Source organism: Hydra vulgaris, chromosome 08, assembly GCF_038396675.1.
Source record: "Hydra vulgaris chromosome 08, alternate assembly HydraT2T_AEP".
Taxonomy (NCBI): domain Eukaryota; kingdom Metazoa; phylum Cnidaria; class Hydrozoa; order Anthoathecata; family Hydridae; genus Hydra; species Hydra vulgaris.
In genome coordinates, this window is record NC_088927.1 from 18383061 (window position 1) to 18442147 (window position 59087).

General features: G+C 26.5%; 1 protein-coding gene and 1 non-coding gene across 2 annotated transcripts; one reads left to right on the forward strand and one right to left on the reverse strand.

The window, feature by feature from the left end:
* The first annotated feature begins 7511 nt into the window (after positions 1–7511).
* LOC136084454 (small nucleolar RNA snR49) lies at positions 7512–7670 on the forward strand. Its single transcript, XR_010640569.1, has one exon. It is a non-coding gene; the product is annotated as a small nucleolar RNA snR49 (small nucleolar RNA).
* A 19343-nt stretch (positions 7671–27013) lies between these two features.
* On the reverse strand, positions 27014–53601 carry LOC100213122 (rab11 family-interacting protein 3). The gene is made up of 14 exons (XM_065803205.1): positions 53528–53601; positions 53278–53329; positions 51630–52018; positions 44541–44637; positions 42463–42614; positions 39671–39987; positions 38375–38546; positions 37506–37609; positions 29922–30012; positions 29776–29825; positions 29399–29480; positions 28416–28667; positions 28131–28205; positions 27014–28016 (listed from the first exon to the last, which is right to left on the reverse strand). Exons 3-14 carry the CDS (start codon positions 51807–51809, stop codon positions 27858–27860), a joined length of 1731 nt encoding a protein of 576 aa, XP_065659277.1. The 5' UTR covers positions 51810–52018; positions 53278–53329; positions 53528–53601; the 3' UTR covers positions 27014–27857.
* Positions 53602–59087: the final 5486 nt, after the last annotated feature.

The following is a 59087-nucleotide window of genomic DNA, read 5'->3' on the forward strand; positions in this document are numbered from 1 at the left end:
AAACGTGCTTCAATAAAACTTTTCAAGCATGATGCAGAACTTTCGGACTCTTGTAAAAACTTTTCTAATATCTCCCTTCTTTTAACAGAATTGTTAATAAAAGTTGTGCATTTTTTCACTCTGTAAACATGTCCCTAATTTCGGGTACGGAACAAGTAGTATTTAAAGCTAAGTTCAGGACGTGACTACTACAATGCTTAAATTGCAGATGGAGCCAGCTGTTTTACGTACTCCTGGACACCATTATAATAGCCAGACATAACTGATGCATCTTAACCTTGACCAACTAAGTAAGAAAAATTAAGACTTTAAAAGCTTGAATAATTAGCTCATCTAGCCCTTTACCACTAAGATTATAAGCTTTCTTAAAATTTAAAAATTCTTCTTGGATTGTATGAAAACCATTTATCTCACACACAAATTGAATGTATACACATAACTGCTCGTCATGAGAAATATCAGTTGTTTCATCTGCAATCACTGAAAAATACTTAGCAATTTTAGCCTCCTTAATTATGTTTTCTGTTATAATTTAACCACAAATGTGAATTGGTTGTACTTTTTTACCCGAAAAAGTACAACCAATATCATTACTGGCTGGAAGAGTATAATCTTCGCTTGTCTCTTTATCGGTCTCTGATAACATTGCTTAAACTGATGTACAAGTAAGTAATTGCAAGGACACGTCGGTTTGTTCAAAAGGCTTAGTTATACTACAATCAAGTATTGGTGAGACTACCGAAGTAAAATGTGTATCAGTGGTGCAAAATAGGAGGTTTAGAATTGCTTAACGTTTCAGGCGTCCTATGACTCAACCGAGTCATAAATTTCAATTTAGAACCGAATATAAGAAATTTACTACACAACCAAAAATATTCACGAAAAAAATTAGAACCGAAATAATTTCAATCGAATTTTCGATCGAAAGTCATAATTGTATTTAGAACCGAAAAAATTTCGATCGAAATGTCATAAGTAATTTTAGAACCGAAAAAATTCGATCAAATTTTCGATCGAAAAACGTGAAATAAAGTTTTTAAATTTAATTAAAATAAAAAAAAAGAGGATTTTGTAATTCGATCCAAATTTTTTCGGTTGTAAAATTCGGTACTAAAACTTTCGGCGCAAGAAAGGATTTTGCAATTCGATCCTGCAATGAAAGTATACTTTTCGGTTCTAAAATTTTCGGTTGTGAAATATTTCGTTGATATTTTTGAGGCTCTATCTTGTGACACGACGTTACATACATTTTTTTTTCACTTCGATGTAATGATACCACTGTATTGCATTGAATTTTTTTACTCTCTAGTATTTTTTTCTTTTCTTTAGATCACTTTTTTTTTTGGTGAAAACTTCATAAAATATTTTTATAAGGTAAGTTTAAACAATATAATATATAATAAGTTGAAATATATATATATATATATATATATATATATATATATATATATATATATATATATATATATATATATATATATATATATATATATATATATGTATGTATGTATGTATGTATGTATATAAATTATGTTAGTGTATTCTACAAATAGAGCGCTCAATGTTCTTAAACAGAGCAATAATAAATTGAAGAGTTTATTTTCAAAACGCGGTGAGCGCCATTTTCAAAAAAACGTAGAAATTGTGTGGTTTATTTTTAGTTTATAAGGACCTAACAGACATTGTGTCCGAATATATGATGAGCGAAGTATAACCCTATATTTTTCTAGATCTAAAATACATTTATTTTCAAAGCACGGTATGGAATTTTTAATTGATTTTCAAGGTATTTAATTGTGACTAATCCGTGGCAAATGTATATTACTTCTGCGCAAGCGCAAACCTTGTAAAGTTGCATGAAATGGCGGATTGCAATGGATAAGATTAATGCGTTATTTAATTTCCTATTTCACATAGAAAAAAAGATAAAATGCTTGAAGCAAAAAAAAATAAAAGCATTTCTTCATTATAGTGTTTGTTTATACATTCATACTTTGTTTAACTGAGCTGATTATGGAATGATGATGGAAAATATATTAAAAAGACAACATGCATTAATGAGTTTAAATATATTTGTTATCAGTTTCTTTTTATAGAGAGCATTCAATAGTAATACTTATTTTTTATTTGTTTGTTAAACTATTTCTTTATTGCAAAGAAAATGAGGCTAATGCAGTGTTTCATTTTTAAAATTTTATTCCTTTAAAAAATATAACGATGAGGTTTATGTTATATTAAATCTAAACAGACTTAATTATAGAGGCGGAAAGAAAAAATTATTGGTCTATGAAGATAAGGGAGATGTTTTAAAAAATTTAATGCATTTTCCAATGCATCAATTCTTTGTCTATTTTTATATGCCTACTATAGACAAAGTAAGAAATGATGCTACTTTCCTTGAAATAGCAATATTTAAAAAATCTAATTATCATTATTACAACTACACTATCACTATTATTTAAACTTTAAAATTAAATATAAAATAAAAAAGTACTATGGTTTATTGTCTCATATTTAACTTTCCGAAATAAATTTAAATTCACAATTGTGAATTTTGAAACATAATAGTTTACATTACTTTAACAAAACATTGTTTACATTCACATTATCATTAAAATATAATTACCAAACATTAAATACACAAAGTTATACAATATGTTAAATAAAATTAATTATCAAAAGTTATTTAGGTCTTTTAAATTTTCCATAATATCTTTATAAAAGGGATATACCGCATTTTGCTGATAAGCTGTAATTGGATATACAGTATTTTGAAAGTAAATGCAAATTTATATACAAAAAAGTTCTTTATATTTACTAATATTTCAATTATAAACATTATCTAATAAAATTTATGTATATATACATTAGGCAACAATAATTTTTCCAAGTATACGAGACATGATTGTGTGGCGAAAAAAGTCAATTATCTCAAAACCACAAAAAAACAGCTATACCGCATTTTGAAAATACACTCTTTAATTAGTAAAAACACTTATCTAATTTTCTTTAACAATTTGTTTCGGAATCAGTAGGCACACCAGGAAGAAGGCCTCGAGACATTCTTCCTGATGAGCCTACTGATGGCGAAACAAAATGTTGAAGAAAATTAGATAAGTGTTTTTACTAAATTATATATGTGTGTGTGTGTGTGTGTGTGTGTGTGTGAGTGTGTGTGTGTGTGTGTGTGTGTGTGTGTGTGTGTGTGTGTGTGTGTGTGTGTGTGTGTGTGTGTGTGTGTGTGTGTGTGTGTGTGTGTGTGTGTGTGTGTGAAGGGCTTATTGTGAAACAATGACAAGCCACAAAAACAAATATTTGAGAAAAATGACTTTTAAGTTTTATTTAAATCTATAAAATCAGTGCTTACCTATTATTCTCTCAAATTAATACATCATAAAAATACTAATGGATATTATATATTGGACAAAAAAAATAAATAACAGTTGCGTATACTATTGATGATTATAAAAATGATAATAACTCATTTTTGAAAAAAGGGTGGCTTGTCATTGTTTCACATATATATATATATATATATATATATATATATATATATATATATATATATATATATATATATATATATATATATATGTGAATATATATATATATATATATATATATATATATATATATATATGTGAATATATATATATATATATATATATATATATATATATATGTCATATTTTTATATATATTATATATAAAAGGGGTGGATCTAGCATTTTAAATGGGTGATACTAAACTTTTTCATAACCCCTCCCTCCTCCAACCTTCCTAGAGTTTAATATAGTTAATTTAAAAAGTGGAGGGACAGAAAAAGGTGTAGCAAAGGTGGGGCGGACATACCGGGCGGCTTTTTTTTAGGAGTGACGCCGCTGTTTACGTCGCTAAATTTGTGTTGTATTGCTTTTGTATTATCTATTTTTAACAGAAATTTTCACAAATTTTGCCTTGTCTATTTCGTTCATAAATTAGACATGTAATTTTAAGCCTAATTTACTTAACAAAGTGCACCAACAAGAAGGTAAGCCATAGGACTTTGCACTTCTCTGTATACTATCATTTTGCCGAAGTTTAGCCCTCTATTTCTGGATTCTTTGCTTTTCTTGATAGGCACGTAATGTTAAGTAATGTTAGGTTATTTATCAATTTAAAGTAATATTAGGTTAATTGAGTAATATTATAATTATAAAGGTTAGCCCTCCATTTCTCCATTCTATCCTTTTGTTAATAGCAGTTTATGTAAAGTATTAGTAATCTTGTCTAAGGTTAATCCTCCCTTTCTGGATTCTTTTCTTTTCTTGATAGAATTTTTTTTTTTTTAATTAACTTTTGTTATATTTTTTTATTGAAGTTCAATTAATATAAAATAAATATAGACTAATAGTCTCTCCCTCTTTCTCCCTCTCTCTCTCACACACACACTCTCTCTCTCTCGATATGTATGTATGTATTTATGTATATAAATATATATATATATATATATATATATATATATATTTATATATATATATATATATATATATATATATATATATATATATATATATATATATATATATATATATATATATATATATATAACTGAAATACTTCTTTCACATTCAAAAGTTGTTATTGGAATTGTGTCTAATATTAGAAACGCTTTTCTTACATTTGGAAAACCTCTCATGTCAATGGCCTTTATAGTGCCTGCAACAGTTAAAGGAATATTTGACTGGTTTTTCAAAGATAGTTACCATAAATCTAGCACAGCATTTATTGAAGTAAAATGAGGCATATCAGATAAATAGAAATTTAAAAATTCATATAAATCAAAAAAATAAACTTTATGATTAAGAGCTTTTATTCAAGAAGCAACTCCTTTATATTCACCTGCCATAAATCCTGCACCATCATACCCTTGGCCTCTAAAATTTTAAATATCAAGTCAAAAAAGTCTCTTGAAGTGTATTAAGTACATTTAGAGATAGACTAAGACCATATGTACCAGTCTTGCAATCAATAAATCTTAAGAAACCCTTGCAAATCTCATTATTTGAATTTACATATCTTAAAACATTTGTTCAGTATTTGAACAGTCAACTGTTTTATCACAAAAAATTGAAAAAAATTGAATGCTTAACATTTTTAATTAAAACTACCTCAACTATTTTCCCACAAGAATCAACAAGTTGGTTTTGGGTAGTTTTTGATATATAGACTTTATTTTTTTGACTTGAAGAAAGATGGTTAGCTAATATTTGATTACCAGCATCAACACAAAATTTTAAAAGCTCTATGAAGTTACCTCTTCCAACTTTTTGTGTAGAAGATTCCCTAATACTAGGATGATACTTGGTATCATTACAATGTCCACGAAATGCTAGATCATTTCTGACAAGAAATATTATTGTTTTAATTATATGAACTAATTTTTTTCAGCTATCAGAAAGAAGTTTCTAATGAGAGTTATTTAAATCAACCTCAATAACATTACTTTTGGAGTGGCAAAGTGAACGTAATGCATTAAATGAAAGCATACCCTTTTATGTAAAACACAACTTTTCTCATGTTTTTTAAATCACGAACAGCATTGCCCCATTCTTGATGATGCTTGAAAATTAAATTTAGTATTCCAGACTTATTACTATACTATTATTGGAATACTAGCACCTAACAAAGTACAAGGAAAACAATAAGCTCCATCTTCTTTAATAGAATAAGTTAACCAAGAAAAGTGGCTGAGCTATTCAATTTTAAATGATTTTTTTGTATTAACAGATATTGGAAAAACAAATATAGAATTAGGACAAAATACATTTTTAACCATATTAAACAAAATTGCATCATCTTTGCCAGAGGTTAAAAGTTTACCATGGGTTAGATATGTTGAAACATCATATAAAGAATTTGAGTCTTGATATAAAGGAATATTAACTGAGTTGGATATATATAAAGGAATATTAACTGAGAATATTAACTAATTACTCAAATATTTTAGAATCTACAAAAGTTTCAAAAGGCAACTCTATAAAAGTATTGTCTTTTTAAAGTTAATTTTAGATTGAATTTTGACATGTTTTGCAGAATTAACTTTTTCTGTGAAAGAAACATCAGAGAATTGTTTTTTATTTGTTTCAGTTTTAGGGCTTATAAAGTGTAAAGGATAAGTAAAAATAAATTAAAAAAAGTAAATAAAGCAAGATCAGTTTATATCATTTTCTAGCTGGAAATATATAACACCATTAACTTTAGTAATAGGGTTTTACCTTAAAGCAGCATAATCTTTACTATCTTCTTGCTTCGGGATAAAACAATTCATTTCAGAATTTTCAAAAGACTGACTATATGGCTGCACTGGACACTTGTTAATTAAAATGTTCAACTCTTCAGTTAACTGATTTTTATATTTGCGAATATTTGGCAAATATCTAGCCTTAATTGCATTTGAGACTAAAAATTCATCTTTGTTTCAAAACTTTAATTTACTAGCTAAGTCCTACAACAAAAATTACGAGCGAAGTACCAGGCGGAATATCAGAATTTTGTATATTTTGAACGATTTAGAGCAACTGATGCACTTGTTCTTAACTTTCTACAAAATTGATTGGTTATTAAAAACATTTTTATCTTTTTTGAAACATCAAAATGTTTCAAAAATTAAAAAAAAAATTTTTGCGGAAGGTTTGCAGCAACTGTCACAATTGTTATTTTAATAGTGATTGGTTTAAACTATTTTTTAACCAATCATTTTCTGATTTAGAGTACAATCGCATCATTTGCTACAAAGTAATCGGAAAAATTTGTATGGTAAAATATGTAAAATGTACAAATACAATTAGTTAAAGCCTAAAATATTTTTCTTTAACCAATCACATTTGTATTTAGTGAAGAACAATTGCATCAGTTGCTCCAAAACGCAGGAAATTTTGTCTAAGTAACAAATAAGTAACTATAGAGATCAAATAAAATCGAGTTTTAATTATTTTTTTCGAGTTTAAAGCAAATTTTACATTTTTTGTGAATATCAGGTTCTAATTTCTACTTTAACTTTTTATTATGAAAAAAAAAGTAAAAAAGAGAAAAAAAACTCTTAAATTTAGCGGTGCAAAAAGATTGATGCGCGTCAGTGGCGACACCATAGATCCGCCTCTGAATAATATATATATATATATATATATATATATATATATATATATATATATATATATATATATATATATATATATATATATATATATATATATATATATATATATATATAAAGAGAGAGAGAGAGAGAGAATATTATTGTATAATACGCACTCTCTCTCTCTCTCTTTATAGAGAGAGAGAGAATATAATATAATAATATTCTCTCTCTATATATATATAGATATATATATATAGAGAGAGAGAGAAAATATTGTTATATTATACTCACTCTCTCTCTCTCTCTCTCTCTCTAGAGAGAGAGAGAGAGAGGAGAGAGAATATTATTATATTATACTCACTCTCTCTCTCTTTATAGAGAAAGAGAGAATATAATATATTAATATTCTCTCTCTATATATATAAAGAGAGAGAAAATATTATTATAATATACTCACTCTCTCTCTCTCTCTAGAGAGAGAGAGAGAGAGGGAGAATATTATTATATTATACTCACTCTCTTTCTCTCTCTTTAAAGAGAGAGAGAATATAATATAATAATATTCTCTCTCTATATATATAGTGAGAGAAAACATTATTATATTATACTCACTCTCTCTCTCTCTTTATAGAGAGAGAGAATATAATATAATAATATTCTCTCTCTCTCTATATATATATATATATAGATATATATATATATAGTGAGAGAAAATATTGTTATATTATACTCACTCTCTCTCTCTCTATAGAGAGAGAGAGAGGAGAGAATATTATTATATTATACTCACTCTCTCTCTCTTTATAGAGAGAGAGAGAATATAATATAATAATATTCTCTCTCTATATATATATAGATATATATAGAGAGAGAAAATATTATTATATTATACTCACTCTCTATAGAGAGAGAGAGAAAGAGAGAGAATGCAATATAATAATATTCTCTCTCTCTCTCTCTCTCTCTCTCTCTCTCTATATATATATATATATATATATATATATATATATATATATATATATATATATATATATATATATATATATATATATATATATATATATATGTATATATATACATATATATATATATATATAGAGAGAGAGAGAGAGAGAGAGAGAGAATATTATTATATATTTTTATATACTTTTTCTCTCTCTACCCTTCGGGCATTTGTTTTTAAAAGTTACGTTTTAATTGTCTATTAAACGTTCTTTAAACGTCTTATAACGTTCTTTACCTAAAAATGTTTAGAAGATGTTTAAAATACATTTAGATCGTAACTTTTAAAAACAAATGCCCATTGGCTATATATATATATATATATATATATATATATATATATATATATATATATATATATATATATATATATATATATATATATATATATATATATATATATATATATATATATATATACAAATATATGTATATATATATATATAAATACATATATATATATATAATATATATATATATATATATATATATATATATATATATATATATATGTATATATATATACAAATATATGTATATATATATATATAAATACATATATATATATATAAATATATATGTATATATATATATATATATATATGTATATATATATATATGTATATATATATATATATAATATATATATATATATATATATATATATATATATATATATATATATATATATATATATATATATATATATATATATGAAGGATGCAAGGAAAAAACAGGGAATGTCAGTTTTTGAAAATGTTGAGATTTTTTTATTTAACATGTTGTGCAAATCATAAACTAACTTCACTGTTAAATTTGAAGCAAATAAATAATAATTAATGGTCTAATTTAGTAATAAGAAAAGGATAAAACATAACTTACGGGAAGACTTTAAAAACTAAATTTGATTTATCTCAGTTTGCAAAAAACCGAAAAATTGTGGGTATTTAATCATTCCATTAAAAATTAAGCAACGATTCAAATGAAAATAAAAGAAAAACAGTAGATCTTGAGGATCGAAACCGACGTAACAATCAAAGAATCGTCGGAATCAAAGAAGCAAATAACGAAACTTTTGATGATGTTTTAAAAAAAAGCCTACTATTTAAAGAAGACCTTGAAATTGCGGCTCCAGTTGTTATAGAAAGAGCACATCGTGTCGGTAAATTTAATGGCAAGTCTAGAACTATTGTCTGCAAAATATTATACTGGCAGGACAAGGAAAACATTTTATCTAACGCTCGTAAAATTAAAGGGAAAAAATATATTTATTAACGAAGACTATAGCGATGAAACGATGCAAATTCGTAAAGAGCTTTTTGTCCAAGCAAAAATACATCGTGGTAACGGAAAATACGCGAAAGTCATATGTAATCGATTAATGGAAAGAGAAATGAAAAATGAGAGCGAGAGTGTTATTTATTTATTTACGTTTTAATTGTTTTAATAAGTACTAAAAGTTATTATTATATTGCTATAAAGGTTTTTATTAAGGATATTAACAATGAATATATCTAAAACAATGCATAAAATGAAGATAATTTAGCAAAATTAATATCACCTTTTTTTGAGATTTTGAAATATAACAAAAATGATTATAATTTTTGACTGAAATATATATTAACTGCTTATATAATGAATATTATAAACCAGAAGAATTTAAGAGAGAAAAACTTAACAAAGATTTAAACATTTTAAGTATAAATATACGGTCAATGAACAAAAATTTTGAATCATTTAAACATTTTTATTATTCTCTTAACTATCTTTTTGACGTAATATATCATGACGTAATATGTATATCAGAAACTTGGGAAGATGCAAATTCGCCCATGTCCGAAAATTCCCTATACAATTTAGATTCATATAAAATGATAAGTCAACCACGTATAATCGGTAAGAGAGGTGGCGTTGCAGTATATATTCTTGATAAATTCGAATTTAAAAAAATAACACATTTTCAAAAACAAATAAACATATTGAAACTTTGTGCATTGAAGTGTTAAATACTTCTGGTAAATCGTTTTTAATCTCCTCATTGTATCGACAGCCATGTGGTAAAGTTAACTTCCTTAATATCTTTAGAAATTTTATGTCTCAAATGAGTAAACAAAACAACCACGTTTTCTTTGCGGGAGATAAAAATATTTCATTATGTTATGAAAAGTTTGCAATTATTGCAATTATGACGCATTATGTTATGAAAAGTTTGCAAACATAAAAAAAATTTACTATTTGAATTTGAATTTGAAAAAAAAATTTACTATTTGAATTCAATATAATACCCACCATATTTTAGCCCACACGAATTATAAACCAATCATCTTCTGTGATTGATAATATTTTAACAAACAGTTCCCTAAATACTAAATTTGAATCAGGCCTTTTTATTGCAGACTTTTCTGATCATTTTCCGGTTTCCATATAGCACGCGAAGTGCTATCTAATATTGACAGTAAAAAATGCTTTGTGACTTACAGAAATCTTTCTATAAAAAACCTGAATAATTTCAAAAACAAACTGCAAATAGAACGATGTGATAATGTTTATTCATCAACAGATCCTAATATTGCATTTGATAATTTCTCAAGCACATTTCAGAATATTTTTGATAATATATGCCAAAAAATAACTACAGAACAAAGGGTATAAAAATCCATGGATTACAATAACTTTAATTAAAGCATCAAAAAAAAAACTTTACTTAAAATTCTTAAAATCAAAAAAAAAAGACGATGAAAAAATCTACAAAAATTATAAAAAGTTTTTTAACATAATATAAATAGCAAAAATAAGATATTTTTCTAATCAACTTGATAAGCATAAGTTCGATTAAAAAAGATTTGGGCTGTTATAAACCACCTAACAGGAGAGAAAAAAAGAAGCATACTTGCTTACCACAAAAATTAATTTCTGATAAAAAAAATTATAGCAAGTGAAACAAATATATGTCAAGAATTTAACGAATATTTTGTTAATGTAGACTCTCTTGCTTCTAACATTGCGCAACCAAATAAAACATTTAATAATTTTTTGGGAGAAAAACCGAACACTAGTATAAATAATGAAATGATAACTAAACTTGAATTTAATAAAGCAATTATTGAGCTTAAACGCAACAAGTCATGTTGATATGATGGTATTTCCAGTAATGTAGTTTTCCAGTAATGCTAATTATGTTATGGACAGCATTAGTAAACCATTATTTTATTTAATATCATCTTCATTTGAAAATGGCATATTCCCTGACAAACTTAAATTGCCAAAATTAATCCCATTCTCAAAAAAGGTGATTGCAATAATGTTTCTGAATACCGACCTATTTCTCTACTCCCAGTTTTTTCAAAAGTATATGAGAGAGTAATTTATAATAGAGTTAATAAGTACTTTACATTAAACAATTTATTATACAAAAATCAGTTTGGATTTCAAAGCAATTGCTCTACTGAACATGCTATTATTAAACTTGCTGACAAAATATATAAGTTGTTTGATAGTGATGAACTGGTATTAGGAGTTTTTATTGATCTTTCCAAGGCCTTTGATACAGTTGATCACAGTATTTTACTTTCCAAGCTAAAATATTACGGCATAATAGGCTCAACATTTAAGTGGATTCAAAGCTACTTGTCTAACAGAAAGCAATTTATATAACTAGAAAAATCAGGAACCCTTGATATATTGTGTGGAGTTCCTCAGGGTTCACTCCTAGGTCCATTATTGTTTTTAATATACATTAAAGATATGCATAAAGCTTCCCAAAAAATATCACCATATGTATGCTGACGATGCAAATTTATTTTTTCGACTTTGTTTGAAACTATGAATATTAAACTCAAAAACTTCAACCTCTGGTTCATAGCAAATAAATTATCCCTAAATTGTGAAAAAACTAGCTTTACTCTTTTTCATAAAAAAAAAACAATCAATTAATCTTCCGTTAAAGCTGCCTAAACTGTTTATTAATAAAAAATAAAATAAAACGTGAAAAATACACAAAATTTTTGGGAGTACTTTTTGATGAAAATTTGTTTTGGAGAAACCATATTGGTCTTCTTGAAACAAAAGTGTCCTCTGCAATAGGTGTTTTGTATAAGTCAAAACCTTTTCTCAATAGTAAATCACGTAATAGGCTTTACTTTAGTCTTGTACATAGTCAGCTTTTGTACGCAAATTTTGTATGGGCCAGCACCCATAAAACCAAATTGCTAAAATTGCAAAGTCTGCAAAACCATGCATGCAAAGCAATTAATTGTTTAAATAGGTTAGTAAACCCGGTCCCAGTGATGAAAAGCATGATGGTTCTAGATATTGAGAAATTTAACACATTACAGATATTAATTTTTATGTATAAGTATAAAAACAATCTACTACCAAACGTTTTTTCAGATATTTTCTTGATATCATTTTCTAAAAAATGTAATCTGCGTTCAAATACCATGCACGACCATCACCTAGGGAAAATTAAATCACAGCAGTCAAGTTTTTTAATTACAAACCGTGGTCCATCAATATGAAATCATTTCTAAAATAAAAATATTAAAGACCTAAAAAGCATTTCATCGTTTAAACGACAAACTAAAATGCAACTCCTTAATTTCTGACATATATATTATAGTTTACAGTATTTGTTTTCAGATTTTTAAAAATTTTTTTTTTATAATTATTATTATTTTTTTCTTATGTGTTTTAATATATTTTTTTTTTTCGATTTTTTACACAAAAAAAAAGAGCTTTGCTTTATTGAATTTTTATTTTACTTTAAAAAATTAAAGTGCTTTTCTTTTTTCTTTTTTTTATTGAGTGACTATAGGGGTTCTATGAAAAGATTGTGATGATAAACGCATCATCCTTACCTTCTTTGAGTTCCTGACTGATTATAACAGTATATATATATGTGTGTGTGTGTGTGTGTGTGTGTGTGTGTGTGTGTGTGTGTGTGTGTGTGTGTGTGTGTGTGTGTGTGTGTGTGTGTGTGTGTGTGTGTGTATATTATAAATAAAAAAAATTAAAAACGTTTTTTTTAACGGTTTTTTTTTTTTATGGTTACGATGTTATTTATTTTATATGAAAAGTTGTAATATTGTTTAATCAGCGAAATAAAAGTTAATAAAAAAAAGTATATATATATATATATATATATATATATATATAATATATATATATATATATATATATATATATATATATATATATATATAACCCATCACATTTTGACCCTCATAAACAAGTTTTAATACGCGGAGTGTCGTAAAATATTCCCAAGATATTGTTTTCTTAATAAAAACAATTTATTTTGTATTTTGGATGACTATTTATACTCGCGCAACTCTTTTAAAGTTTTAAACTTTTACATTTTTTGAGTTTTTAAGGGCATTATATTCGGCACGAATATAAATTTACAAACCATTAACTATATAATAACGTCATTTCAAATAATGGAAGGTTTTTTATCTATACTGATTGTGTGCATTTTAATAACCATTCTTTTTGTTAACTGGTGGTATTTTAAAAACGTACCAATTCGTTATGAAATTAAGGTAATGTGGTTTTTAAACACAATAGCGTTGAGGTCCTATACACTGCAATCAGAAATTTGTAAGATGTTTTTGATCTCACACAGTTCACCCACTTCAAGCCCTGGCAATTTAAAAGGGTTTGTACAAGATTAGCTAAGTTTCCAGGTCGACCATTATTCTTGATAAACTCCTCCCATCATGTCGGAGAGCTTCATAATTTGAAGCTTTCCGACATAATGATCGTCGATGGTCATTTAGTCGCAGCCGTAAATAAACTATTTATATCATAAAACCATAAAAGATTAAAAAATAGAAAGGTAAAGATAAAACTATTTCACTTTAAAATGCCTTTTTGCAAAAACAAAATGTATAAGTTTCTAATGTTAAAGTTATTTGGGCGATTCTCATATTAGTAAAACCAGAGAGCTAATTTTTAAAACAAATTATTTTGACAATTTTTTTTGCATATTTTCATTAAAAACATACTAAATTTACATTTTAGAATAAATTTAGAAGTTTTTGTAAAGTGTATAGAAAAATATTGACATATATTTTTATTGTTCATAAAATTCTTAACTTTTCAAATTTTAATAGCAGTGTATTATTTTTCATTTATTATAATAAATAATTATCTAATATAATGTTTATTACATAAAATCATTATTATAACTATTTTTTTATAATTCAAACAGAAAAAAAATATTTTAAAAGAATATGGATAAATATATTTTACAAATTAGTTAATACACTTGTTGTGATGACACACACCTAACAAAAAACAACTAAAAGTTTTATTTGTGAGCGAAATACAACGAATATTTAAAAAATATTTTTAATTATAAGCAAAAAGTATTAAAGAAATAAAATAGAAAAAAAAAGTTTATCTTATTGCAGTGCTGTACCTAAAAAAAAGAGAAATAAATTGGGTCACACACGTAACGTTAATGTTTATATGTACAACATTAAACAAAATAGAAATAATAAATTCTAGAAACCAGGAAATAAGTATTAGAAGTGGATTAAAACAAAATGATAAATAATATATGATAATATAAAAATACCATTTTTAAATATCTTAAACAAGAATTGATATAATTTAGTTTTATTTAAATTTTTCAATAAATTGAACAAGAAAACCACAACAAAGTGTTTTTTTGTAATTTACTTTCAATTTGATTCTGTTAAATAAATTATTTAGTTGATAAGATACAGTAAAATAATTACATAAATAAATAATTAATTCTAAGTTCATTACAAGGGCTAATAGCTTTCTGTTTTAAGTTTAGGTCTATATATAATGAAAATAAAAATATCTGGAGCTGATAGATTGAAAAACTACATGGAAAAACGAAAAGCTGATAAAGAATGTTCTACTAAAGAAAATGAAAGGAATAAAAAACCGAGAGAATTAAAAGTTGCTAAAATGAATAAAACAGAAAAAACCTTGTATGAAGAAAAAAATCGAAAAAGAATAAGTAGACAAAAAATTAAAGAACAAATAAATAAATCAATAGCTTCAAGTTTGAATAGTTGAAGCCCTTACCAATGCAGTCAGAGCTTTGGAAAAGCTTTATCAAAATCAATGAGAGCTCTCCCAAAATCTCCAACTAAACGCAAAGTTGTTGTACAAGGTTTGGCAAATCATGTGATACCAGTAAAAATGATAAGTTAAAATTGATTTTTATAACAGACCAGACATTGTCTATGCAATGCCGGGTCTAAAAGATGAAATCACAGTGTGGGAAAACGGAAAGAAAAAGAAATTGAGAAAATACTTTTTGACAATGTTTTTGAGAGAGGCGCATGCTATTTTTCAATCAACCTATGGAGAGCTTATGCCTTTTTCTACTTTTTGTAAACTGAGGCCTAAAAATATACTTCTTTTAGAAGACACACCTGTAGACCAGTGTAAGTGCAAATTGCATGAGAATTCTTGATTATTACTTAAAGCATTATGCATCAACTATAATAGTTCATGGTGGTTTGGTAATCTCTGTAATTCATAGTCACTTAATTCATCTTGTTGGCTCGGAAACTGTCTACAATGCAAAAACAGTAAAAAAACCACTTAAAAGCTTAAATCCAGCTGAGCAGGTCGTGTGGCAACAGTGGAGTAAAAATGATTCTGGTCGTCTTCAATTACAATCAAAAAATGGGTGCAAGGGGGAAGTTATAGAGTAATTACTATTTTCTTTATTAAAATTCCAAGAACATGTTCGAATAAAAAGAGTTCAAGCAAATATGAGAAGGACAATAGGACTGCAGGAAAAAGAGTTCTTCAAGTTGATTTTGCAATGGCATATGTTTGCGAATATCAAAATGAAGTACAAAGTGCATTGTGGAGTAGAAATACAGTTCAATTATTTACAGGTGCTGTTTTCTTTAACAATGATTGCAAAACATATCTCATTTGTTCAGATACAAAAGACAAGGGCAAAGATAGTGTTTATTGTTTTATTGAGAAATTATATGAATGTCGGAAAATTGTAATACGAATACTGAAACTCTTTTCACTGATGGCTCATCTTCAGAATTTAAAAATAAATTTATGATGAAATTACCCAACCAGTTATCTTTCCAGTATAATAAAACATTCGAATGGAAATATTTTGCAGCTTCCCATGGAAAGGGGGTTGTAGATGGTGTTGGAGGAAGAGCAAAGTCACTTGTCCGAATGAAATGCATGAGCAAGAATGAGAAAGTATGTGTACAAACATCTATAGACTTTTTCAATGTTCTGAAACCATTAATGGTATCTACTACTATTCTCCACATTAGCAACATTGAATTTAGTAATAAAATAGACAAAGAAAAACCTTGGTTAGAAGTCAAAAAAACACCAGGCATTCGAAAAATTCATCATATCGATGCTTCAAAAGGATATTTGTCATTTTTCAAAACTAGTGATTTAAGATCATCTGATTTTCAATAAAATATGTTAATGATGTATTCCTTAAAATAACATCTACATCTTCGGAAATGGCTAATGATGATTGGTGCTCTGTGCAGAATGATGATACAATGTATACTGGTAAAATAAAGCTGAAAAAATTAAAACTTTGAAAAAGCAATAAATTAAATCATTTAAAAGTGCTATTAAGTTGGATCTTTAATCAAGTATATGCTTTATGTTAATAAAATATGACTAAAAAAAAAATTTGTTTTAAATTTAAAAATTCATTTAAAATTCGTACTATGTCACACACGTAACAAAACTTGTCACACACGTAACGCAAAAATTTATAATTTATTTCCATGAAGATCTTGTAATTATGACAAATGAAAATATAATTTATAAACACCAATATTTTACCATTAACAGACTAATTTTTTTTTTTCAATTATAGCCAATTACTCTTTGGTGCCTAATAGAAGGGGGGGTTGGAATAAGCGGGGGGGGGGGGTTGGAAATATCACTAAAACTTAATAAGCAGGGGGGCTGGAATAAGCGGTGGGGGGGGGGGTGGAAAATTTCGAGTTTTTTAAAATACTTAAAGCAATAACTAAGTAATATTTTTGTTAATTATTAACATATATATTAGTGTCTAAAAACAAGTAAATATATAATAAAGAAGAACTAAAGTCCAAAGAAGAAATATCAACAGAAGTCCAGTTCAAATAAGTTTCTCTCTATACATATTTTGTAAAATGTCAAATATGTTACCCTCGTCCTCTTGCTCATCATCGGTATTATCATGAGCCGCTTTTACTCGTTTCTTGACGCTTTTTCGAACCTCGTAAAAAGCTGATTTCATTTTTTTAGATGTGGCTTGAAAATAATACTAGCTTCATTTTCCTCAAACACCTTCTGCAGTGCATCTAAAAACGTTGCGTCCTTATTAGGGATTGCAATCCCGTGCATGAATTACGATCCTGGGATTTCGGGATTGAAGTAAATAAAATCCCGGGATCCCGGGATCCCGGGATTTTATATAATGTGAGATATTTGCTAAAAAAACAGAATTTAATACTGCATATATGAATATACTTTTTGATGTTATCAATTTTTTATTTAATTTCATTATGCCTTAATGACTTAAATTAATTTTCTATGGCGCCTTAAATTGTTTTAATTGTGTAACAGGCAGCAGGTGTATATAAAGATCTTAAAATAATGCAGAAATATATATACGGTACCTTCCATATTATGTTTTAAGATTACAGACTATACAGAATAACCTTCATCAAATAATTGGATATGTAAATAACATTTGAACATTTAAAGTGTATTTGACTAAAGTAACTAAACAATCAAAATTTCAAAATAAATTTGTAAACATAAATTTTCTTAAATTTGGCTACCGATGTAGCTGCTGTAGCAACAAGCTACTTTGTAAAAAATAACATAATAAGTTGTTTGTTAATATTGAGAGACAAAAATTAAAGAAAATCTTTATTTTATGTTTATAAATAAATGGTAGCTATATAATAAATGTAAAACAAAAAAACAATTCATATTAAATGCATATTTTATTTACAAACTTTCTTTTTTTGTCTGAAAATATGCCCGGAGGAATAGTAGAGCATTTAAGGTTTGGTCATTTAGCCTACTCCTTATTTTACTTCCCAAATACCCAGCTGCAGAAAATGCCCGCTCAGGTTCGATCGTCGGTGGAATAGAAGTCTTGCCAACAAACTTAATGATTATTTTTTATACAATAGTCAAACAAACCTGCCTTAATTTGTGTTTGTGAAACTTTTTTCAATGATAAACTCCCAAACTCCATGGTCTATTCAAAAATTTGTTCCATTTATCGTAAGGATAAAGCATAAACAGGATAAACCTGCAAAGCAGCATTATATAACTCGTTATAATTCAGTATAGTTACCAACTTTGAACATTTTGTTTTACAAAATAATTTAATTAGTTCAATCCTGCTATAATCCCGAAAAACTCGGGATTTTGTGTTTAGAATCCCGGGATTTTCGGGACCCAAAAACGTCCGGGATCCCATAATCCCGGGATTGCAATCCCTAGTCCTTATTAATCAATGGATCATCTGAAACATTTATCAGTGATGGGATGGTATTGGAAGGATTGGCTGTAGCTTCAACCGCCACAGTTGGTGTTAAATCAGGCTGTGTTTCAGCATTGTTCTGTTCGCTATCACTTCCACTTTCGTCACTTGTGCCATCAGTTTCATTTCCATTTTCGTCTTCTAATAAGTAACGATCGTCCTCCATATAATCCAACAATTCCAAACCCTCGTTTGAAACTGTTGGATTATACCGTACCGTACCTCGTTTGGAATTGTTGGATTATACCTCGTACCGAATACCTTTCGGTAGAATCAGGTTCTTGATAACCGACTGCAGGTTTACTGACACAGGTGATTCACTATTACAACGTACTTTTCACTATTACAACGTATACAAGTTAGTAAGTACTGTAAACGATATGACGCGACGATAGAAAGAAGAAAATTTCTTTTTTGATGAATAATGACGTAACGATAGAAAGAAGAAAATAGAACGTTCTTTTTTTTAAAACAAAGTTTTTTGAATGAATGATATTAAGTAACGTAAGTAAGTAGTGAAAAAGAAAATTTTTATAAAAAATTGTCTTGTCTTGGATGGAATTTTTCTAAAATTTAATAGCCGGGGGAATAAGAATGTCCTGGGTGGAAATGGAATAAGAATGTCCTGGGTGGAAAGTTTTTGAAAAATTATTTAGCGGGGGGGGGGGGGCGTCTATTAGGCACCAAAGAGTAGCAGAAAATTGTAACCAAAGTTCGAAATTCAAAAAAATGTTTTCGTACGCGTCACACACGTAAAGCAACTAATCTGTCATTTTATTAGTATGCGCAATACATATATTTTTACGAAAAATATTATTTTATATCAGGTATATCCCCTACTATTATAATTGCAGTATATATCTTGCATATCTTTATTAAACGTTTTTTTATAGCCTCTTATACTGCAAAACTTTTGTACCAGAGTCGCCCATTTACATTTAGACTTTTGAGAAGTGCAGAGATTTTTGGGAACTTGCGGAAAAAAATAAGACCGTTAGGTGAAAATTAACAAATATGGAGCTGTTTCACACGCTTTGAATGTCATGAAATTTAAGCTTCATTTCTCTAAAATCAGGCAGGTTTTTATTCCGAGTAATAAAATACTCAAAAAGATCAATAGAATAGCTGACTACATTTCTTTCTTGAGGGCATCTTTCTCCAGGGCATCACGGTTTTTGACCTGCGATTTTTCTGATTCTGCAATTTTTTAAGTAAAACTTAATTTCATAAATTTTCATATTTTAGTCTTACTATTTAAGAATAATTTATGTCATAAAGTAACAAATTGTTTAAAAACAATGGTTTGCAAAATGGTTCAAAATCAGATGTAAAATACAAAGAAAATAACTCTAAACCAGTTTTTTGTCCAATGACAGACTTTTCTTAAAATTAGTTGAAATATAATAAAAATGAAATCAATAAAAATAGCACTTTGATTTGGATGGTTAAGCGCCAAACCATTCTATACAACAAATTTTAAAAAAATCAATTTATATTAAAAAAATGATTTAAGTAGTGTTTCTTTGCAAGCACCAAAATATTATAATTAAAATTTTTAAGTGCACTGAACTGCAATTACTTTTAATTTTTTCGGTTCAGTGGCTTTTGTTAAAGAATTTTAAACTTTGTGTCAAGCTATCTCATTTCAACATATTCGTTGTATAGGCTGGTTTGGCGATAAACCATCCAGTTTATCTTGCCAAAATTATATGTAATAAGTTTTTAGCAGTGTCATTTTAAACCTTATATTATCTACTTTGCATTATTTTTAATTTACACTTTTAAGATCAACAAGACTATTGGAGGATGTATACTGAGCCTGCTGAAGAGGTGAAATTCAAATCATGGTAAAACCATAGAGGTATTTAGTACTGGCGTTAGCATCTTTTGACCGAGATTGCAATATAAAAATGATTTAAAAAATCTATATTCAAAAACAAATTTCTTAAAACAAGAAACGTATTTCCTGATCCGATACTTAACTACGAACTCTGAACTTTAAAAATACATTTATAAGTTATTTTTTTACATATATTTTTGAGATATTTGTTTTAAGCTGAAAATTTATGTTTATAAATATTTATTGTACATTTACAGCGTTTAAACGCTGAACTCTGAAGCAAATTTTCTTCAGAAAAAAGAGATCTGTGGCAGTCACGGATACAAAAAATTTTGATGTTTGAGCTAACATGAAGTGACTTCAAACATTTCAAACATTTGTATGTTTATACTTATAACAAATAATGATGCTTTTTAAATAGTTGCAATTATTGGAGGCGAGGAACAAAAAGCCCTAAAATTACATCCCCCCTCCCCCAAACGTGAGAGCAACAAGTTGATAAAATAATTTTTTTGCTATTCTTATTTAAATTTATATACATTGATGAATTTTAAGTATTGTTTTACAATTTCTGAGCGTTCCAAAAATATGACTATATAAAATTTGTAACCTCCTTAATTTAGAGGGGCTTAAATATTTTATGGTCATAATTTGTGAACACTGAGAGATAATACTATGAAACTTAAAACTTATTAATGAATATAAACTTAGTTAAGAATAGCAAAAACATTATTTTAGGAACTTGTTGCTCTCACGTTTGGAGCAGGGGGGATGTAATTTTAGGGCTTTTTTGTTCCTCGCCTCCAATCATCACAATATTTTGCAAAGCATCATTATTTGACATAAGTATAAACAGGCAAATTTTTGAATTCATATATATATATATTTATATATAAATATATATACATATATATATATATATATATATATATATATATATATATATATATATATATATATATATATATATATATATATATACAGTATTGGAAAAAACATTTGCAACCAACATCGAACAATGCTAAAAAGTGTTCCTAATTTTACATGTCTTAAAAACGAAACGAACTATACTACCACAGCAAACAGTTCAGGAGTCTGGAGTAGCATGCCATGACATGAACAATCAGCTGACAGGTGACAGCACACAGGCAGAATTTTGTTGATAAGTGCCATTTTGCAGCGGACAAAACAAGTGCAACTTTTTTGGTTTGTTTCATTTTCCTAAGTCTGGTCCGTGTCAACGTCACGGAAGTTTTTTAATAATTAAAGGAAGTATCCAGAAGTTTCCAGAAGTTTCCAGAAGCATGCAGAAGCTTCCAGAAGTTTCCAGAAGAAGCATCTGGAAGCATCCAGACGCATCCAGAAGCATCCAGACGCATCCAGAAACATCCAGAAGCTTCCAGAAGCATCGGAAAGAAGCATCTAGAATCTTCCAGAACAGGTTCACACAGGTTCACTTTACTATATAAGAGACATGTAAATCGACATGTAATTCAGTCAGTATATGGAAGTCAATCAGTCAGTATTATCAAGACAGTTTATCGAAGTGAGTTTTATCAAAGTGTTTTATCGAAGAACATCAATACAAGAAGTGAAATACAACAAGTGTTTCATTACATCAATACAGTCCACATCCAACAAAGACGTTGTGTTCCACAGAGCGTTATTGTATCATCAAAAGGAAAATGTAACACTGTAAGCTTTGAGAAGCGTGATTATTTACTTTATGACTTCAAGTGCAAAAATGGCTCCCGACAGTCTTGGATTGGAACTAAGAAAGAAAATTATTGGCGATTACGTAAGTGGAATGTCACAAGTATTTGTGATAAATATCGCGTGAAAAAATGGACCGTATCAAGACTATGTTCCAAATATCGTTCTATGCGAAAGATGGCAGCCTGTATTGGACCGAACAATCAGACGACGTGCTGTTAAAGCCGGATTGTTTTCTTGACGCCCTGCAAAGAAACCGCTGATTTCACTAAAAAACCAGAAGAAAAGACTCCTGTTTGCTACATCTCGTATTGACTGGAATGTGCAGAAATGGCGAACTGTCCTGTTCAGTTATAAATCGAAGTTCAAAATCATTGGGAGCGATGGCATTTGCCGTGTACGTCGACCGGCAAGCAGTGGTTTCAAGAGAACCACCTATCGGTAATGGATTGGCCGCCTCAATCTCCGGATCTCAATCCTATCGAGAACCTGTGGGAGATCGTCAACCGCAGAATTAATCGTGAAGGTGTTCGTAATAAGGATCAACTGTTTGAACAAATCCAAAAGGCCTGGGCAGCGATTATACAAAGTTTCATTGATCACCTGATCGAATCTATGCCTCGAAGATGCAAGGCTGTGATCGACAACAAAGGATTCGCCACGAAATATTGATAGCGAAATACAGCTTGGTCAACATTTTGTCGAGTTGCACTTGTTTTTTCCAGAAGGAAATCAACTTTTTATAATACTTTTGATTAATTTATTAATTTTCGTGTACAAATAATAAACTTTGTCTCTAAACAGTTACATAGTTATTTCTCTAAATTGAAAAAATGCAGCACTTTTAATAAAGAAACTAAATTAGCATTATTTGGTTGCACTTGTTTTGTCCGATACTGTATATATATATATATATATATATATATATATATATATATATGTATATATAAATATATTAAAATAATTATATATCACATTATTTACATAAGCTTTATACAAATATGAGATAAAATAACTGTATATAAAAATAATTTTTAAAAATAAGAACATACACACTATACATACAGTTTCTAATACGTGTAAAAGTGGAATATTGGTATGTGATAACAACAAATATAAACAATTTAATTTAATTATGTTGAAATAATGCAAGAGACTTTTTGCCAGATAATAATGCCAAGACTACGTAATGCAGAGTACTACTATACAAAAGAAACCTCACACCATAAAAAGCACTATCACTACCTTATTGAATAGGTTCCATATTTTTTTTAAATATTTCTCGATCAGCATGGGGGGAGGGGGTGAAATATGACTTTTTGCCGACTAGATTTACATTTTGTTAGAAAAAGACTAATAAAAAAAAAAGGTCTTATTTTTTAAATATTTGCCGACTAAAAGCCTACATTTGCCGACAAGGTAGATATAGCCGATATTTGCCGACAGGTTTTTTATAGTCGGGGGCTTAGACAACCCGTACGCCCCCCTCCCCCATAGACAGCCCTGGTTGGATAAGAGAAATTGTTAATAATTTTCGCTAACTGTAGTAATTTTTAAGTTTGGCTAATTGTGTATTTTGTTAATTTAGTAAGAAAATTACTAACCTTTTGCTGCATTAAGTTTAGAAAAGACTTTAAGACTTTGCCACAAATTATCTAAATGTTATTGTAACTGATTTATTCAATTCTAAAATGATCGATTGAAGGTACGTATGGTCTCATTTTGATTTGATAATGGTTAGCCAATTCGGAGTAAGTTTTTTTTTTGCCACATCTTTATGCAAAAGTTATTAGAAATAAATTTTAATTTTTTTTGATACTTTTTCTTTATCTAAAATTTTCCAAATTTAAAAAAAATTTAGTTTAAAATTTATTAACAAAATTACACTTTCTACCCTACCAAACGTATGATATAGTATCAATATTTAAATTTTTACGCATCAAATAGTAACACAACGCCGACAATAATATATTTTAATAATCCATAATGGTTTCAGAGTTTTAGAATGAAAAAATACCCGACTAAGAAACTCTTAAATAGCCTTCATCCATGATAAATCATATGATCTGGAAATTTCCGCATGGATTCCTAATATATAAATCTACAATTCCAGTTTACAACATAAATCTTCTTTTTAGTGATGTCGTAAATATATTTGTATTTCTTTTAAAAACAGATATTTTGATTGTTATTTTGCCTAGACTACTATATAACTCTAATTTAGACATATAGTTGTAAACTAGAATTTGAGGTCCACTTGAAAGCTGTCTTTCTAAGTAACTCTATTAATACTTAAGCTAGTCGTCATGTTGTCTATCAAGCTGATTACTTCAAGAAAAACAACAGTTTTTTAAATAAAGTGAATTTCGACATCTTTATAACTTTTAACGAGCAAAATATATTAAAAAAAACGAATAAAAAATGTTCAAACTTTGTTTTTTGATTCAAAAAATATAATTAAACGTATTTGTTAAATGTATTTATAACCCTAATTTAATGTTAGAGTTTCTAATTGAGCAGCCGTGGCGCAGTGGTTAGAGTTCTGGCTCAGTAACCGGAGGTCCCAGGTTCGATGCCTGCTCTAGCCCAACAAGCGACATTGGTACGAAAGGAGGCGTGAAATTCCTGTTAAATGCTCTCCCGCGGTGCTCTGTGATGAGACCGCAAGGACTTCTGGGAGCACCTAAAATAATAAGTTTTTTTTTCGACATGAAGCAAGCGTAACCTTCCAAGTTAAATGTTCTTCTGCGGTGTTCTTTGATTCGACCATTTGGACTTCTTGGAGCACCTAACATAACCACAGAAAAAATTTGTATATATATTTTTGAATCACATTGATATGATTTGATCTAGTTTAGTTTACAACAAAAGATCGAAAATCCTTAACCCAACCATTTAAGGAAACCATTTTGGATTTGGATTTGTTTGTTCCAAGGCTCTAGTAACAAAATTTAAAAAAAAACATTATTGGATACCAAAATAAGGTAAAAATTATAAAGTTTGTCGAATGACTGAAAAAAGCTCAAAGATAAAAAAAAAAAAATCACTTTACAATCGCCAAAGTATTAATTTATCTATCGTAATCAGTATTTCTTAAATTAATAAGCACAGTGCTTTATTTTTGGTAGAGGAACACATTAAGAAAATATTGATAAAAAAATTAACAGGATTTGACATCTAAATCTATTCGCACAAATGCTCGGAAATTGCTCTAAATTTAGTAAAAAATCATAAAATCCGTTGCTTCGAGCAATCGGCGCGAATTCTTTTATCAATAAAAAAGAAAAAAATTTTGATTTCAACGCCACTCATTAGATACTCCGCATAAAAACTGGTTTTCGTAAAAAAAAAAAAGGGATTGGCTATATATATATATATATATATATATATATATATATATATATATATATATATATATATATATATATATATATATATATTATATATATATATATACATATATATAAAGAGAGAGAGAGAATATATTATTATGTTTGGTGTCTTAAAGGATAGGACTCCTGCAACATTTTGTATAATTTCTAAATCTTTAGAAATTTTTATTTGATCTGTTCCATAGGATTATCCCACACAAAATTCTGTTCCAATTCTATATAGGAATGTCGTATATAATTTTTATAGGATGTTCTGTAGAACATTTTCACAAGGGAATACACTTAAAATACTCATTGAGTGATTGATATAATATCAGGACTGTAATAATATCCATATCAGTACTAATAAAGTGAATAAAAACAATGTTATCAAGTCACATTTACTGGTCACATTAATTCTATTTACTATTGATTCTATTCACTATTGATTCTATTAGATCACTAAAAAACTCTTATTACAAGAGTTTTGGGTTTCTATATAATGTCAATAAAAATGTCTGGAGCTGAGAGATTAAAAACTTTAGAGAAAAATTAAAAGCTGACAAAAAAAAACTGCATTAAAAAAATAGATTGAGAACCATAGAAAAAATGCTAAAACGAATACCATGGCTTTATATAAAGATAAAAAGCCGAATACGAAAACAAAAAATTAAAGACCAGAAGTCACTCATCTTTATCTCTTCTGTGCTTCATATCCTAGACAGAATAAAAATTGGACTTCAATATTTTGTAATAATTTTTACTACATAACCCATTAGAATAAAAGATTTGAAAATGAAAAACTTTTTTCATCAGAGTAGAGGACTTTTTATGCAATTTTAGTTAAAATTGTCATGCTGCTAAATATAAACACATAAAAACTTTCTTTATTACCTCTTATCTGATTAAAATCCAGATGCTTTGAGAAATTGTAATTACAAAAAACCATCCAGATAAAATATTTTTGAGAAAGAGTTGGAACCGACTATTTCTTGACGCTATTTTAAACTGAGGATAATTGAAATAAAACAACTTTAGTTTAATAATGATTGTAGTTGGCTAAAACAGTATTGGCCGGTAATAAACTGCGAACGTGAAATCATTTTATTTTAGCTTTTAATATTGGAATTATTAGAAACTAAAGTAAAGCTCAATTGAAAATCTACAAATATCTTTATAAAACCATTTTAATTACGTTTTTAACAAAAAATACCTGAAATTGAAACGTCCTATTTTAAATTGCATTTTAGGAAACCCATCTGGTGAGATTTTGCTTCATCATTTCATATTATTACCACTCCCTTTATCTGACTTAAGACAAAAAACACTGTGATTTGAGAAAACCAGAATTATTATATCTTATTATTTTCCAGCTAATAAAAGACAATTTTTTTTATAACTTTGATTTTCGATAGCGATTTCAAGATGCAAAACAACTCATAATTAAAATATTATTAAAAAAAAAGTTACGTATATTTAAAAACCGATTATAAAAAAAATCTTTAACTAATAAATACATAGCAAGAACCCACAGGGGTAAAATATGTTACAAAACAAGTATTTACCGTCGGTAAAATACATGTTTCATTACAACAGTTCACCACATGCAGAATATTCATTATAGAAAAAGAATGAAATTTAAAGTGCTATTCCAAAAGTTAATTAAATTAAAAAAATATATATTTAGATACGTTTATAAATATATGCATATATAAACTTGTTAGCAATAATGAATATATTTCGTATTGAGCAATAATATTTCTATATAAATATCAGATTAAAATTCGTTCTCGACCATAAAATAGGACATTAAAAATCATGGTAAAAAAATTCATAAATTAATATATACATTTAAGAAACTATTAAAAAAAACTAATTACTAATTTTGTATATTTAGTGAAGAGATAAAATTAAAAAAAAGTATAAAATTTAAAAGTACAGCAAAAGAAAAAATAATTACCCACAAACCCACCATAAAGCCACAAACATAATTCTTTAGAAAATTTTACAGCACGTATAAAACCTTATTTGGATATAATTGTTTGAATACTATTTCAAAGACTGTACACGAGAATTATTTATTTTTCAAACAGCACTCCTCAAAACGCATTATTTATAGTCCACTCACATTTACAACTTAACTAATCCCTTTTAACTTATTCTCGCCGATTAACGAGATTAAGTTTGTATTTTTTTCGTAAAAAAAAAATGATCTTCGCGTCGCATTCACTAATCTCTTTAATCTAAGATTTTTAGAGTAAAAAAACAACAACTTTACTTTTCTAGTATTAACGGATTTGTTTGCATAATGAGTGAAAGTAATTGTTCGATATACTGCTTTAGTCTGTGGTTTTCGCTCTCTTCGGAGCGAAGTGCATCTAGAACGTCACATTTATCAGCAGAAACTAGCTCGTCAGCTAAAGATTTGCGATTCTAAAAAATCATTTTTAAAGATACTTGAGCAAAAAGTTTTTTAAAAATAAAACTTAAAAATTATAGTTTGGTATTTTCTATATTTCAAAGAAAAAAAAATTTGCACGTTTTTACCTGCAATATATGAGAGCTTTGCTGAATTAATCGTGCATTAAGCTCGTCTTCTGACATTTTAAGTGAATCATTTTCCTTGGAACGCAAAAGGAAATACTAAAATACTCTTTCATTTTAAATAGCAAAAAAAATTTATTCAAAAATGAGATACGAACATAAAAAAAAAAAAAAAAAAAAAAAAAAAAAAAAACTAAAACATTATTCAAAATTAAGACTCGGACGTAGCAAAAAACATCACAAAAATAGGAAACATCCGTAACAAAAAATAGACAAAACAAAAATTACTTTTTTTAAAATTTCGATTTGTTTCAGTAGATCCTGCCTCTCGTCAAAGTTAACAATAGCGGCATTTTTCATATACTTTAAATTTTCTATTTCACGCAATAGCGCTGATACCTCATCTGTTCTTTTAACTTGTTCACGTTCTAATTCGTCGTTTTTTAATTTTAGTTTATATCTTAAATGTTCGAGTTCTTTTTCTTTATCCACAATTTCGTTTTGAAGCTTTTCTATGTGCTTTTGAGCAAGTCTTCTTTCCTTAATTATTATTTTACGTATTATTATTTTGTTTACTATTGTATGTAATGCATATACATCAGGTACACAATTATATGTACATATACACATTATGTGTTATGTAACATTTTATGTACATATACACATAATAAACATATAATTATATGTACATTATGTGTATATACACGTATAATGTTTTTATACATTAATTGTCATATACACATAATGCATAAAATCATTATATGAATATGTTTTAATACATTTTAAGTAAAGCAAACATTTTACATATAAAAACAATGTTTATACAACTTTTCTAATAGTTGTTTAAACATTGTTTTTACTTCGTTTTTTTTTTTATTTATTTTTTTTATTTCTAAATTTTTTTATTTTTTATTTTCTACAATTTCTGAATAAACAGTTAACAATAAGTTTCCTTATCGATATCTATCATAAGTCAAAAAGGAAACATGTCAATAATGGTTATGTGTTCAAAGTTTTAACAATGTAAAAGAACAAAGGAAATTACCATAAATAATTATGAAAAAAAAATTTACTATTTTTTTAATTAAATTTGTTTTATCGCTTTACCTCATCGTAAATAAATTACTAAAACATTCCAGTGTCGACATAAAATATACAAAAGTCATGTAAAAATTCATAAAAATTTATAAAACGTTTAAACACGTTTTCTGTTTGGAGAAACTAAAAACGATATTTAAAATGCAAGGAAATATTTTAAAAGATATATTCACCTCCAATGAAGATTCGATTTCTTTCCTTAGCATTGGTTCAATTGATTTGAGATTTTCTATCTCTTGCTGTGCCTCCGAAAACCTTACAGATACACATTATGAAAAAGTTAAAAGTTCATTAAATTTATTTTCAGCAAAAAATTTATACCCGTAACGAACTGCTTTGTTAAACACAAGTTTAGTGTTCAAAACATAACAGCATCTTTTGAATATAAATTGGATTACCACATAAAATGGTAATTAAAATCACATGCGGATAATTAAAGACATCTCTTTATATAGCAATGGTAAGCAATCATAATTTTAAATATTCGAAAAAAGAATAAATAATTGAGTTAAAACCATCAATAATAAAAAATGAACATATAAAAAAATACCTCATTTGTAAATCGTCAATTTGGTTGCTATGGTCGCGTTGAACTTTAAGCTAGAATATAAATTATACAAAAAGTATAGAAAAAATCTGACACAAAAAGAATTTCGATTAACCAAACAGGAAAAAAAAATTAAACAATCTCCGTACTAATTCCTTTCTATACTTTTGACTCTCTTGTTCAACAACTTTAAGCGAGATTGATTTCTGGTCATTCAACTGTTCCTCCAAACCATTGATTCTATAAGAAAAACAAAAAATAAATATGCACTGATATTTACACTACACCAAACAACTTTTTTAAGTGAAACTTTTTTTTGGATAACTAAAATACCGAATACCTTAACTCACATTTTTCAGCATTTGATTATCAAAAATATTTTTTAAGACATTATGATTACGAATTTTTGTGTTTCAGATTTTCTTCTATACTTTTGTAGATATTAAATAAATAAAAAATTAGATCTTTATGATTCTTTTCACCATTTTTTCATTGTAAATAAACAATTGCATTTGCTTGCGATATTTATTAGACGGAATCAACTTAAAGCACTTGTTAAGTGTTTTAAACAACATGAAACATTGAGCAAATTTATCAATCTGAATATTTAATAACATTCTTTAACATAGTTGAATAAGAAAATGTTTATAAATAGAAAAACTTGGATTTGTTTGATTAATTTATGAATATTTAATAATTATTGAAGATTTTCAAATATGTTTTTTAAAACTGCAACCCCTCCCCCTCTTGAACAAATTTAATACATAACAAATAAACATTTTAGTACTAAATATTAACACAATGTAAACAAAACTTATGACTTTGAATTATGAATTATGCTTTGAATCTGAACTCTCCTAATAAAAATCACCAAAGATGAAGGGAAAATCACTAAGGATGAATGAGTATGAATGGAAAAAAACATGCTAATCACAAACAATATTTTAAACATAAAAATATTCAAAAAAACTGCTTTTAAAATATATTTGGGATAAAAAATACTACTTCCAAATTAATTGGTTTATTCTGAAAATTGTGTCAACCTATAACAATGTTTTCAAAATATGTATGCTGTGTTAGTAATAACAATTTGAAAAAATTATCCATTAGGATCAAGAAAATTTATTAAATAAAAAATTAGAATTAATATCAATTTGTAGGCATGAAATGACCATATAAAGGATTATTACTTGCAGTATGTTAAAAAAGTAGATATGGAATCATGCAATGGTGCTTCTAGCTGTATCCATCTCTTTAGGTTTGTCTTTTTTAAATTACTTTGACTAGAAAATGCCCTCCTGTTAAACTTTCTCCAATTACCAACATAAAATTTGTCCTAGATATTGGCTAATGTTCATTGGTATTAAGCTTATACAATAATAACTTTTTCGTATTGCACTCCCAAAAAAATAGTAATATAGGTTTTTTTTATCATCTTGGTATGTCATGCATAACAAAGGACTTTTTCTATATTGGCAAACCTCCTTATTTTTTAAATTCAAGGCAAATTTCTGGCAGGCCTTTCCTTCTGAATCTATACCTGTTGCTCTGGTCTAATGTACATATAGATTCAATAACAGTTGAGAAGAAGTATAATAATTGTTAATACCAATATGATGACTTAGATGGAGAAGATTAGTTTGACGCAAAAGACAAAAAACCAAACTGTAAGTCATACCATTGACACTGTCTAAAAAGCACCATAATTTCATTATGTTTAACATATATTGGCACAAATATAGTTTCTTTACCGCTACATGGTCATTATTCTTACACAGCACATTACTAAACGTGGTCATTACTCTTATCTATACTAATATGAATTAAACAAATCACTAAAGGCAAACTTAAGGTTGTAATTTTTGGATAATTCAAATTATAAATTTTCATTGTCAAAAATTTTTTGAAATTAGCAATATAAGGTTCAAGAATTATTTGCATTTTAACTATTTTAAAAATGTAAACGTTTCTTAAATGTTCATACTAAAATTATTCTGAGTACAATATATGCATGAAGGAAATGACAATGATAGAAGTGGTAGTGTATGTTTATATATATAAATTCAATTTATTTATATATGCTGGTTGACACTAATCTCAACATAGGCAAAATCAAGCAAGTCTGAAGAAAAAAATAAAAATTTAGTTTTACTATAGACCAAACTAAGTTGTTGATATGGTCTATTTTGCAAATGTAATCAAGAAGATATAGTGTATAAAAACAATAATCATTTCTTGCAGTACATTTGCTACACAATCTTTCAACAGAAATGGCCTTTTTCTAAAATAAGACACTAAGCAATGATAGAAATTTCTAGAAGTGAGCGTACATTAACTATATATTTTCCAGTATTTTTAATCTCTGCTAATGAAGCTGAGCTTTAGGACATTGCTAAACAATGCTTTTAGTTAGCAGTGTTAACAAAATTTGAGATTTTAGTGTTGTTTACATACATTTTGCAAATAACTTGCAAAATGTATGAAGATAAAAAATAAATGTTTATAGAACAAATGAAACGTTTTTATGGAACAAATTGTAGAATTTCTATTGCAAGTTCTTGCTTGCGTCATGCAAGTGTGTTTCTTGAAAAACCAAAACCCCTGAGAAAAATTTGCATTTCAGTATCTAAAATTGAGTAGTCAATAATGGTCAAAGATTCTTTTTAGTGATGAAAACAAGTTTATGCAGTTTGAATTAGATGGAATCAATTTTGTTTAAAGTCCAATAGGCACAAAATAAGATTCTAAATCACAACTGCTTACCATAAACATGGAGGAGGCAACATAATGGTTCCAGGACGTTTTAGTCAGAACAGTATTGATCTGCTCCATAGATATACTGGAGTTATTTATCATTATACAAAGACATTTAAAAGAATTATGTTACTTCATGCAAAAGTTAGAATGTCTCCAGGAGGGATATACCATCAGCAATCCCAAACACATAAGCAAACCAGTTCAAGAACAATTCAAAAAGAGTAAAGTTTGTGTTTTGAAATGGCTATCCTAATCAATTGACTTAGTTGAGATTAGATGCCATTGATCATTTATCAATGAACATGTTGACTGTGACAAACACTGTTGACAAACATCAGACATCAAAATTAAAAATCATGCTAATTTATTCAGAAAATTTAAAGAAATAAAGCACTCAATTCTTATTGATGTTTGCATTAATTTAGTATGTCTTGTAAGTGCAAAATCGTGCTTGATTGGAAAGATAGTCCTACAAAATAGTAATGTAATTTTGCATTTCCAATAAATTTTGATCAAATATTGTTAAAAAATCCCTTCTTATTTATGCATAAACCCTTTGCCTGCAAATTTTTGAACTCATTAAAAATCATTATTTCTTTAAACAACTCAATTATTATTAATAATTATATACACAAACATATTTGTATATATATACACATATATTTACATATATTATGCACTGGCTTTACTGCATCGGCGGTTAACACAAAAGTGCTTTTTTTCTATTATGCCACAAAAAGCGATATAAAAATCTCATTAAATTGCATGCATTTTTTGAATAAAAATTAGCTTGCAATAAACTGCTTAGTAAATAAAAAGTAAATAAAAAAACCACATCTCAACTACCTAACTTAATATCACAATTGTAAATAATCAACCTCAATTCCTTATCTAAAAATCACTGTCAAAATTTACCGCATAGTTGTATTGCAGTTATGCCAGTGCTTAATATATATAGGGGAAATTTGTGTAGCTAGAACTGAATATTTTTAATGCTTAAATTCAATGCAACAGACAAAAAATGATGTAACTAATATGATAACATCTCTATACTAATTACTTTGTTATTGTTATAATCATTTGTTTGATTTAAATCTTAATGAGCATTAATAGTAAAAAAATAGTCTGTGGTCACACTGGAGATCGAATTAAAAAAACAAATAAAATTGTTGTTTACTATTTATTTTTTGATTCAAAACTGAACAAAATTTGAAAATAAAAGAGTTTGAAAAGAAAAACATCTAAACTTTATTAGTATTGGCATAAGTATATTGACTTAAAATATAAAAGTCCGTCACATAGAAGGTTTTGAAAATTAGTGACCCTAGAAACAATAAGCTTTTTTTTAATTGTACCTAGGGCTGCTCTCTGAAAATTAGGTTTAATTCCATAATAAATTTACAAAAAAGAGACATAATTTTGATTAAAAATTTATTTAATCTTAGATTTATTTTTAACAAATTTATCTAGTGTTACTTAATTGCAACACTTAAATAAATAACAACATTGACTAATAGTTCGAAAAAAATTGACAAATAAGTCTATGTGTAAAAGGCTAGTCCAAAAACAACCAGAAGAAAAAAGAAAAATTCTGCACCAATCAAAATTTAACAATCTACCTTGTTATCAAACAAATTCTTTACCCATATATGGCCTTAGGTAAAGGCAAACTATATGGCCCTAGGTACAAAAAATGATAGCCACATGAAAAATGTCATCAGTTAACAAACCCCTATTGAGATGAAACTTATTGAACATTAGTACTTAAGTAACAAACAATATAATATACAAGAACTTATAGAAAAGCATTTCCTCTAAAATTGTAAAACAATCTAAGATACCAGTGGCAAAAATTTACTTTCTACCATCAAAAAGCGTTTTCTTATTATAACTTGTTGTAGCAACGCTCTCTTAAAACTTATATATTTTTATAAGTAACCACCTGACTGAGAAAAATTACTTAGAGCTTTATAATTTTCAAATAAAGTGGATGGCCCTAGGTATATATATATATATATATATATATATATATATATATATATATATATATATATATATATATATATATATATATATATATATATATACATATATATATATATATATATATATATATATATATATATATATATATATATATATATATATATATATATATATATGTATATACATATATATATGTATATATATATATATGTGTGTGTGTGTATATATATATATATATATATATATATATATATATATATATATATATATATGATCTAGAATAGCCCATGATATATATTTATCATAGGCTATTCTTAATTATTTTTGACAATGCTGACTGTATTTGTGTAGACACAGAGACGTCATTTGTAGACACAGAGATGTATTTGTGTAGACTGTGACGTCAAAAATTTCAATAATTGAATCCTTTATGTTTAGTGCTCCCCATGTTCCAGGGGTACAAATATATTTATTTCAACATCATCTTTATCAAAATTAACATTTTTGCAAAAATCTTTTTTTAAATTGTCTAAACAAATTCTGTTTTGATGTTATGTAGTTATCTTTAGCCTGCTTGAACAATGCTTGGTTACAATGCTTGAACATGCTTGGTTACAATGCTTTGAACAAGGCTTGGTTACAAGTGTTTTAAAGTCTCTAGTATGCTAGTTATTGATTTAGTCACACCAAAAACCTCAGAAATAATATAAAAGCTTATAAGAAATCTCTATATAAGCTTATAAGGAATCTCCTTCACTACAGCACCTATTATAGAACTTTTCTTGTGACAATTTCTTTGAACTTCCATTATCATGGTGTTAGCCAGCCCAATGGCACCACATATACTGCAGAATTCCCAATGGGTTTATAATTCACAAAATTCAATGACCTTCCTTTTTCTTTTTATGAATTAATAGGACAATATTATACTATAAAAACTCCCAATATTTACAATAACAATAAAAATTACTAATATCACAAAAACAAGATTTTCCTGGCTAACACCATCATTATTTTTCATTAAAGTAAAAAATCTCCAGTAAATTAATTTTATAAATACAAAAATATATGTATAACTTATAAATATGTTTTTCTTAATCAAATTTTAATAATTTTATAGAGTCGTTTATAAAATATTTCACCATGTTTTAAATAAATTTGTTTTTAATACAAACATATGTATAGTATGTTTTGAATATATATTTATTTTTTTGAGTTAATTATTCTATACAATCACATTAGAGAAACAATTGGTAAAAAATTTATTTTCTGTGAAAAGGCAAAAAATTATGAGAAAAAATATTTCTGCTGTTTATAAACTTTTGCAAGCTACTGTATATTAATTTGGAAATCTTTTATAAATCTACAGCTATTTCATTTTGGTACACAGCAATGGCTGCCCCTTGGAGTGCATTTATCCTAAAATTTATATTCTAGAAGAAGAGAAAATAATTTGTTTCTTTAATTATTTTTAATTAATTTTTATAACAATAAGCATAAATGATGAATTATAATCATTAAAGGAACATTGAAAAATTTCCTTTGTAAAATCATTTATTAAAATTTTATTTGCTTTTAACAGAACTTTTGCATTTAAATCAAATCATCCTCTTTTTTGAAATTTGCAATCAACACTTTAGCTATTTTTATTAACACAATTTGCTCAGTCATTATTCAACTGAACTGCTGAAATACTCTCCTAAAATATTCTATTCTTCATTATCTTCTATTAATTAGGATTTATATCAAAAATAGTACAGGAAGATTATTTGTTTAAATTAATAGACATCTTTTTATTCTTAATTGTTGTTATATATATAACTATAACTATTATAATTATAATAAAAACTGTTACTATTATTACAATTATTATTATCATCACCATTATCATTATTTTAATTTAAAAAAATATCTTTTTGTAGTAGTTGATTTTTTTGTTTATATATATATATATATATATATATATATATATATATATATATATATATATATATATATATATATATATATATATATATATAATTAGGGTGTCCCAAAAAACAACATTTTTGGAAAAATATATGATGCCACCCCTTTAATGTGTTCTATATGACAAAAAAACACTGGTTTAAAAAATTTTTAATATAAAAATATTTTTAGACCTTTGAACATATAACAAGTTCCTAAGATTATTAAAAAAAAAATTCTTAAAAGTGTATCATTTTGGGTCTCAAATGAAGCGAAATTATGTAAAATTTTAAAAATGATAACTATATTATATAAAAACAAATATGGTAGACTTAACAGCATTAAAAATGAAGTTTATTAACTAAAAAAGAAAAAAGTGAATCTTAATAAGTTTTTTTTACAATATTTTTATTCAATAGAGTTTTTTATAATATAATTATTATTTATGAAATTTTCATATGATTACGCTTCATTTGAGACATAACATACACTTTTGAAGAACTTTTTTTCTGATAATATTAGGAACTTATTAAATGATCAAGGTTTTTGGGGGATTCCAAAAAATATTTTTATTAAAATATTGTTTAAATCCTATGTTTTCTATCATTTATAATATAGTTCATATATAATATAGTTTTTTTATCATTTATAATATAGTTCACATCAAGCATATATTTTCCAAAGTGTTGTTTTTTAGGGCACCCTAGTATGTATATATAAATATATATATATATATATATATATATATATATATATATATATATATATATATATATATATATATATATATATAAATATATATATATATATATATATATTTAATTAAATAATTATATTATTGATGTTAATATATATATATATATATATATATATATATATATATATATATATATATATACATATATATATATATATATATATATATATATATATATATATATATATATATATATATATATATATATATATATATATATATATATATATATATATATATATATTGTTATATCGCCATTTCAAATTTGAAAAAGTCAAAAGCTCACCTGTTAAGTAACACACGATTTTCTTCATATAAGCGCTTTTGTTTATCGTCATGGCTTTCTTGATCCATTTTCATTAATGAAAGTTGAGAGCATAGCTTCTTTATCTATAAAAAAAACAACTAGATTTAATAACACTTTCAAAATAAAATTTGAAAATTACAACATAAATTTCAATACTCAAATATATATAATTCCAATATACTTTTAATATGATATTTGAAATGACCCAAATATATATATATATATATATATTTTTACTAATTCCCCTGGTTCTCATATATTTGGATGTGCTGATTCAGAAAAATATAATGAAAAATTACATTACCCTCCATTCTTATCAATTAAATATACTAATTTTTAGTCAAATTTGTACATTTAAATATGTTAAATCACAAAAGTAAATCCGAATGAAAAAGATTATGGTCACTCATTACTGTGTTTTGTTTTTCTGACTATATTTTAATTTTTTGCTGTTTGTTACTAAAAATGCAACTATTTTGTATTTTGTCCAAACGTTTTTAAAATAAAAGTTAGTTACATTAATCTAATTTTTTTACATATATATTATATATAATTTATTAATAATTTAGACAAAATTTAACATATATTCACAATAACATTTATGTTAAACTCAGTTTAAAGAAATTAGAAAATAATCAAAAAATAAAAAATAAAATTTTAAACTACAATAACTTAAAAATGATCGAGACAATGTTAACATTTGTTAAATATTAGTTAAAACATTTGAGAGTTTGAGTCATGTCTCAAATACTCCATGCAAAATTTTTCCATGCATAACAATTGATGTAAAAAGGTTGTATAACTGTTAAGAAAAATTATATAAATAATTATAAAATATAAAAATTTACCTCATCATTTAAATAAGAGAAATCTTCACTGTCAGAAAAAGAATGTCTATTGCTGGGCATTTCAAAACTTATTTCTTCTGTACTTCCATGTAAACTGGTTTGAGCTGAATGTGCTTGACGCAGGTTGCGTGCAGCTAAACTGCCAGAAAGCCTTTGTCTAGACAACTTGGGACTAAAAAATTTATTTTATAATTTTTACATATACTATCAATTTTAGATTTCTTTTTTTTTTCTAACAATAAATGAAACAGCTATGATATATAATAACTAAAACCCCCATAGAAATATAATCCAAACTAATGTAAAAAAAAAGTTACACCATAATCAAAATAAACCTACACTTATCATCTAAAATCATGAAATTTTCAATTTGTTTCAAAACTAATTTTTTTCAAAGGCACACAGATAAATTATCTTAAAAAGACTGGTTTTTCAGCCAAAAAAAATTTGCAAGAAAAAAAAACTCTTTAAAAGACTGGGTACATAGAATTTTAATTAAAACAAATATCTATGATAAAACTACCATAATTTCATCATCACTCATCAAGACTTTTGTTAAAACTTTTCAAACATTAACAAATAAACAATATATTACAACCACACACCCTTAAATCACACCCCCAACACATAAGAAATGAAAAAAAATTAGGCCTATTTACTTTATAAATAAATCTACCACTAAAAATCTATAGCAAGAAATAACCTACTATAATTTTATTGTGTTTTATTGTGTACATTAACTTAAATACAAACACAAAAATCTTAAACAAATTAAACAACAATAAAAATACATAAATGCTTAAGCATTACTAACTTTATTGTTGCTAGAAACCCTAACAACAAAATAAATATTTATATAATACTGTTTACTTACAACTTGCTTTTCTATAGGTATAATTTTCCCTTTTTTAAAAACTATACAACACTTCTATTTATCATATTCATTAATTCTTTATTACATTGCCTTTCATTTAGTTTAATGTTTTGTTTGTTTTATTTTCGTTTTTATTTTGACAAACAATGCATAAAAAATTTGAGTAAAGCTAAAAACAATAATAACAATAATAACAATAATAATAATAATAATAGTAAAAACAATAATAATTACAATGATAATATTAATAATAATAACAGCAATAAGAATAAATGCAATATTAATAACAATAACAAGAATAACAATTATAATAGTAATAATAACATAATAATATTAAATATTATTAATATTATAAAATAAATATTAAATTAGTTAATAAATATTAAAATGCAACTAGTAAATTAAAAAAAAAATCAAATTACTCATGAGGACTTGAAGTTAAATGTGGATTTTGGTAAGAATCTGATAAAACTGAGTTTTCTCCAAATGCTTCAAATCCTTCCTCTTGTGATTGATATTCACTTGTACAACCTAACTGTTTTTTTTGAAGTTCTACCAAGGAGAGTGACTGACGCATATTTTTTCGTTTTGGTGGATATGTAGAATATATACTTGATGTCTTTTTTGCTTTTGTAAAGTAATTTGGTGTAATTCCATTTACCAAATTTCTTTTCTCTAACTCTTCAATGTCACCATTTGCATCTGCTGTCGAATTTGTATTTTGAGATGTAGTATCAGACTTAAAAAAAAGGATTATCAATAAAAAATATATTGCTATAAATAAATTATGAAAATTTATAAATATAAAAAGTTAAAAGAAATGAAAATAATCAAGAAAAATTGTGCCAACACATTGCTTAGCACCAGGTCGGAACAGGTTAGTATATAGAACCAGGTTTCTAAATCTCAGCAATGTTAAGCAACATGGTTAAAATAAGGACAAAGTTAAACTATGTCTTTATTTATCTAAATAATGGCTTTATTAAATCAAATGTAATAAACAAGAGTTTTAGTTTTTATTTGTAGTTAACAATAACAAATAAAATTTTTATAAAAACCTAAAAACAAAGGCATAAGTACCCAACATAAGCAAAACTACCCAGCAAATCAAAACTTCATAAATAAAAAAATTAAACTGATATATTATACTAGATATTATATATTTTATATATCTTTTTACTGTGAGTTTCTCCTTTTTTAAGATCATCAGGAAGAATAAGGAAAAGAGGACTTTACCTGATGATTTTCATTTTATAAATATAAATATATATATATATATATATATATATATATATATATATATATATATATATATATATATATATATATAAATATATATATAAATATTAGGGTGACCCAAAAAAAATTTTTTGCACGCAATGTTTTTCCCATTTCCTTATGTCTACTGAGTTCATATATATGACTAAAAATTTTTTTTCTGAAGTCAATTACAGCTATATGTAAAATTGCAACTTATTCATTTTTCATTAAATTTGAGATTTTTAAATATTTTTTTGTTGCGAACCCAACAATTTTACATTTTTAATGCCCCTCTCCCTCATAAGTGTTAAAAATGAGACACAATGAGGCAAAAAAAATTATGTAAGAACAAAAGTTTTTATTTTAGAGAAATAAGATTTCAATCTACTAAGTTGATAGTAGCCTACCCTCAGAAGCATCAGCGGATCCATTGTTGGGGATAAGATACTCAAGCTCTATAATAAGTGCATAAACCTGCATCATCTTAAATCATTGAACTGGAACTCTAGAGATGGCAACATATCTAAGATACAGAATAAGTTTTTAGAGGAAAGTAATACACCTTTTGAACAAAAAGTAAATCAGAAGTGATTTCGTTCTAAGAATGTCCAAGAGGAGGATATTCAGTTCTACCTAGATCAAAAAAGAAAGAGAAACATGTATATTATAGAAGAACTGGATAAAGTATTAGAAAATTCAGTTTAAAATAAAAATATTCAGCTCAAGAGGATGGACGAGGCATCATGTAAAGGTAGAATCACAATGAATGCAGTAAAATCCAATGAACTTGAGGTTTCTTTTCATTCATCTGGGTATGATTTTGAATCAGAACTTGATTTAGATTCTTCAGATGATGAAGATTTACCTAATAGATTCAGTCATTCTACTAAATATAAGATAATGATAAGTATAAGTGCTGAAGATCTGTTTAGCAAAATAGCAATTGGTGTTACATCTCCTGAAATGGATGACACAAATGACGCACTGTTCAGTGTTGTTCAGATATCAAGTTTTGAAGGCAGTTACCAGGCTAAAGCAATTTTAAATCTGCTAGATCACCTCAACATTTTAGATCAAATATTTGCTATTTGCTGTGACGCTACAGCATCCAATACTGGAATACACTCTGGAGCTGTTGTTATTCTTAGCTCCATTAATAATACTCCATTTATATGGTTTCTCTGCAGAAGGCATATGCTAGAAATACACATCTCACATCTTTATGGCTTTAACTGGAGAGAAAATAAAGGGAAGCAAGATAATAAATAAAAAAAAATTATTTTAAATATTTCCTCTATAGGTTTCTTTTAGGTTAAAAAGAACTTCGTAAACAAAATAAATAAATAAATTTGTTTTCTATAAAATACTTTGATAAAAAGCTTAATAAAGTTTTTTTTTCTTTTTAATTTTATCTGAATTTTTTTCGTTTATAAATAGCGCTTCCAACATAACCATCATTCAAACTTTTGTAACAAACTTTTTTACATAATTGTCAAAGTGATTTTTTTATAAAATTAATTACTTCTATTATTTTACCACTTAAAGAATAATTTAAATGTTAAAAAATGATAAAAAGTCGCTTAACCGAAATCACATTAAGCATATGTAAAATAGCTTAACTTGTATGTAAATTGTCAGCAGTGTAACGCTTTAAAAAAAGGCCTTGGTGTTTAATCAAGAAAGAGGTGGACAAAATGATAGACCTAGTTAGGTTTAGGACAGCTCATATATATATATATATATATATATATATATATATATATATATATATATATATATAATATGATATTATATTTAAATATCTTTTTTACTATGAGTTTCTCCTTTTCTAAGATCGCCAAGAAGAATCAGGAAAAGAGGTTTTTACCTAATGATTCAACAGAAAAAGAAACTAAAATTACTTTATATTGTTTAAATCACTTATTAAAACAGTTTAAAGTTTAAAACAAATCACCTCATAAAAACCTTCACTCTCAGCAAAAGAACTTGGTCCATTTTGAGGCAAAGCAGAGTCAACAAAGTCCTCTTGATGGTCAATTATGCTACTTTGATCTTCCCTGTGTAGTTCTTCATTTTCTATATTATAATTTACAGAATAACCAGATCCTGTAAATAAAAAAAATATATATACTATGTATATTACATGTTTTTATATTTATGAGAAATAAAAAAAATTAATATAACTATGTATATTACAGTGCTGGTCAATGAATTAGGAGTTTAGAAGGATTTGATCAGATCTAGCGTATTCAGTTTTACTTTGGCTATATAATTACATTTTTGTTTATTACATAAGTTGCTGTCATAATACTTATTTTATTGTTTGTTGTCATGGATTTTTCAAATTTGTTGCTAAAATATGATTTTTTTTGTATTTTGTATAAAATTTGCTTTAGGTTCTTGATTGCTGTTTTTGGCGATATCTGGTCATTAATTTTGGCGTCTTTTGTAGCTTAATTGTAATTTTACTTGTATTTGCTGTTATTGAAACAAGCTTCAAGTGGTAAGAGAGACACTATTTGACAGAAATGGGTATGAAACAGGACATTAGCGTAGCAAAAAAAAGTGAAATAATACTGTTATTAGAAAATACTGCTCTTCTGAATTCCGAAATAGCTCGCAAGTTAGAAGTCTCGCGTGAGACTGTTGGAAGAACCAGAAATAAGCTGTCCAAAGGCCAAGATGTCATAGCTACCAAGAGAGAAAATTGTAAAAGGGCTTCCTAGACTACCCTTAGGAATAATCGCGTACTTCTGAACTTGTGCTGAAAAGGACATAAGAAATCTTCCGTAGAGTTAGCACAGGAATGGAATGGTATAATAGAACTTACAGTAAGCTCAAGAACTGCTAGAAGACGTTTGTTGAATTTCGGCTACAAGGCATACAAACCCACAAAGAAACCCAAGCTGACGGTTGCAATGAAGGAGAAGATGCTGACGTGGGCACGTCGACACACCGATTGGACCAAAAACAATTGGTCGAAGGCAAGCAGTTTACATACTCTTATGAAATTATTTAAAGTCAGAAACATATTGCCCACTTTATGGTGATAATAATATTTATTTTTTCATTAGTTTTGTAGTTCTGTCATGTTATTATGTGTATTTTCTACATCATAAAATATGGTATGTGATACTGTACTGAGTACAGTTACTTTACAGGTTAATATTTGTTATTCAGGTGTGCTTCTCTGACTGTATCCTGGAAACTGTAAAACACCCACAAAAGATGATGTTTTGGAGTGTTATTTCTATCAACGGACCGGGACATCTATATTTTATGGAAGGGATCATGCAACAGGACCAATACAAGAGAGTACTGGAAACACATCTCATACCACAGGTAAAAGAATGGCTTCCACGTGGAGATGCAATATTCATGCAAGATGAGGCTCCATGCCATACAGCCAAATCCGTGATGAAATTCCTGAAGGACCAGAAGATTCCTGTTCTGGAATGGCCGGGCAACAGTACTGACCTCAACCTGATTGAGAGGCTGTGGAACGAGCTGAAAAGGGAAGTTCTGAAAACTGCATCTACTAACAAAAGAGAATTAACTGAAAAACTAATTAATACATGGCACCACAGTGATCATATATGTCGTCTCTGCATGGAATTTATCCAGTCGATGCCTCGTTGCGTTTTAACCATTCTAAGAAATAAGGGTGGACACACCAAATATTAGGCAGCAAACTTAATGATCTTTCAGAATTTTGCATTTGTGACATTTTTTACATGATGCTTCTATATTTAAGTCTTATTTAAGTCATTTTTAATGTTTTTCTTTAGGTTGTTAAGTTATTCTTGTTGTTTTATTTTAATTTCTTGCAATAAATGCGATAACTCCTTATTCATTGGCCAGCACTGTACATATTTTTCTATCTTTATGACAAAAAAGCAAAAAAGAATTGCTATTATTTTCCTCTTCTTTCAAATATTTTATACTATTTTATTAACCTGTATGCATGCATACAAGAATAAATATATATGTTAACCACTTCAATACATTTTTAAATCATTAACATAAACATACCTTCCATTATAAAGTCTTGTATTTTATCACTAAATTCTTGAAAGGTTATTAGACCATCTCCATTCTGATCCAGTTGACTCAGTATAAATTCTAACTCCTAAATTTTTCCAATAAATAAAGATAAATTTTAGAAATACACAAGTAACAACTTTTTTATATTTGACATTTTTAACAAATTTATTTAATTAAATAAAATATGAGCAATATACATTATCAACATTTTTATAATATGATATTTAATAACATAGACCATAAAAAAGGGTGTCTAGAGGTAATAGGGTGAATAAATAAAATGTTATGTTAGAAGAATAATTTTTTAAGAAAATTAAACCTTATTTGTTTTTCATTTACTATTATATAAATCAAGTTTGTTAGAATTCTTTATTAGTATAACATATTTTTTTACATAGTTTTGTTGACAATTTCATTATTGTGATATACTTATTTTTGTTAATTTGACTTATACAATTTTTGTATATTTAAGATATTCATAAATTAACCTGTATTATTGTGTGAAAAATTATTTACCTGTATTATTGTATTTCTTCATTTATAGTGGAAAAGGCATTGTTGAAGAAAACTTAAAACCACCACATTCCTAAAAGTCAACTTGTTTTACCACACAGCAGCCTTTTTGATCAAGTTTTATGCTTTGGAGTTAAAAGGGTTAGGAGAGCGATAGAGGGGTAACAAAAACTAGTTCCATGGCCTAGGAGCAGTAGCATCTAGGCCGCGAAAAAGTGAATAAACTTAAAAATATATATATATAAAATATTAAAAATAAACGGATACAACACACCTAAACTGCTGGTCGATAATAAATATTATAAAATAATAGTTAAATCTAGATTTTTTAATAACAGTTAATTTGTTAAGTTTTTGTGTTACAATTTAGTTTTTTTATAATTTAAAATTTTTAAATTTTGTTAATATTAAAACAAATCAAACTAACTAATAATTGGAAGCTTTGCAAGTCTTTTTTTTTCTTTTCTTAAAATAAACTTTACAATAAAAAAATTGTGAAATTAGCAGCATTAGAAATAGTACCATTTAGTATGATAACATTTATTAAGAAGAATAAGTTTAAAAAATAACTTGCCTGTGTTGTTGTTGTTGTTTATATATATATATATATATATATATATATATATATATATATATATATATATATATATATATATATATATATATATATATATATGTATATATAAATACATATATATATATATATATATATATATATATATATATATATATATATATATATATATATATACATATATATATACATATATATATATAAAAAACATTTATTAAGAAGAATTTTTAAAAATTACTCGCCTGTGTTTTTATTGTTAAATATATATATATATATATATATATATATATATATATATATATATATATATATATATATATATATATAAACAACTTAACTCTTTTATGGTTTTATTCAAATGCTTATTGCACCAATATTACAAATATTCTTTCAATTAAAAATATTGTCATAATATGTAATGTCTGTTTAATAAAATATTAATTTAAATGCTATTTTAAAAAATCTAAAAAAATAAAGCATTATAAATAAAATAAATAAACAAAAAATAATAAGAAACTTATTTAAACAGTAACATAACAATATTATGAAAAATTTTATCTATCAAATAACATGTCATCTTTAAAGTAAAAGATAATTCACAATATTTTTAGTATAGTTTACATTTAAAAATTCATAATTTTATCTAAGAATTTTAAATCAATCAGCTAAATAAATTTTTTTGGTACAGATATTTTTTATTAGTATAGATTATTTTTTAACAATTAGAATAAAATTCAAAAAAAACCATCATCATTATCAAAATCAGAAAAAAAAAAATTTTAAGATTTTTAGAAATTTATTAAAACCATTGACATAATTTATTGAAACAATTGACATAATTAATATAAATTAATAAAATAATTGACATTATTAGAAACACTATTAACTTTTTTCTACATTTGAATAACACAAATTATTTAAAAGTAGTAAATTATTTTACTTATTAGATGAAAAATATTAAGTAAAAATTAAAATAAATTAATAAATACATATATAAATAAAAATGCAAAACTAAAAAATGTTGGATTGATAAGATTTGGTCCAATAAAATCAGAATACTACTGACAAACTTTTTTTTTTTTTAAATGTTTACATTTTATGGAAAAAATCAAGACAACCAAACAACTGCATATATATATATATATATATATATATATATATATATATATATATATATATATATATATATATATATATATATATATATATATATATATATATATATATATATATACATATATATATATATATATATATATATATATATATATATATATATATATATATATATATATATACACTTGTACAACCTGCTTTATGTCCTGCTGCCTTGTAGGATACACTTTTTTAGGCAAAGGTTAGGTGAAGCCAACTCTAACTTAAGTGTATATATATATATATATACACTTAAGTTAGTTTCCTCACAAAACAACCCTGATAAACAATATATTGGCTTAACCGAGGGGGAATGGAAAAAACGTTATGCCAACCACAAACAATCGTTTAAACACAAAAAATATTCAAAAGAGACTATGCTGTCAAAATATATTTGGGATTTAAAAGAAAAAAATAAAAATTTTAATTTACAATGGTCTATTCTAAAATCTGCCCCTGCCTATAATAACATTTCCAAAAAATGTATGCTATGTTTGCAAGAAAAATTTGAAATAATTACTCATTTGAATCAAGAAAATTTATTAAATAAAAAATCTGAATTAATTTCTAAATGTAGGCACGAAAATAAATACCTCTTAAAAAATTATAAAAACAAATGACCAAATTAAACTATCCCCATTCCAAAGAAAATTATTTCATAATTACTTTCTGTAACTTCCCGTTAACAAAAAAATATAGTAATTAAAAATTTTTTTATAATAATTTATAACTTCCTGTAAAATATTTTTTTCTATAAATTGAATTTTTTTTGAGATTTAGTAACTCTTCCTGATGATCCAGCGATGGTGAAACTCCGAGTCGAAGATAAAAGTTAGATAAGTGTTTTTTACTAATTAATTATTGCTCTGTTCTTTAAGAACATTGAGCACTCTATTTGTAAAATACACTAACATAATTTACACATATATATATATATATATATATATATATATATATATATATATATATATATATATATATATATACATATATATATATATATATATATATATACTATATATATATATATATATATATATATATATATATATATATATATATATATATATATATATATATATGTATATATATATATATATACATATATATATATATATATATATATATATATATATATATGTATATATATATATATATACATATATATATATATATATATATATATATATATATATATATATATATATATATATATATATATACACTTGTACAACCTGCTTTATGTCCTGCTGCCTTGTAGGATACACTTTTTTAGGCAAAGGTTAGGTGAAGCCAACTCTAACTTAAAACATCCCCTTCCTTGAGGCTCTTGGTTGAAAAAAAGGCTAGAGATGGAGTCACGATAAAAATACTTATCATGGGCAGGTGTTAAATGCATCCGGCTACTGTCTAATAGAAAGTCTCCTAGGCAAAGACTCAAAGGGTAAACAGATTCTATTTGTTGACCAGCCTCACATGCCTTCTTCATTTATTAGGCTGAGGTAGATGTATTTATAATACATTGAATCCAGTTTAGAATGTTGAATGCTGGATCTTTTTGACTTAATTCATGGATTTTGCTTGTGTCTCTGTTTTCATGACTAGCAAATCATTCTATTTTCTCCTAAAGAGGGTACAGCTCTAAAACTCAGTTTTATGTTTCTGAGATCAGCTGGTAGTCAGGTTTCCTAAACTCTGTGGTAGCTCTCAGAGAGTCATCAGCTGTGAAATATCAAAGTCAACAGCTGCAAAATACAAAGTACTAACAGTGCCATGTTATGCATGAATGCTGTCCCTATTGGTACTTTTGGTGTGCATTGTCGAAGAGATATTTGGCTCTCTTCTTACGATGTTTCAGCTAACATTTTTAAGACTATTAAATCCTTCCTTACCAATCGTAGTATAAAAGTTATCCTTGATGGACCGCACTCTTCTTTACATCCTTTAACTTTAGGGGTTCCTCAAGGTTTTATCCTTGGCCCTATACTTTTTTTTAATTTTCATTAACGATCTCCCAGAAATTCTCACATCTAAGGTGGCATGGTTCGCTGATGATACTACCACTTACTCTTGTCTTGATAAGAAGCCAACACTTTCTGATGGTTTGGAGGGGTCATTCGAGCTTGAAAAAGATCTCACTTCTGCATGTATGGGTTTTCAGTGGTTGGTGAACTTTAATTCAGAAAACACTAAATTTTTTTTCAGCTAATTGTTATCCCAACAATCTCAATCTTCCAATATTTATGAAAGGCAATGTACTCGATGAGCCATCTACCCTTAATCTTCTAGGATTAACTCTTACTTCCAATCTTTTTTGGAAACCATATATCAAATTGTTTGTATAATTAGCATCTGCTAAGGTTGCATTTCTTTATCATGCTTGCCACTTTCTTACTCAGGATTCTACTCTTTATCTCTATAAATCTCAAATCTGCCCTTTTATGGAATACTGCTGTCATATTAAATAAGTTTGAGAGCAGTGAAACACTCTCTTAAAACTAACATAGCAAACCATGCAAGCTACTTGCATAAAAATTTTCGAATCTGTTTAGCAGTTTACATAAGGTAAAAACTTTTTTATTTTGGAAATTTCAATATTACTTGTGATCCTTATTCAGAAAATATTAATTTGTAAAAAAGCATTTAAATGCAATTGTGAACTTTTTTGCACATAGATTTGACAGTCATTTATTTTTATTGGCCAGTGAATTCAAAAATATTTTTTTAGTGTTTTAATTTTTGTTTTACAACATTTACTAAGTTTGTTAATAAAAAAATACTTTATGCTATAAAAGTATTACTTTTTTACTTTTGAGATAATTTTAAATCAAGTCTGCTTTTTTCAACAAAAACTCACAACAAAGTTGTACAGTAAGTAACTAATACTACTATTAACAGGTTGAAATTATGTTATTTTGAAACAGCTCATGTGGGCAGATTTAAAATGGTGTTTTAATTAAAAAGGTAGATTTGTCAACATCAAAGTAATTTAGATGTTTAATATTTTTGAAAACTTAGTTTTAAATAACTTGTTTAAATTTTTTATATTATATAATTAAATTTTTATAAAACTATCAACTAAACATAAAAAAATCATAATATAAAAAGATTTTTGTTACCCCCTCATGCTTTACAATGCATGAAGAACTTTTTAAAAATTACTAATGCTAATCGTTATCTTGATAACTCAATTTAAAAAATGCGCTAATGATAGCATATAATAATTATTTAAATTTAAATAACAAGTTACTAATGTTTATTTATTGCAATGACTTCTTAAAAGGTAGCAAAATTTTAAGAGGTTTTTTTAAAAAGAAGTGAATTAAAATTAGCTAACCACAATCAATAAAAGTATTCTAAACAATTTTTTAAAGTATTTCAGTCTAAAATATTTTATACATTATGAACATTTATTACTTTCAAAATACACCCAGGTTGTTTGTGAATACTGATTTTTAAATTACCACGCAAATTTTTCAGACCTTTAGTTATTATTTTTTTCCTATAATTTTTTTTTAATTATAATTCTTAAACTACCTGGTGTTTAAACAAACAATAATTTAAAATATGTAAGTTTTGACTGGTATTATTTTTTCAGTAGTAAATTTATTGCTTTGTTTTTTCATTAATTTCTACAATTTGATATATTGAACGTTTCATTAAAACAGCGTTCAAGGTTTTTATAATTTGTGATCACCTAATTCGAGCCTTGAAATATATATATATATATATATATATATATATATATATATATATATATATATATATATATATATATATATATATATATATATATATATATATATATACAGGGTGTTCGGGATAAATTTGACATATTTATAATTGATTATATTTTTTTGTAGATTAGAGGTATTAATACACACTACAGGTTATTTAGAAGTTTGAACCCTTCTTCATTCATATACAAGATGTCAGAAAGGATGGATGACTGGAACCCAACTGAATCATGGAAGAGAATAACTTGCATCATGATGCTTGTATGAGTAGTAGCTAAGGTCTTCATTGAGTGCAAGCTTCATAGTAGAGGATGCAACATTCATTTCACGTGACAAAGTTCGAATTCCAATGCCAGGGTTCTTCAACACCTGTTCCTGCAGACTTGAGAGGAATTCTGCTGTACGAACGCAATCAGATCGTCTGCTAGGGATCTTTCTTCTACCTACATCCTCGTAGTCACCATTGCAAGTCTCTAGTTCATACCTGATTGTTTTTACTGTGTTCAGGGAGCATTGGGCAGCAGTCATAATATCCTTATTTTGATGGCCGGCACGAATCATCATGATGCAAGTTATTCTCTTCCATGATTCAGGTGGGTTCCAGTCATCCATCCTTTCTGACATCTTGTATATGAATGAAGAAGGGTTCAAACTTTTAAATGACCTGTAGTGTGTATTAATACCTCTAATCTACAAAAAAATATAATCAATTATAAATATGTCAAATTTATCCTGAACACCCTGTATATATATATATATATATATATATATATATATATATATATATATATATATATATATATATATATATATATATATATATATATATCCATTTTTCCTCAATGTAGTTCATAAGGCTCATAAAATTTAACCTGTCTAATTGATAACTTCTAATCAAATTCATAACTTCTTGATAATAAAGAAATTGAACTATGAGCTACAAACTTATTTTATGGAGGATTGTTTTTAAGTGATGATTTCATTATAGCTATTGTACTTATAATTAAATCAACATTGGTTAATATTTATCAAATTAAATTTTTTTTAAATTGTTTAAAAAATTGAACATGTGTAATATAATTAAACACTACTACTTACTTCACCACTGCTATCAAGAATATGTTTTTGTCCAAGCTTGACAAGATCTTCAACTTTAACAAAACCATCATTATTAATATCACATGCATCAAAAATAGGCTTCAGCAACATTAGACCACTGTTGTTATTTTGCTCAATAGCATAATTTTCTTCATCATTGTTATGAAAAACATCCATCATTTTTAATATTCTTTAGAATTGCATTAAAAATTAGGTCTTGCACTGCATTTCATGAATTAAAAAAACATGCAGCGTATAAAAAATACTCCACGGTGTATAAAAAGAAATGCTAATGTAGACACATGATATCATAATATATATATCACAAGTTTTCATTTACTAATACTCATTAACCAATAAATGTGCACTGAATTTGTTTAACTTTAAATCTAAATAAAAACAATAAAAAAAGTTAAGTTTAAAAATGTCTACAGATAATTTAACAAGGCAATATGTAAGTAATACAAGTAAATTGTGTATGCTATTTTGGATTTCAAATTCTAATGTTTTGAGTTTTAAAAAAAATTTATAAAATTTTCAAGTTTTTAGAGTTTAAATTTTCAGTTTTAATTTAAAGTTTAAATAAATAAATAAATATATATATTTATTTATAAATAAATAAATATATATATATATATATATTTATTTATTTATTTATTTATATATATATATATATATATATATATATATATATATATATATATATATATATATATATATACATATACATTTATATATATATATACATTTATATATATATATATTTATATATATATATATATATATATATATATATATATATATACATTTATATATATATATATATATATATATATATATATATATATATATATATATATATATATATATATATATATATAATTAAAAATGACCTAACCGATGATCTTGATATAATCAAAGAGGTGAAGGGCCTTTACACACGTACAAATATCTTAATTAGACGCTTTCATTTATGTTCCACCAGAGTGAAGGTTAAACTGTTTAAAGCATACTGCATTTGTTTATATGGTGTTCCTTTGTGGCAAAATTATAATGATAAAACAATGGCACGCCTTCAGTATTGCTACAACAAATGTGCTAAAATGTTTTTCGGATACAACAAATATGATAGTATATCTTACATGCTTTTAGAGTTCAGATTACCATCTTTTCATACAATTATCTTAAACTATAGACATGCTTTTCGTAAACAGTTGATGGCTTGTACCTTGGTGAATCACTCTATTAATTCAGTTAATCAAAGTTTAAAATAATACTTTTCTTTTTTTAAAAAAAAAAAACAAAAATAAAACTATGGACCTGGCTCCTAATTTGTACATGCTTGTTGTCTGAAATATATTCTATTTATTTATTTATTTATATATATATATATATATATATATATATATATATATATATATATATATATATATATATATATATATATATATATATATATACATATATCAGCGTGTGTGTTTGTATAAAGAGTACTCAATGAACAAAGAAGAATAAAATTAAAAAAAAAAAATTAGATAATAATTTACATACAAAAATCAATGATAAAAAACATTATTTCAAGAATAATTTATTTACAAATAATGACAACTAAATAAAAAGAGCTTAAACTAAAGAAAAATCAAAATACCTTGATAAAAATTAAGCTCTTAGCTTATTTTCAAATTAAAAAGCGAGTTTTTCTATAAAAAAAAAGTACAATGTATATCCAATTAACAATAAGAATAATCTTACTTTGAAAATTTAAAACGAAATAATATGCTCTCATTGTTAAAAAAATAACAAGATAATACCACAAGATAAAACAGACAATAAATGTCAATCAATAATTTTCAAAGTATCCAATTTTATTATTACATAAGATTAACATAACAGTGCACCTGCTTTCAATTGGAAATAGCTACAAACCCATTACACATTTACACATTAAAACGATATGTAAAATCGAGTATGTGTTTACAATTTATGACGCATGCGTAGTTAATTTAAAAAAACGTTGTTAGGATCATCTTTATCTTTTTATCTGTTTAGCAATTATAGTTTCTGAATTTCGGTTTCATTCGTTTTATCTAAAAAAGTTTTACTTGATTCTCGTATATTATAATATAGTAAAAGGTATATCTAAGACAAGATGTTTTTCACCTTAAAGGTATTATAAATTTTTTCGGATATTATGGTATTACATACTTTAAATATTATGGCATTACATACTTTAAAGCGATGATTAAATAATAAAAGTATTGTTAAATTATTGTTAGAGAGTCTTTTGTAAGCATATTCATGAATCATTGCGTTAATCTCTTTTATAGTTAATAAAGTTACGCGGTTTCTTTTTATCATCAAAACGACAAATAGTTTTTATACTTTTTTTTAATTTTTTTTAATTATAATTAATTATTTAAAAAAAGAAAAAAAAAGAAAAAAAAAAAGGTCCTTCATGATGAAGGATCTTTTTGAAGTTGATCTATAATATGAAGTTCATCTATAATATAGAGAAATTTTGATAAATAAGGACGCTAGTCAGGGTTGCTGTCAGAGGCAGCGTGACGACTCTCGGCGGCCCTGTATACATTAAATGACCGGTGCGTTTTTTGATATATAAAAACGACAAAAATAGCAACAGTAAAATATAATCTGAGAAAAAGTAAAATATAATGCGCCGTAACTACTAAGCCGTTGCTTTAGGAAATAAATTTATATAAGACCAATTATGAATTCATTATTATTATAATACCAATTATGAATTTAAATTTGGTAAGTGCGTAAAGGAATGATCAGGTCCTTGTGTGTTCCATTCCCCACTAAACTCTGCATTGACCTGCTCTACATCAGAGTTTTTTCCTAAAATAATCTCCCATGCCTTTGCCATAAACGATAAAAGTTTTAATACCCTGCATCTTTTACTGACCGTTTCACATCTCTACCGAAATTCTTTTTCTTTTGTTTGTTTTACAACGGAGATTTGCAACATACCCTAGAAACCGCTCTCTTTTCGGATGAGGTAACTGGTATATTTGAATATCTTCAATTGGATGTAGAATAATGAATATCTCTAATAAGAGAATAAACATTCGCCCAGATGTTGACATGGATTGGTATTTATGATGTTGCAGCTATTGATAAATTTAAAATATGAGTGCTACAATGTAGTATATTCCGCGAGGTTATCAAGCATATTTATCAAGCATATTTATCAAGCTATCTTAAGGTAAAAACCATCTTGTTCTTTTTCCACATTTTTTAGTTTTGAAATAAAATGATTTAAAAAATAAAAACTTTAGAAGATGGCGTATAAACATACAAATTAGATCACCTCATCTTCTAAAATTGAGTTTGCAGCTTTGATTTCATTTACAAGCAGAACTTGTTTGCTTTTTTTCTAATGATGCTAATTAATTTATTTTTTGACTTTTGGGGCCAAAGTAGCTGACATCGTATAATTGTATTTGTATATATTCTTTAAGTTTAACGCTGTAGTTTCAGAGCTTTATAGAGCTTTGTAGAGATTTATAGAGCTTTTTCTCACACAATGACAAGAAAGTTTTCAGATTTACCTGCTTAAACAAACTTTTTTATGAGTTTTTGTATTAGGTTATTCTTAAATAATTTGCATGTTTCAGATAGAAATAAGTCTTGATTACCACGAAAGAGTTTGACAATTGTGTCGTTTTTTCACCTTCTTTAAATCCATCTTCTTTATTAATTTATCTATTTATCTAAACTGTCCCACATTGCAAGCTTTTATACTACTGACTTCACTTTTATTGGCTTCCTTGTTTTTTCTTCATCGGATTACTTTTTATCAATGATTTAAATATTGTCGATGAAAAATATCTTCAAATATATGAAACTTTTTATAAACTATACTAAAATTAAACAAAGTCTTGACTTTATTTATTCTGCTATCAAGTTGCATTTGTTTCTGCATTTTATATATATTTTTTTAGCTGTTTGTTTTCTAATTTATGAAATCATTTAATTTTGGATTTGAAGAACATCGCTAATCAAGGCAAATGATGATTATACTAGTGGAAGAGTTTTTGAAGAGGAGTTTTGAATTTATGTTTTGAACAATTTGTTTTTAATTTAAAAAATTTAGAAGAGAAATGGTTAAAAAGATTTTTAACCAAAAATGATAATCATCTACAAAAAGTTGTTAATATTAAGTTTGGAAAATCCATCCATTAAATTGTGGATTGAAACATCTAATGGAGCAGCTTATTTCTTATGCTTGAAAGATTTGCCAATTTAAATTATTGGGTTATGAAGGCATTTTTAGATTTAGAATTGGATTCCAATATTGACTATTTGGTAAAGATGAACAAAAATGAACGTCGAACCTATTCCAATTTAGGAGTACTTTTGACTCCAAACATTAATAGTAATAATCAATGGCGTCGCTGACGTTGGTGTCACCCGGTGCGGTAAAACTTAGGTGTCACCCCTCTACACTTTCACTGACAGAGTCGACAACATGGGTTTGTGGAAGTGGAGAAGCAGAATCTTCAATTTCTAAAAAAAGTCCTTTATACCTAGAAATTTCTAAAAAAAAAAAAAAAAAGCTCCTTTAGAAAACAATAGTTCTGTCATATTTATCATATTTTCATGTCAGGTTTTGATGATGTCACCCGGTTCGGCCCCCCTCCCCCTCCCGCACCTCCTCCTAGTGACGCCACTGATAATAATGTTTTTTGGGTTGCATTAAACAAAATAATATAATGAGCAGTAGCGTAGTAAACAACCAAGTTCCCGCAGCCGCGTGGAAGGAGGCAGAGTTATTATGGCCTTAACCCCACTTTTTCAAAAATTAGTTTAAAAAGTTGTCTCTGTAAAAATTAATATGCGTGTGTGTAAACGTATCAACATTAACAACATGTACATAAACATATCAACATTAACAATTAGTGCAATTAGTAATGATAATACCCTTGACTAATACTTCAAATAGTGAGCAACTTTTTATTTACTTATATCTTAAAATAAAAACTGCATTAATTCATAAATAATTAATCAGTATACAATTTTTTTAAGTGGAAAATATGATGTAACGTTTTAACGCAAAACACAATAATTTAACTGTTTTAGTAAAATAATAACTTACTTTTTAAAAAAATGCAACAACTTCGTAATTAACGAAAGTCTTTTTTCCAACGAAAAAAAAATTTCAAAGCGGAGATTAAAGATGTAGACAGTATTTCAGATTCGCTCAAATTGTTAACAATAACAAGGCATTGGTGAAGTGTGTAAACTCCAATGGGTAAAGTGCGGGAATAAACTGCAAAAATAAGGTTAAGGAGTTTAGTAACATAAATTGACGGAATTAGGGAGAACATGCTAAGTAGAAGTACTATATTGACTGGGGGTTTGATTTTAGGCAGCGATAGGGTTAGAAATAGGAGAAGTTTTCGCTGCATTTTACACGTCGAAAATTCCGCATTCCCGAATTTTACCCGTGTCCACAACAATATTTTGTCATATAGGTTGCTCATTCACTGATATAATCGTAGCACTTATGCTATATTAGACATTACCCGTTATCATGGTAACTGCTAAAAAGATCATTTAGCTCATTAAAAACTTAATACACATTTAAGGACTAAGATGGAGCAAAACCGTTTGTCTGCGCTAAACCTATTAGCTATTGAAGAAGAAATAGCATTTCAATTAAATTTAAAAGTTGTTATGGACTAATTTGCAGCTATGAAAGCAAATAAAAAACACATTTCATTGTAAATATCATTAATTCTAAAATTTTATACTTACATACATAGTATTAAAACATTGGTTTTGATGTCTTTAAATTACGCGGCCGTGGTGCACTGGTTAGAGTTCTAGCTCAGAATCCAGAGGTCCGAAGTTCCTCAACGCCAGCTCCTGCTCCAAAAGCGACATTGGTAAGGAAGGAGGATTGAACCTCATAGTTGCTCTTTCGCGGTGCTCTATGCTAAGACCGTAAGGACTTCTAGGAGCACCTTAATAACTATAAATCAAAAATTAAACTTGTTTTTAAGAATAAGATATTCGTTTTTATGTATAATTAATTTATTGACGGGTGAGGTAGCAGAGTTGCATTTAAAGAACATTTTTCAGGGAAGGAAGGAGGGGGAATTTTTTGTCGCTATGCAATTGATTATAATGAGTATATTATTATATATATATAAATATATTATATTTAACTCGGTGCAATTAGAAATATTAATTAATAGTTTAAACTCTCATAGTATATTTAAACTTTAATATTATAAGAATTTAAACTATTTTTAACGCAATCCAAAAAGAAATAATGAATTGGATAAGAATCCGATTAAGAGTTTAAATTCTTATTATCAAAATTTGAATATTATGAGAGTTTAAACTATTTTAAACACGGATCCAAAAAGAAGTAATGAATTATATAAGAAAATTCTTTTTTTAAATATATAATGGATGATGCATTAAAAAAATTTATATAGTTTAGAGATTTCTTTAGCTTAACCTAAAAGAAACACTTTTGGCAAGAAAGACCGACAAGTTTTATGCTGTGCTACTCAAATGAAACCTTTTCAATTAAGAATATTTGTCTTATAACAATAAAAACGTGTTTTTTTTTAAATCTGAACAAAGCGCTAAGAGTCGTCAGTTGGGCAAAAAGGTAAAATCGAGGGACATCATAGCCTGTTTAATCATTTTAGATGCACGTTACAAAAAAAATTATTAAAGTGTTTTATAAAAGTAGAAAAGAGTTTTTAGAGAATTGGAAAAAATGGTAAAGATCACAAATGAGGCAAAAGGGTAAAATTGAGGGTGCATAAGTCCCTTTTTTTTTGAGGGTGCATAAGTCCCTTTTTTTTTGAGGGTGCATAAGTCCCTTTAGACATTTTAAATGTTTGTTATTACAAAAAATCTATAAATTAAACTTCAAATAATTTAAACAAAATTTAAAACAATAAAAGTAACTAAAAATATTTACGATATTATTGTATATATGATACATAATCCAACAAAGTTCCTCTTGCTCTAGAGCAGAATGGTAAAATTAAATAATTAAAGTCTTTTTCCATTAAAATTAACAACAGGTTAATGAAAGATTATAATCAACATAGATAACGAGTCGTTTTCTATGTTGATTGTATTCTTCAATGCATTTAAATTTATTTCATATAGGTTTAACTTAACATAAAGTCTCTACGTTGTTCAACAAACTATATGGCCAACAGTGAGTTATGGATGAAAATCAAACTGAAATATCAACCCAGTTAACAATAGTATATGGGTCATATATCGGACCCATGTGGGCTGTTTTATGGGCCCTATGTAGGAAGCCTATCTGAGACCCATAAAAATTTGTCCGCGGTTTATCAATGGGTCCTATAAGGGCTAGTCCATATAATTAGCCCCTATTGGATCCAACAACTCCTATGTTTTTATTTTATTTTTCTCAACAGAGTTTTTCATGGTTGG

Excerpts from the sequence above, each read along its gene's own strand:
- LOC100213122 (XM_065803205.1), bottom strand. The coding sequence starts at position 51,809 with ATGATGGATGTTTTTCATAACAATGATGAAGAAAATTATGCTATTGAG. Across the intron at positions 38,547-39,670 it reads TTAACTTCAAGTCCTCATGA|TCCCAAGTTGTCTAGACAAA; the intron begins GTAATTTGATTT and ends TAAATTTTTTAG. Across the intron at positions 28,668-29,398 it reads AAATCGAATCTTCATTGGAG|GAAAGAAGACTTGCTCAAAA; the intron begins GTGAATATATCT and ends ATAATAATTAAG.